General features: G+C 45.0%; 1 pseudogene; it reads right to left on the reverse strand.

The window, feature by feature from the left end:
• Nucleotides 1-23,143: 23,143 nt before the first annotated feature.
• LOC147964993 (uncharacterized) lies at nucleotides 23,144-47,697 on the reverse strand (annotated as a pseudogene).
• Between the last annotated feature and the right edge of the window lie 24,392 nt (nucleotides 47,698-72,089).

Here is a 72,089-nt window from a genome sequence, read left to right on the forward strand (position 1 = left end):
GGCAGCGAGGGCGAGGAAGGGAGCACCAGGCTCGGGGAAGGGCCGTCACGGGCGGCGAGGTCGGGGTTCGCCGGGGGAGCCGAGGTCGGGCACCATGGGGATGTAGGCAGTGGAGAGGCGCGGGGCGTCGTGGCCAAGCGGAGGGAGGAGGAGGCGCGGATGGGACGGTGCCGGTCGCCGACATTAGGGCCCGTGGGCGACAAACAGGCCGCAGCCATGGCGACGAGGTGGAGCGGCGGTCCTCTGAGTTTGGCTGGCAGCGGCCATGGAGAACGGCGGTGCAGAGGCGGGGTAGAGGAAGGAGCGGGCGGCAACCTCTGCCACGGCGCGAAGGCGGAGATCGAGCGCGCGGCTCTCGCTCCTCTCTAGCGCACGAGCAGGGGAAGGAGACGAGGTATGAGGGAGATCGAGCGGAAGGTAGGCAGCGAGCGAGAGAAAAGGATCGAGCACAGGGCTCCCTGGCTCGATGCGATCGAGAGAAGGACGAGGGAGACTGGAGGCAGTAGGGAACGAGGAGGGGATGCGGTCGGGAGAGGGTAGCGAGGGGAGATGCTGGGCCTAGGGTTAGGGACTGCAGCGGGGCGCTGCTGGGCCTTAGAGGCCGCTAGACCTAGGTGGGCCGCGGGGATGGTGCCTGCTTGGTAGGTTGCAGCTGGGCTGGGAGGCCCAGCCGGGCTCTTCTCTCTCCCATCTCCTTCTCTTTACGAAAAAAACAAAGAAATAAAAGAAGGGAAAAGAGAGAAGAGAAGGTTAGAGGAAGAATTTGGGCACGGGGGTAAATTTTATGGACTCAGAAAAATGTGCACGGTCCGGGAAAATAGAAAAGGTCAAGTTTGAAAGATTAAATTCAAATTCCTTTGAATTTAATTCAAAAGGTTTGAACTGGGACAGGTTTATCGAAGTGCCCAAAAATGTTGAGTATTTAGGTGGAGCTCCGGAAAATGATGGAAGAATAAATGGCAAGGTTTGAGGTCAAGCTCGAAGAGGAATAAACATGGGAATTATTTTGCACGTGTGTTTATGGGTGATTCCGAAAATGGAATATTTAATATAGCTCCATAATATCGGGAGGATATGTTATAAAGAGAATCACCACGTGAATTCCCTCAGTTTAAATGGACCGAAGATCCATGCAATTTATTTAGTTGAGAGTTAAGAAAAACAAATGACATGATGCAATGCACATGACGCAAAGAACCAAACAAATCACACGACGAAACCCGGAAACCCTGGAAGGCATCTGAAGCTCCGGTCTTGGGGCGTCACAACACTCCACCACTACGAGAGGATCTCGCCCCGAGATCTAGGATAGCACCGGAGAGAAAACGGAAGAGAAAGAGAAGAGGTAAAACTAATTTGCTTCTTTGATGAATGAGTGAAACCAAAGAACCTTGCGAGGTTGAAAAAATTGGAGAAAAGAATACAAGAAGGTGAACAAAGTCGAAAACACTCTGTTAGAAAAGAGGAACAAGGAAGAACAAATTCAGACAACACTCCAGTTGAAAAGAGATATGAAACTTGATAAGATGAGAGAACTTGAGCAGAGGGCACAACACTCCAGTTAAAAGGTTAAGCACGAAAAGAACATGATCTTTGACAAAACGAGACGATGGGTGAAAAGAACAACATCACAATGCCTCCGGAATGAAAGAATAGAAGACAGATAATTGAAATGGAGAATGGAGAAGAAAATGCCAACTTCTGCCACAAAAGAGCTTGAAAAGGCATCCTTAGGAGAAGGGTCGAACATAGTTGTTGGGAAAAAACCAACAACAAAAAGAGTAAGCTTGTTGTGGGCTTATGAAGAACATCTCAAAACTACGAGGTGAAATTCTGCCACTAACGGAAACGATAAATTGGATTGATATGAACAAGGAGATGAGAAGGTTATCTCCCCGGAAGGATAAATGAAGAACTTGGATCATTTATAAGCACCATAATTAGCAACAATCCTTAGGGAAGGCTTTAGGTGAAATATAACCCAAGATAATTCCATGAAGAGGTTGATGGATTTAAAATACCTCATTCTTAACAACCTGTGAATCATGAAATATGAACTCAAATTATCAAGAATGACATAGCACCACCTTAAATGGTACGGAAGAAAGAATTGCACTCCGGATTGCAAGATCAAGAATGCTTGAGTTCGTCTGAAAAGAATCTCAATGAACATCTCGAGAAGGAATTACGTCCTTGATGAACCAACATGTAGAACCTCCATGAAGAACTCCGGTAAACAAAAGGATAACAAAAGGAAGGAGAAGTTGAAAACTCAAGGTGAAACCTTGTAAAGATTTAGGAGGAGCTTCGCAAGGAGATAATGCGGAAAAGCTAGGAACTCCGGAAAAGAAAAGATGAAACAACTGAAATCAAGAATTTTGATGAACCTCCGGAATAAGGAATTAATCACTTGAGTGAAACAAGAGTAAGAATTATGTTATGCGTATCTTTCACCAATTAAATTGATGACAAACAATGGATTTGGCATACTACTTACTCTCTTAGAAAGGATTAAGATAGATATTGCGTAAACTTGAAGAGGCCTTCAATGATCCACCGGTAGGATTGAAATAACGAATAAATTGATATGGTAAAGAAGGAAGAGAAGTCTTGAACGAACCACTGTAAGAATTGGAAATGAAGGAAGTAAAAAAAATGAATCACCGGTAAGAATTAGAGAACGAATGATGATACTTGAGGGGATTTAGATACCACTGAAACAAGCTGATTAGAGAATATTGAGTGGTGCACCGGTAAGATTTAGAGAAGGAGAGCCGAAAGCTAGAAAGAATAATTCTAAGATGATGGGCTCTGGAGAATCAGACTGCAAGGACTCCTGAATTACACCGGATGGGTGAAAAGAATTTGATGATCGAAAACAATTATGAGAGGATGGCCTCGAACTAGAACCACGAATCTCTGAGAGAACGGATAAGATATGGAGGTAAAACTCTTCTTCGGTCTTCAAATTCTGAGAATGATGATGAGAAACACCACCATGAATTGTTGAGATACTCTGAAAGAATCAAAAGTGAAGAGGTAGAGCCAACGATGAAAAGAATTTGAAAGATCTTGGAGAAAGGCATTTGACTGATGATAATTCATTCTTACGTCAAACTTTGAAAGATTTGAGAATAGCTCCGGTAAAATAAGAAGAGTCAGGTAAGATTCTGGGAAAAGACCTGTGGGTTAGGGTCCACTCAAAAGATACACAGTTGAACGATTCAAAAGAGAGAAAGCACTGGTTGAATTAAATGACTTGAATGAGGGAACATCCTCGAAAGAGCTTGAACGAATGTAGAGTGGAAACACGAATCTTTGAGATATCTTCAGCACTCCAGAATAATAAATAGCGAGAAGTTGATGATAATGAGGTGCACCGGCATGAGAAAGCATTGAAACAAGGAAAAAGGTATGATCAACAAAACTTGACTTGAATCCACCGGAGAAGAAAAGAATGAAGAATGATGAACTTGAAGCTCCGTTAGAATCCTCATGAGAATCACTGGGTAAGAAACATGAAGGAAAAGAATGGAGAGACTTCTCATGAATAAAAGGATACTTGATTAAGAAATCTAAGTCCCTGAAGAAAAAGGGTGGGTGGGCGGGAAAAACAAAGGCAACCTGGAGACTGATGAAACAAACACCGTTGAGAAGAACTGATAATTGATCTTGCGAATGTTGAAGTGATCGGATCCACTTGAAAAGAGACACACCGGTTGAAAAGGATTGACATGACAGACTCGATGATCGAGAAAGATTAGTATTCCCATTGGAGTATAAGAACACCGCTTAGGAAAGGTATGGAATCAACACTTGATTTCGAAGCAACTCGAATACTACAAATCCAAACAAAACAAAGGATTGGCTTGCAGAATAAGTCGGAACAAACATATGATAGAGATTTCGTCCGAAGTTTTCGTGGTGGGGCCTACACGGGCTCGATCGTACAACACCATCACGTGTAAGGCAGTGCACATGACATACGAAGCATCCCCGAGTCGGCATAGCCAAAGACTCTTTAAGACACAACGATACCACTGTAAAACCAACCGTGAATAGGCGGACCACTAGACGTCGAACCCCAATTTCATATCATACATCTGTCGCAAAGATATCCTAAGAGCTACTTGAATTCCCACTTATAAACTCCCGAAATTTTCCGGTTATGCAATCAGGTGTTGGGGATACAGGGGAAGCATAATATCTCACCCAAAACTAACAAATCCTACATCCAGCCGTATCCATCCTTTAACACATAACCAAGAAACCTTCGGAAATCGTTTACCTCAACCTTCGAAAAGCATCCGTTATACGAGTTATGGCGATACTCCCGAACTCCCGCCCCAGTACTGGGTGGCGTCGAGGTTATCTCACCAACAACTGCATAAAAGAGATTTTCGTTGTTGGCGAAACTAAACTCAGGTATTCCAGAATTGCAACGATAAAATTGTGACGACAACACCTCGGAGCTCAACTCCCCGGGACACTGCCACAACCCCTAAATGACAGGAGGCACCAAGAACAATGTTCTCGTCACAAATCGATCGGAACGATTCCAAGATACCCGCGTGATCCTAAATTTTTTTAGTGAAATTTGAGAAGAGAAGTGTCAAAACACTATGTCAGGATGCCTCACAAGAGCGACGAAGGCACTGAGGAGTAAAAAGAATTCCTAACTCTCCGATATATATAATTCCTAAATGACTCAAAACATTTTTCTAGACTCAACAACGCCAGCTATTCGATCAAGCAGGGGCTCCTAAGGTCGGGGAAGGCTCTGATTACCAACTTGTAACGCCCTCGATGCGGCTATATCTCCCACGTGTCGAAGCACGACTTAGATGCATAACCGCATTGAAAGCAATGTCGCAAGTTAGGTAATCTTCACACAACCCATGTAATACATAAGGGAAAGAGATACATAGTTGGCTTACAATCGCCACTTCACACAATTACATGAATAAAGCATTACATCAACCAGATACAATCAGGGTCCGACTACGGAACCAAAATAAAAGAAGACTACCCCAAATGCTACATAGATCCCCGATCGACCCCAACTGGGCTCCACTACTGATCAACAAGAATGGAACAATACAAAGGACAAGATCTTCGTCGAGCTCCTCCTTGAGCTTAGTTGCATCATCCGCATGATTCAACGGCACCTGCAAGCTGGTTTTGAAAGTATCTGTGAGTCACGGGGACTCAGGAATCTCACACCCTTGCGATCAAGACTATTTAAGCTTATGGGTAAGGTAAAAGGTATGAGGTGGAGCTGCAGCAAGCGACTAGCATATATGGTGGCTAACATACGCAAATGAGAGCGAGAAGAGAAGGCAAAAGCACGGTCGAACAACTATGATCAAGAAGTGATCCTAAAACAACCTACGTCAAACATTACTCCAACACCGTGTTCACTTCTCGGACTGCGCCAAGAAGTGACCATCACGGTAACACACGCGGTTGATGTATTTTAATTAAGGTCAACTTCAGGTTTTCTACAACCGGACATTAACAAATTCTCATCTGCCCATAACCACGGGCACGGCTTTCGAAAGTTCATAACCCTGCAGGGGTGTCCCAACTTAGCCCATCACAAGCTCTCACGGTCAACGAAGGATATTCCTTCTAGTGGGAATACCCGATCAGACTCGGAATCCCGGTTACAAGACATCCTCGACAATGGTAAAACAAGTCCAGCAAGACCGCCTGATGCACCGACATCCTGATGGGAGCTGCACATATCTCGTTCTCAGAGCAACACCGGATGAAAACTACGTACAACTAAAACCAGCCCTCAAGTTTCCTCGAGGTGGCGCCGCAAGTGGCTCTATTTCGGACCAACACTTAGACAAGCACTAGCCCAGGGGGGGGGGTTAAAATAAAGATGACCCTTGGGCTGGCCTAACCCAAGGGAAAAAAAGGCTAGGTGGCGAATGGTAAAACCAAGGTTGGGCCTTGCTGGAGGAGTTTTATTCAAGGCGAACTGTCAAGGGGATCCCATTATAACCCAACCGCGTAAGGAACGCAAAATCCGGGAACATAACACCGATATGATGGAAACTAGGGCGGCAAGAGTGGAACAAAACACCAGGCATAAGGCCGAGCCTTCCACCCTTTACCAAGTATATAGATGCATTAATTAAATAAGATATATTGTGATATCCCAACAAGTAAACATGTTCCAACAAGGAACAACATCTCCATGTTCCAACAAGGAACAAACTTCAATCTTCACCTGCAACTAACAATGCTATAAGAGGGGCTGAGCAAAGCGGTAACATAGCCAAACAACGGTTTGCTAGGACAAGGTGGGTTAGAGGCTTGGTTCAACAATATGGGAGGCATGATAAGCAAGTGGTAGGTATCGCAGCATAGGCATAGCAAAAGAGCGAGCATCTAGCAAACAAAGATAGAAGTGATTTCGAGGGTATGGTCATCTTGCCTGAAATCCCGCAAGGAAGAAGAACGAGTCCCTGAAGAAGACAAACGGACGTAGACGAACGGGTCCTCACAAACGCAACGTTATCAGAACTAACCCGAAGAAGCAACACCGGAAAAGGAGCAAACAACATAGTAAACAACCAACACATAAACATGGCATGATGCACAACCAAGTATGATGCATGTCCGGATTAAAGAGGCATGGCATGGCAAAGAGCACAAACAATCCTACAAATTAAGTGGAGCTCAATATGCAATGAGTTGCATATTGACGGAACACCACATCAATTATTTAGTTCTCTCTTGGGTTAGGTACTCAACAATATTAAATGTTGTTAAACATGGCAAGAGGTGAGGCATAACAAAACTACATCATCTAAACAATTTAAATGGGGCCGGATATAACAAATAACGAATCCGGTAAATCCCCATATGCCTTAGTAATTTATTGCAACAACAATTTTAAACATTTTAATTGTTGTTATCATGATGCGGATGACATGTTCAAGTTTTATGCAAGGTTTATTAAAAGTTGACAAGAGCATTAAGAAGCATTTGTCACCGTGGTGGAAAGGAAAGGTGCCACGGCGACGAACCCGAAAATGATGCCACGGCGACATATCGGTTCCGGTAGATCACGGAGATACCGGTGTAAAGGAAGGGTGGCGGGAGCGGGCAAAAGATTGTGGGGTGCTCCCGATTACCGGGTTCCCACATGTCGGTGGCAAGGCAAAAGGGGGGGCAACGTGCACCGACAATTCGAGCACGGAGCAAGCACGAGCATCTCATACATCACACATGCATTCATTCACGGGCGGTCGTCTCGGGGTTATACCTTCAAAGCGTGCGTTATCGGAGGGGTTTGAGTTCGATGTGGTGTAGGGGAAGTAGACGTTCTCGGGACACCGAGGGAAGTAGGGGTACATGACGACGGTAGAGGTACTCGTGATCTTGGCGGCGGTAGTCGTTCACGTTCTTAGATGCACAATTTTTCCGTAGATGTTCGGGATCACGGCGAGGAACTTGACGTCCACGGAGGCTTCGAGGGTCGACGGTAGTTGTTCTTGTATCATCGTGGAAGTAGTCGTACTCGGCGATGGTGGTGCTTGGCGTTATCCGTGCGTAGAGGTACTTTACAGTTTCGACGACGGGCATACACGTTTTCGTAGATGAACTTGACTAATCCGAGGGATCTGAGTGTCGCGGTACTTGGCAAAAAAAACACGTTGAGGTACTTTGCGATGTTCCCTGTTCAGTGGTTGTTGGACTTGGCATCCCGGCCTGTAGTCGTTCGGGGTTCGTGGAAGAACTTGGCGCTCACGGGGTCTCGGTCTCGACAAGAGAAGGTAGCGGGGTAACGTCCTTGACGGACATAGCTGGTGAAGGGGAACCCTGGCGAGGCCGAAGGTGGGGTCTCGAGCAGGAGGTGTCCACACCTGGAATAGAGGAGATGGTCGATGTCGTGCACGAGGCGAGGTCGAGGACGATCGCAGGTTGAGGGACTTGGCACGCAGGGGCGCGAGGTGGAGGAGGAGCTGCAGGGGAGCGACCGGAGATGCGGGGACTTGGTGCAGCGGCAGCTTGCCGAGGCGGATGAAGGAGGAAGTAGACGGACGGCCACGGCGGTGCTAGTCTCCATCTCAGGCCGCGTAACCCATGGGCAGGCAGCGAGGGCGAGGAAGGGAGCACCAGGCTCGGGGAAGGGCCGTCACGGGCGGCGAGGTCGGGGTTCGCCGGGGGAGCCGAGGTCGGGCACCATGGGGATGCAGGCAGCGGAGAGGCGCGGGCGTCGTTGCCAAGCGGAGGGAGGAGGAGGCGCGGATGGGACGGCGCCGGTCGCCGACGTTAGGGCCCGTGGGCGACAAACAGGCCGCAGCCATGGCGACGAGGTGGAGCGGCGGTCCTCTGAGTTTGGCCGGCAGCGGCCATGGAGAACGGCGGTGCAGAGGCGGGGTAGAGGAAGGAGCGGGCGGCGACCTCTGCCACGGCGCGAAGGCGGAGACCGAGCGCGCAGCTCTCGCTCCTCTCTAGCGCACGAGCAGGGGAAGGAGACGAGAGATGAGGGAGATCGAGCGGAAGGTAGGCAGCGAGCGAGAGAAAAGGATCGAGCACAGGGCTCCCTGGCTCGATGCGATCGAGAGAAGTACGAGGGAGACTGGCGGCAGTAGGGAACGAGGAGGGGATGCGGTCGGGAGAGGGTAGCGAGGGGAGATGCTGGGCCTAGGGTTAGGGACTGCAGCGGGGCGCTGCTGGGCCTTAGAGGCCGCTAGACCTAGGTGGGCCGCGGGGATGGTGCCTGCTTGGTAGGTTGCAGCTGGGCTGGGAGGCCCAGCCGGGCTCTTCTCTCTCCCATCTCCTTCTCTTTACAAAAAAAACAAAGAAATAAAAGAAGGGAAAAGAAAGAAGAGAAGGTTAGAGGAAGAATTTGGGCACGGGGGTAAATTTTATGGACTCAGAAAAATGTGCACGGTCCGGGAAAATAGAAAAGGTCAAGTTTGAAAGATTAAATTCAAATTCCTTTGAATTTAATTCAAAAGGTTTGAACTGGGACAGGTTTATCGAAGTGCCCAAAAATGTTGAGTATTTAGGTGGAGCTCCGAAAAATGATGGAAGAATAAATGGCAAGGTTTGAGGTCAAGCTCGAAGAGGAATAAACATGGGAATTATTTTGCACGTGTGTTTATGGGTGATTCTGAAAATGGAATATTTAATATAGCTCCATAATATCGGGAGGATATGTTATAAAGAGAATCACCACGTGAATTCCCTCGGTTTAAATGGACCGAAGATCCATGCAATTTATTTAGTTGAGGGTTAAGAAAAATAAATGACATGATGGCATGATGACATGATGCAATGCACATGACACAAAGAACCAAACAAATCACACGACGAAACCCGGAAACCCTGGAAGGCATCTAAAGCTCCGGTCTTGGGGCGTCACAACACTCCACCACTACGAGAGGATCTCACCCCGAGATCTAGGATAGCACCGGAGAGAAAACGGAAGAGAAAGAGAAGAGGTAACACTAAGTTGCTTCTTTGATGAATGAGTGAAACCAAAGAACCTTGCGAGGTTGAAAAAATTGGAGAAAAGAATACAAGAAGGTGAACAAAGTCGAAAACACTCTGTTAGAAAAGAGGAACAAGGAAGAACAAATTCAGACAACACTCCAGTTGAAAAGAGATATGAAACTTGATAAGATGAGAGAACTTGAGCAGAGGGCACAACACTCCGGTTAAAAGGTTAAGCATGAAAAGAACATGATCTTTGACAAAACGAGACGATGGGTGAAAAGAACAACATCACAATGCCTCCGGAACGAAAGAATAGAAGATAGATAATTGAAATGGAGAATGGAGAAGAAAATGCCAACTTCTGCCACAAAAGAGCTTGAAAAGGCATCCTTAGGAGAAGGGTCGAACGTAGTTGTTGGGAAAAAACCAACAACAAAAAGAGTAAGCTTGTTGTGGGCTTATGAAGAACATCTCAAAACTACGAGGTGAAATTCTGCCACTAACGGAAACGATAAATTGGATTGATATGAACAAGGAGATGAGAAGGTTATCTCCCCGGAAGGATAAATGAAGAACTTGGATCATTTATAAGCACCATAATTAGCAACAATCCTTAGGGAAGGCTTTAGGTGAAATATAACCCAAGATAATTCCACGAAGAGGTTGATGGATTTAAAATACCTCATTCTTAACAACATGTGAATCATGAAACATGAACTCAAATTATCAAGAATGACATAGCACCACCTTAAATGGTACGGAAGAAAGAATTGCACTCCGGATTGCAAGATCAAGAATGCTTGAGTTCCTCTGAAAAGAATCTCAATGAACATCTCGAGAAGGAATTACATCCTTGATGAACCAACATGAAGAACTCCGGTAAACAAAAGGATAACAAAAGGAAGGAGAAGTTGAAAACTCAAGGTGAAACCTTGTAAAGATTTAGGAGGAGCTTCGCAAGGAGATAATGCGGAAAAGCTAGGAACTCCGGAAAAGAAAAGATGAAACAACTGAAATCAAGAATTTTGATGAACCTCCGGAATAAGGAATTAATCACTTGAGTGAAACAAGAGTAAGAATTATGTTATGCGTATCTTTCACCAATTAAATTGATGACAAACAATGGATTTGGCATACTACTTACTCTCTTAGAAAGGATTAAGATAGATATTGCGTAAACTTGAAGAGGCCTTCAATGATCCACCGGTAGGATTGAAATAACGAATAAATTGATATGGTAAAGAAGGAAGAGAAGTCTTGAACGAACCACCGTAAGAATTGGAAATGAAGGAAGTAAAAAAAATGAATCAGTAAGAATTAGAGAACGAATGATGATACTTGAGGGGATTTAGATACCACTGAAACAAGCTGATTAGAGAATATTGAGTGGTGCACCGGTAAGATTTAGAGAAGGAGAGCCGAAAGCTAGAAAGAATAATTCTGAGATGATGGGCTCTGGAGAATCAGACTGCAAGGACTCCTGAATTACACCGGATGGGTGAAAAGAATTTGATGATCGAAAACAATTATGAGAGGATGGCCTCGAACTAGAACCACGAATCTCTGAGAGAACGGATAAGATATGGAGGTAAAACTCTTCTCCGGTCTTCAAATTCTGAGAATGATGATGAGAAACACCACCATGAATTGTTGAGATACTCCGAAAGAATCAAAAGTGAAGAGGTAGAGCCAACGATGAAAAGAATTTGAAAGATCTTGGAGAAAGGCATTTGACTGATGATAATTCATTCTTACGTCAAACTTTGAAAGATTTGAGAATAGCTCCGGTAAAATAAGAAGAGTCAGGTAAGATTCTGGGAAAAGACCTGTGGGTTAGGGCCCACTCAAAAGATACACAGTTGAACGATTCAAAAGAGAGAAAGCACCGGTTGAATTAAATGACTTGAATGAGGGAACATCCTCGAAAGAGCTTGAACGAATGTAGAGTGGAAACACGAATCTTCGAGATATCTTCAGCACTCCGGAATAATAAATAGCGAGAAGTTGAATGATAATGAGGTGCACCGGCATGAGAAAGCATTGAAACAAGGAAAAAGGTATGATCAACAAAACTTGACTTGAATCCACCGGAGAAGAAAAGAATGAAGAATGATGAACTTGAAGCTCCGTTAGAATCCTCATGAGAATCACTGGGTAAGAAACATGAAGGAAAAGAATGGAGAGACTTCTCATGAATAAAAGGATACTTGATTAAGAAATCTGAGTCCTTGAAGAAAAAGGGTGGGTGGGCGGGAAAAACAAAGGCAACCTGGAGACTGATGAAACAAACACCATTGAGAAGAACTGATAATTGATCTTGCGAATGTTGAAGTGATCGGATCCACTTGAAAAGAGACACATCGGTTGAAAAGGATTGACATGACAGACTCGATGATCGAGAAAGATTAGTATTCACATCGGAGTATAAGAACACCACTTAGGAAAGGTATGGAATCAACACTTGATTTCGAAGCAACTCGAATACCACAAATCCAAACAAAACAAAGGATTGGCTTGCAGAATAAGCCGGAACAAACATATGATAGAGATTTCGTCCGAAGTTTTCGTGGTGGGGCCTACACGGGCTCGATCGTACAACACCATCATGTGCAAGGCAGTGCACATGACATACGAAGCGTCCCCGAGTCGGCATAGCCAAGGACTCTTTAAGACACAACGATACCACTGTAAAACCAACCGTGAATAGGCGGACCACTAGACGTCGAACCCCAATTTCATATCATACATCTGTCGCAAAGATATCCTAAGAGCTACTTGAATTCCCACTTATAAACTCCCAAAATTTTCCGGTTATGCAATCAGGTGTTGGGGATACAGGGGAAGCATAATATCTCACCCAAAACTAACAAATCCTACATCCAGCCGTATCCATCCTTCAACACATAACCAAGAAACCTTCGGAAATCGTTTACCTCAACCTTCGAAAAGCATCCGTTATACGAGTTATGGCGATACTCCCAAACTCCCGCCCCAGTACTGGGTGGCGTCGAGGTTATCTAACCAACAACTGCATAAAAGAGATTTTCGATGTTGGCGAAACTAAACTCAGGTATTCCAGAATTGCAACGATAAAATTGTGACGACAACACCTCGGAGCTCAACTCCCCGGGACACTGCCACAACCCCTAAATGACAGGAGGCACCAAGAACAATGTTCTCGTCACAAATCGATCGGAACGATTCCAAGATACCCGGGTGATCCTACATTTTTTTAGTGAAATTTGAGAAGAGAAGTGTCAAAACTCTATGTCAGGATGCCTCACAAGAGCGACGAAGGCACTGAGGAGTAAAAAGAATTCCTAACTCTCCGATATATATAATTCCTAAATGACTCAAAACATTTTTCTAGACTCAACAACGCCAGCTATTCGATCAAGCAGGGGCTCCTAAGGTCGGGGAAGGCTCTGATTACCAACTTGTAATGCCCTCGATGCGGCTATATCTCCCACGTGTCGAAGCACGACTTAGAGGCATAAACGCATTGAAAGCAATGTTGCAAGTTTGGTAATCTTCACACAACCCATGTAATACATAAGGGAAAGAGATACATAGTTGGCTTACAATCGCCACTTCACACAATTACATGAATAAAGCATTACATCAACCAGATACAATCAGGGTCCGACTACGGAACCAAAATAAAAGAAGACTACCCCAAATGCTACATAGATCCCCGATCGACCCCAACTGGGCTCCACTACTGATCAACTAGAACGGAACAATACAAAGGACAAGATCTTCGTCGAGCTCCTCCTTGAGCTTAGTTGCATCATCCGCATGATTCAATGGCACCTGCAAGCTGGTTTTGAAAGTATCTGTGAGTCACGGGGACTCAGGAATCTCACACCCTTGCGATCAAGACTATTTAAGCTTATGGGTAAGGTAAAAGGTATGAGGTGGAGCTGCAGCAAGCGACTAGCATATATGGTGGCTAACATACGCAAATGAGAGCGAGAAGAGAAGGCAAAAGCACGGTCGAACAACTATGATCAAGAAGTGATCCTAAAACAACCTACGTCAAACATTACTCCAACACCGTGTTCACTTCCCGGACTCCGCCGAGAAGATACCATCACGGTAACACACGCGGTTGATGTATTTTAATTAAGGTCAACTTCAGGTTTTCTACAACCGGACATTAACAAATTCCCATCTGCCCATAACCACGGGCACGGCTTTCGAAAGTTCATAACCCTGCAGGGGTGTCCCAACTTAGCCCATCACAAGCTCTCACGGTCAACGAAGGATATTCCTTCTAGTGGGAATACCCGATCAGACTCGGAATCCCGGTTACAAGACATCCTCGACAATGGTAAAACAAGTCCAACAAGACCGCCCGATGCACCGACATCTTGATGGGAGCTGCACATATCTCGTTCTCAGGGCAACACCGGACGAACACTACATAGAACTAAAACCAGCCCTCAAGTTTCCTCGAGGTGGCGCCGCAAGTGGCTCTATTTCGGACCAACACTTAGACAAGCACTGGCCCCGGGGGGGGGGGGGTAAAATAAAGATGACCCTTGGGCTGGCCTAACCCAAGGGAAAAAAGGCTAGGTGGCGAATGGTAAAACCAATGTTGGGCCTTGCTGGAGGAGTTTTATTCAAGGCGAACTGTCAAGGGGATCCCATTATAACCCAACCGCATAAGGAACGCAAAATCCGGGAACATAACACCGATATGACGGAAACTAGGGCGGCAAGAGTGGAACAAAACACCAGGCATAAGGCCGAGCCTTCCACCCTTTACCAAGTATATAGATGCATTAATTAAATAAGATATATTGTGATATCCCAACAAGTAAACATGTTCCAACAAGGAACAACATCTCCATGTTCCAACAAGGAACAAACTTCAATCTTCACCTGCAACTAACAACGCTATAAGAGGGGCTGAGCAAAGCGGTAACATAGCCAAACAATGGTTTGCTAGGACAAGGTGGGTTAGAGGCTTGGTTCAACAATATGGGAGGCATGATAAGCAAGTGGTAGGTATCGCAGCATAGGCATAGCAAAAGAGCGAGCATCTAGCAAGCAAAGATAGAAGTGATTTCAAGGGTATGGTCATCTTGCCTGAAATCCCGCAAGGAAGAAGAACGAGTCCCTGAAGAAGACAAACGGACGTAGACGAACGGGTCCTCAAAAACGCGATGTTATCGGAACTAACCCGAAGAAGCAACACCGGAAAAGGAGCAAACAACATAGTAAACAACCAACACATAAACATGGCATGATGCACAACCAAGTATGATGCATGTCCGGATTAAAGAGGCATGGCATGGCAAAGAGCACAAACAATCCTACAAATTAAGTGGAGCTCAATATGCAACGAGTTGCATATTCACAGAACACCACATCAATTATTTAGTTCTCTCTCGGGTTAGGTACTCAACAATATCAAATGTTGTTAAACATGGCAAGAGGTGAGGCATAACAAAACTACATCAGCTAAACAATTTAAATGGGGCCGGATATAACAAATAACGAATCCGGTAAATCCCCATATGCCTTAGTAATTTATTGCAACAACAATTTTAAACATTTTAATTGTTGTTATCATGATGCGGATGACATGTTCAAGTTTTATGCAAGGTTTATTAAAAGTTGACAAGAGCATTAAGAAGCATTTGTCACCGTGGTGGAAAGGAAAGGTGCCACGGCGACGAACCCAAAAATGATGCCACGGCAACATATCGGTTCCAGTAGATCACGGAGATACCGGTGTAAAGGAAGGGTGGCGGGAGCGGGCAAAAGATGGTGGGGTGCTCCCGATTACCGGGTTCCCACATGTCGGTGGCAAGGCAAAAGGGGGGGCAACGTGCACCGACAATTCGAGCACGGAGCAAGCACGAGCATCTCATACATCACACATGCATTCGTTCACAGGCGGTCGTCTCGGGGTTATACCTTCGAAGCATGCATTATCGGAGGGGTTCGAGTTCGATGCGGTGTAGGGGAAGTAGACGTTCTCGAGACGCCGAGGGAAGTAGGGGTACATGACGACGGTAGAGGTACTCGTGATTTTGGCGGCGATAGTCATTCATGTTCTTAGATGCACAATTTTTCCGTAGATGTTCGGGATCACGGCGAGGAACTTGACGTCCACGGAGGCTTCGAGGATCGACGGTAGTTGTTCTCGTATCATCGTGGAAGTAGTCGTACTCGGCGATAGTGGTGCTTGGCGTTATCCATGCGTAGAGGTAATTTACAGTTTCGACGACGGGCATACACGTTTTCATAGATGAACTTGACTGATCCGAGGGATCTGAGTGTCGCGGTACTTGGCAAAAAAACACGTTGAGGTACTTTGCGATGTTCCCTGTTCAGTGGTTGTTGGACTTGGCGTCCCGGCCTGTAGTCGTTCGGGCTTCGTGGAAGAACTTGGCGCTCACGGGGTCTCGGTCTCGAAAAGAGAAGGCAACGGGGTAACGTCCTTGACGGACGTAGCTGGTGCAGGGGAACCCTGGCGAGGCCGAAGGTGGGGTCTCGAGTAGGAGGTGTCCACACCTGGAATAGAGGAGCTGGTCGACGTCGTGCACGAGGCAAGGTCGAGGACGGTCGCAGGTTGAGGGACTTGGCACGCAGGGGCGTGAGGTGGAGGAGGAGCTGCATGGGAGCGACTGGAGATGCGGGGACTTGGTGCAGCGGCGGCTTGCCGAGGCGGATGAAGGAGGAAGTAGACGGACGGCCACAGCGGCGCTAGTCTCCGTCTCAGGCCCCGTAATCCATGGGCAGGCAGCGAGGGCGAGGAAGGGAGCACCAGGCTCGGGGAAGGGCCGTCACGGGCGGCGAGGTCGGGGTTCGCGGGAGGAGCCGAGGTCGGGCACCATGGGGATGCAGGCAGCGGAGAGGCGCGGGGCTTCGTGGCCAAGAGGAGGGAGGAGGAGGCGCAAATGGGACGGCGCCGGTCGCCGACGTCAGGGCCCGTGGGCGACAAACAGGCCATAGCCATGGCGACGAGGTGGAGCGGCGGTCCTCTGAGCTTGGCCGGCAGCGGCCATGGAGAACGGTGGTGCAGAGGCGGGGTAGAGGAAGGAGCGGGCGGCGACCTCTGCCACGGCGCGAAGGCGGAGATCGAGCGTGCGGCTCTCGCTCCTCTCTGGCGCACGAGCAGGGGAAGGAGACGAGGGATGAGGGAGATCGAGCGGAAGGTAGGCAGCGAGCGAGAGAAAAGGATCGAGCACAGGGCTCCCTGGCTCGATGCGATCGAGAGAAGGACGAGGGAGACTGGCGGCGGCAAGGAACGAGGAGGGGATGCGGTCGGGAGAGGGTAGCGAGGGGAGATGCTGGGCCTAGGGTTAGGGACTGCAGCGGGGCGCTGCTGGGCCTTAGAGGCCGCTAGACCTAGGTGGGCCACGGGGATGGCGCCTGCTTGGCAGGTTGCACCTGGGCTGGGAGGCCCAGCCGGGCTCTTCTCTCTCCCATCTCCTTCTCTTTACAAAAAAAACAAAGAAATAAAAGAAGAGAAAAGAGAGAAGAGAAGGTTAGAGGAAGAATTTGGGCACGGGGGTGAATTTTATGGACTCAGAAAAATGTGCACGGTCCAGGAAAATAGAAAATGTCAAGTTTGAAAGATTAAATTCAAATTCCTTTGAATTTAATTCAAAAGGTTTGAACTGGCACAGGTTTATCAAAGTGCCCAAAAATGTTGGGAATTTAGGTGGAGCTCCGCAAAATGATGGAAGAATAAATGGCAAGGTTTGAGGTCAAGCTCGAAGAGGAATAGACATGGGAATTATTTTGCACGTGTGTTTATGGGTGATTCCGAAAATGGAATATTTAATATAGCTCCATAATATCGGGAGGATATGTTATAAAGAGAATCACCACGTGAATTCCCTCGGTTTAAATGGACCGAAGATCCATGCAATTTATTTAGTTGAGAGTTAAGAAAAAGAAATGACATGATGGCATGATGACATGATGCAAAGAACCAAACAAATCAGACGACGAAACCCAGAAACCCTGGAAGGCATCTGAAGCTCCGGTCTTGGGGCGTCACACATAAAGTGGGGTTTAAGCTTCTGTCACTCTCGCAACCCATCATCTAATTGCCACTCCACAATGCATTCCCTTAGGACCAAATATGGTGAAGTGTCATGTAGCCGACGTTCACATGACACCACCAAGGGAATCACAACATACATACTATCAAAATATTGAACACATATGAAGTTCACATGATTACTTGCAACATGATTTCTCCCGTGACCTCAAGAACAAAAGTAACTACTCAGAAATGATAATCATGCTCAAGATCAGAGGGGTATTAAATAGTATATTGGATCTGAACATATAATATTCCACCAAATAAACCATATAGTAATCAACTACAAGATGTAATCAACACTACTAGTCACCCACAAGCACCAATCTGTAGTTCCAGTAACAAGACTGAACACAAGAGATGAACTAGGGTTTGAGATGAGATGGTGCTATTGAAGATGTTGATGGATATTGCCCTCCCTAAGATGGGATAGTGGTTGGTGATGACGATGGCGACGACTTCCCCCTCCGGGAGGGAAGTTCCCCTGGCGGAATCGCTCCACTACAGGGCAAAAGTGTTCCTACACAAGTTTCGCCTCGAGATGGCGACGCTCCGTCCCGAAAGTCCCCTCCTAATTTTTTATAGGTAGAAATGACCTATATACCAGAAGATGGGCACCGGAGGTGGGCCTGGGTGAGCACAACCCACCAGGCCGCGCCTGGGCCCCCTGGCGCGCCCAGGTGGGTTGTGCCCACCTGGTGGGCCCCATATGGTAGTTATTTGCTCCAATATTCTTCATTTATTTGTTAAAAAAAGCTCCATGAAGTTTCAGCTTGTTTGGAGTTGTGCAGAATAGGTGGCCTGACGTAGCTTTTCCAGGTCCAGATTTCCAGCTGCCGGAATTCTCCCTCTTTGTGTATACCTTGCATATTATGAGAGAAAAGGCATTAGAATTACTCCAAAAAGCATTCTTATGGATAAAAACATCATAAATAACAATAAGAAAACATGATAGTGACCTTTATTATGCAGTCTGTCGCTTTTATTCTTCACCATCATAAGTTCATGCAATGCTCAATTTTCTCTTACACTAAATGATCTCACACTTCTAGAAGCAATTTTTATTGCCTTTTTGCACCAATGACAACTTACTTGAGGGATATTGCTCAATCCCTAGGTAGGTATGGTGGACACTTGAAAATAAGATTTGGGTTTAAGGGTTTTTGGATGCGCAAGTAGTATCTCTACTTAGTGCGGAATTTTTGGCTAGCATAGATAGGGGGCAAGCACCACATGTTAAAGGATCCATGACAATATGATTTCTATGTGAATATAAACAAACATAAACCATTAAGTTGTCTTCCTTGTCCAACGTCAACAATTTTGGCATATAATATTTTGACGAGGGCTCAGAATCACAAAAGATTTCTAGGATACTATATTTATATGTGAATCTTCTCTTCCCTTATTAATTCTTTCATGAGTTGCATCATTGACTAATGCTATGTTTGTCAATCCCTAATAAAATTTTCTACTTATACTTTTGCTTATGTGGTGTCATCACCTACCATAAGATTAGTATATGATCTTTTTGATTTATTTCCTTTCTTTTATTTATTTCCTTTCTTTTTATTGCAACATGAGAGTAAAGAAAGCAAAAACTCAAACTAACTTTATCATATATCTTGCACACGATTACAAGGATAGATCACTAAGCAAACTCTCGAAAAGAAAGGATCAAACTAAAATTTTGTTCATCTAAAGCAAAAGATCGAACTAAAAGAAGTAAAGGCAAAAAGATAGTGGGATGATACGATACTATAGCGACCAGACCTCAAACTGTCTGATCTCTGTGTATAAGTGTCATCCCTGGATCGGTAATGCTGACACACACAGTACTTGAAGGATTTATAATAGAGTGGCAATCACACACTTATTACATGGAATGTCTCAAAAGAGAAATTATTACAATAAATATGGCTTAAGGTCATCTAATACGATAACAACGGAAGGCTTGGAAGATAAAGTGAGTCCATCAACTCCAATGGCATCACTGAGTGAAATACCATGACCTAAGGCTCCTTACTCATCATTTGAAAAGTCTGCAACATGATACGTTGCAGCCCGAAAACGGGTCAGCACATATAATATGCTGGCAAGGTAACAAAAGAGAATAATGAATAGAAATAAGCTATCACTATATGCATATATGGCTGGTGGAGGCTGTATGGTTGATATGTTTTTGAGTAAAGCCAATTTTTCCCTACTGCAAAGGAATAAATTTTGTTTAACTATCATGGTAGTTGTTAAACATTGAGAAAGTTCACCCAACTCAATCCAAATTAAAAAGTAATCATCATTAAACCCAATCAAATTATATTAAGAGTGATGAGATCCACATGATAATCCAAGAACTAGATACTCAAAATGTCCATAACCGGGGACACGGCTAACCATGATTAGTTTATACACTCTGCAGAGGTTTGTGCACTTTTCCCCACAAGACTCGATCTCCTCCGTTGGATTTCTCGCACTACATGATGTTTGAGAAACGGATGACCGAGACACAGTCTTTCCGAAGAGGTCCCCTTAACCGATAGATAGGCTGGTACACCTACAATCCCCTACACCTGCTAGCCCATCATGGAAAGGTTTCCTACAACTTACTCAACTATTCCAGAGCCCATATTGGCATGTGGATGCACACAGAATTTTCTAGTATGAATAATCTTATGATCCCTTTGAGCCTGGGTGGCGGTCCATAGGAGAATCACACGGTACCCCGGGATTTCCAAAAATACAGGCAATCACTGGGTTCCCCAGGTGCCTCAATCCACCCAGATGTGTATTAAAGTTGCCACCTTAAGTTGAACCATTAAGTAAACAATCTCACATCTGTCATGAATACACTCAAACCCAATCCACGTCTACTAGCATAGCATAGCAATATAAGCATTGTAGAAGTAACTCCCAGGGTTTGATAATAAACAGGTGAATAGGTTCCTACCTCATTAACTACTTCCCAACCCACAGTTTAATTCAGATCCTAACCATGCAATGTTTGAGGGTTGATCTAACGCAATAAAACGGGGTAGTAAGAGGTATGATCAAAGTGTTACTTGCCTTGCTGATGATCCACGAAACCCAGAGACTCGATGTAGCACGCTTCGCACTCCGGGTACTCTATCGCAAACAAATAAGCATACAATAAGCTATCAAGCAAAAGCACGGGTAAAACTCAAATAAGAGATCTAACCAGAAAGCTCAACTTAAGAACTCTAGTTTGCAAAAAGAATCAAATCAAACGAAGCAACAAAACTCAAACAGCAAGAGAAACAAGCCTTGTTTACTAATCTAGACTAAGGTCAAATTTTACAGTAGCAAAAACTTGTTTAAGTTGGTTAAACGGAAAGAGGGTTTCGAGACGAAACTCTAGGCGCTTGAATCGCCTGATTCTGATAAACGAGCGAACAGTTATACTAGAACGAAAATCGGATCAGGAATCACGATCGAAAATAATCGCGGAAAATCTAAGAAAAAGAAAAATTGACGAACAGGCTAACGAACGAACGTTCGCTGTCTGCGGCTAAACAGTGAAAACCGTTCATAAAAACGAACGTAAAAATGGGCGTTCGCTAAATAACTAAACCCAAAAAACCGAACCGGATGTAATAAAAAAACGGATCTAGGGTTTTGAAAAAAAACCAAACGGTTTTTCTTACGAAAAACCGAGGCGGCTACCTCGGGTCCGGCGGGGTCTGGCGGCGGTGGCGGGCACCGGCGAGGCGGCGGCGTGGCGGCGTGGGGCGGCGCGAAGGGCGGCGGCGGCTAGGGTTTCGGGTGGGCTGGCGGCGGATCGGGGCTCGGGGTCTCGGGCTTTAAAGGCTGGCCTGAGGAGTCCTGGCCGAATACGGCCCTAAGTCGGTTTGACTTTTTTTAAAAATAATTTCGACGTGCAAAAAAAGAAAGAAAAGAAATACTAAACGGACTCCAAAAATCCCGAAATAAATTTTTCCCGTCCTCTAAAAATAAGCCGAACAAGGTGAACATTTATTTGGGCCTAAAATGCAATTTTGAAAAACACATATTTTCCTAATTCAAATAAAATAGCGACAAAACTCCGAATAAAAATATTATTTGATTTTAATATTAAATCTTTGATATTTCTTTATTTTGAGGAAGTCATTTTATCCTCTCTCTTTTATTTTTAATAAAAGAAATTTTTCAGAGAAAAAATAATTAAAATCAAACGATCCTCTTTTCATAATTTGAGAAAAACTCAAATATGAAAATATCGAAATCCCCAACTCTCTCCGTAGGTCCTTGACTTGCGTCAAATTTCTAGGATCAACCAAAATGCAATAAAACTGATATGCAATGATGATCTAATGTATAACATTCCAAATTGAAAATTTGGGATGTTACAGATACCAGGGCACCTCCCCCAAGCTTGGCGGAATCCAAGGGGAGTGCACATACTCAATACTCAATTCTCCTTTGGTGGTGAACAAGATGATGGTGGTGATGAAGCGATCCTATCCTAAAGGATCAAGAGATTCTTCAATCGACGGATGACGCTCCGGAGGTGGATGATATGCTCTTGATGCATAATATTTTCACGAGTGAGATACTTATTTTGTATGCGAACTATTTCAATGATGCGAAAGGCTTCAATATCAGATGGCGTAAGGTGAGCAAGGTAAGCTTTAAGGATATCTTCCTCATCCTCCTTGGCTGGCAGTGCTTGTTCGAAGATAGGAGGCTGATCTACGGTAACCTCCTTACTCTCGTCTCCCCTAACGGCTTCTGCTGGCTCTTCTCTCTTCAGCTCGATCTTCATCAACCAAGCATCCTCTTCCACGTTGTTGGAGGAAGAAGAAGACATGATGTCTGACTCAACATATCTGACCGAAAACAGCAAGAAAAGAAAACAGAGGATTTCTCCGCGATACGGTGATCAACAGGTTCGGGGAGTATATATAGATTTTTTATCTTGGGAAACAAGCTGATACGGGGTTGCCCAATCTTCACGGAGGATCGGCTCTATGTTGCGAATCAACGCCACCTGAAGGGTACGAAGGAAACACTCGATCCCAACCAACAACGCTGTCGGGTAAAGGATAACTAGTGCAACCTGACGACACCGAAGCTAACTATTGCAAATGCAACAACCAGCGACAAGTATTCGCCCAACCACACTCTTAGTTCCAATCCACATAACCACGCACGAAGTTGGAAGCACGAACTAGTCACTGCCTCAACGGCTGCTGTCGTAAAATCACAAAGTGAGTTTACCCTCTCATAAGGCAAGATTACAAGAGCTAAGGAGGAAGTGAACTCTCAAACAATATTCTGGTTGCACTTGGCTAACCTATGCTGAAATCAAATTGCCAAAGAGTTGTGGCTGAAGTGGGGGAAGGGGTATTTATACTAGGAACAGCCCTCCTAGTTTAGGTGTGAAACCAGGCCAAAAGAGGGGCTCAAATTCGTGCTAACCAGCTGGTCAAGGGAGCAAACTCATGGAGCCTCGCGCCGCAATTAATGCCCTGGACAGCTTGCATTGGAACTCTCATATCCTTTGACTCAGGACTCCAAATGATGCACTGTTTGATTTTCCTGAAAGTAGACTTCATATGCTCTCCATTTTGTACTCCCACACATGCTGGATGCTCATATATTTGCGTTGCATGATTCAGCAAGTTTCGGGACGAATTCTGGAACTGCACATGCAACAATAGAGTGTTGAGATGGCTTGCTATTCTTCCTTGCGGTGTAACTAGTTGTCCTTGTCACCAAAACAAGGCTTTCATCAGAGTTGAAACTTGTTCTCTTTAAACTTGTTGAATGGGCTCCAAAACTTGGTTCTTCATGTGCTGAATGTTGTTGGTTGTCCTCAACATTGTACCTAAGTAAAATCAGCACACGAGATTTAGGCAGTATAAAGTTCTCATGGTCATTTGAATTATGATAAGCTAGGAGCGCGTTCACCTCTTGTGCTATTTGTTTGGCACGACTCCTTGTCATGGGACCCAAATAGATCTTCTTTGTAGAAGCTTCACTTGATGGCTGAGATTTATCATCAGGAGAAGATGATAAACGAGGTGAACCTGGGATGTCCTCATCATCCTCCCCCTCTTCAAAAGGAGTCATCCTCGACTCTTGACCCTCTTGATCGAAGCATGGAGACAAATCAGCAATGTTGAAAGTTGGACTCATAGCATAGTCTTCAGGAAGCTCGATTTTGTAAGCATTGTCATTGATCTTGGCCAAGACTTTGAATGGTCCATCTCCACGAGGCATTAGCTTGGATTTGCGCTTCTCTGGGAACCGATCTTTGCGCAAATGTATCCAAACCAGATCTCCGGGCTCAAAAGTTACCTTCTTGCGATTTTTGTTTGCCTTAGCAGCACAGTACTTGGACTTCCTTTCTATCTCTTCTCTGGTCTTCTCATGAATCTTCTTCACATATGCAGCACGCTTGGAAGCCTCCATGTTACATCTCTCTTGCAATGGAAGTGGCAGAAAGTCAATTGGTGCAAGTGGTTTGAATCCATATACCACCTCAAACGGGCACATGTTTGTGGTAGAGTGAACTGCCCGGTTGTAAGCAAACTCCACGTGTGGCAAACACTCTTCCCACTCCTTCAAATTCTTCTTGATCATTGTATGCAGCAAGGCTGAGAGTGTGCGGTTCACTACCTCTGTTTGCCCATCAGTTTGGGGGTGACACGTTGTTGAAAACAGCAACTTGGTTCCTAATTTTTCCCACAATGTTTTCCAAAAGTAGCGCATGAACTTCACATCTCGATCTGAAACAATAGTCCTTGGCATTCCATGCAAGCGAACAACTTCCCTGAAAAACAAATCAGCAACATGTGAAGCATCGTCGTTCTTGTGGCACGGAATGAAGTGTGCCATTTTTGAGAACCTGTCAACCACAACAAAAACTGAATCCCTCCCCCTCTTAGTCCTAGGCAGTCCTAAAACAAAATCCATGCTAATATCTTCCCAAGGAGCATTTGGAACAGGTAGGGGAGTATATAAACCATGGGAGTTCAGTTTAGACTTAGCTTTGTGGCATATGATGCATCGCTGCACAAATCTCTCAACGCCCTTCCTCATCTTTGGCCAATAAAAGTGATCGGCCAACAGCTCATAAGTTTTCTCACGACCAAAGTGTCCCATTAATCCTCCTGCATGTGATTCCTGCAACAACAAAGGCCCAACCGACGAATCTGGAACACACAACTTGTTAGCCCTAAAAAGGAACCCATCATGCACATGGTATTTATCCCAACCTTTCCCATCTTTACATTTTGCATATGGTTCTAAAAATATATGATCAGTGCAATACAGTTCTTTTAAGCTCTCAAGTCCTGGTACCTTCACTTCTAATTGTGTCAAAAGAACATGCCTATGGGACAAAGCATCAACAACCATGTTTTCCCTTCCTTTCTTATACTTCACAACATATGGGAAAGTTTCAATGAATTCTACCCATTTAGCATGCCTACGATTCAGTTTAGCTTGGCCTTTCAAATGTTTCAAGGCCTCATGATCAGAATGTACAATAAACTCTTTAGGCCATAAGTAGTGTTGCCAAGTTTCAAGCACTCTAACCAAGGCATACAACTCCTTATCATAAACAGAATAATTCAGTTGTGCACCACTCAGCTTCTCACTAAAATATGCTATTGGTTTTCGTTCTTGCATTAACACACCTCCAACACCTATTCCACTAGCATCACATTCTATCTCAAAAGTTTTAGTGAAATCAGGTAGAATCAGCAAAGGTGCTTCAGTTAATTGTTTCTTAAGCTCAAGAAATGCTTCTTCTTGTGGTGCACCCCATTTAAAGGGAATTCCTTTCTTTGTCAATTCATTCAAAGGTGCAGCAATTGTACTAAAATCTTTCACAAACCTCTGGTAGAAACCAGCAAGGCCATGAAAACTTCTCACCTGGCTTACATTCATTGGAGTTGGCCAATTCTTGATTGCTTCCACCTTAGATTCATCCACTTCAATTCCCTGTCCTGAAACGACATAGCCAAGAAAAACAACCTTGTTTGTGCAAAAGGAGCACTTCTCAACGTTAGCATATAGTTTTTCCGTCCTTAGCACATTCAGCACTTGTTTTAGATGTTCAATATGTTCCTCAATGGATCTGCTATAGATTAGGATGTCATCAAAGTACACAACAACAAATTTTCCAATGTAAGCTCTCAAAACATGGTTCATCAATCTCATGAATGTACTTGGTGCATTAGTTAATCCAAAAGGCATGACTAACCACTCATACAACCCAAATTTTGTTTTGAAAGCAGTTTTCCATTCATCTCCTTCTTTCATCCTAATCTGATGGTATCCACTCCTCAAATCAATTTTAAAGAAAACAATAGAGCCACTCAATTCATCAAGCATATCATCTAACCTAGGAATAGGATGACGATACCTAATAGTTATAATATTGATAGGCCTACAATCCATTACCAATCGCCATGTGTCATCTTTCTTGGGCACCAAAATCACAGGTACAGCACAAGGACTTAAGCTTTCACGCACATAACCTTTATCTAAAAGTTCTTGTACCTGCCTTTGTATCTCCTTTGTTTCTTCAGGATTGGTGCGGTAGGGAGGTCGATTCGGAAGTGATGCTCCTGGAATGAGTTCAATATGATGTTCTATGCCATGCAAGGGAGGTAGACCAGCGGGTACTTCCTCCGGAAAAACATCCTCGAATTCCTGTAAGACATCACAAACAACACTAGGGAGACATGTTAAGTCGTTAGCTGAAAGCGAAGCATCTTTGTACACAAGTACAACGACCACTTGATTTGGGTTGAGCCTCACATCTCTCAGTTCTGATTTGGTGGCTAACATTACTAAGTTCTCTCCCTCTCTTTTATTCTTCTCTCTCAGATTTGGCTTGTGGCGCTCACTCACCGATTTGTGGATCTCTCTCTCGCTCTTTTTCTCTCCCTCTTTCTTACTCACTATTTTTACTTCAGAAACTTTCTGCATGTGCTCAGCCATGATTTGTTGGGGTGTCATGGGTCTAAGCACCAAGTCCTTTCCTCTCCACTTGATGGTGTATTGATTGGTTCTGCCACAATGTTGAGCTGAATGATCATATTGCCATGGTCTGCCCAACAGCAAGTGACACACCTTCATTGGCACCACATCACACTCAACGGTGTCATTATAATCTCCAATCTTGAATTGCACCTGTACCATGTGTGTGATCTTAATCTCTCCACATTCACTCAACCATTGTATATGATATGGATGAGGGTGTTGTAGCAGCTTCAGCCCAAGCTTATCACACATTTCTTTGCTTGCAAGATTGTGACAACTCCCACCATTAACAATTACCTTGCATACCTTGTCTTGCACTTTGGCTCTTGTTTGAAATAGATTGTGTCGTTGTCCATTCTCAGCTTCTTTGATCTGCACACTCAAAACTTTAGTGACAACAAGAGAGGCACCTTGCTCATAATCACAATAGGTTTGCTCATCACCATCTGAACCATCATCATCTTCAGCTTCTTCTTCAGGTTCACTACAAGACTCATATTCTCCATTCTCGGTGATCAGCATGGTACGCTTGTTGGGACAATCCTTCTTCATGTGGCCACGTCCCTTACATGTAAAGCACTCTATCTCACTAGTTTTCCCCGTGGAGCCAATGGAGGATGAACTAGGAGCTGCAAATTTGCTCTTCTCCTTCGAATTTGATGCATCATTTCTGCTCATGGCTGCACGTGCATGGGGCTGATTTCCACCACCAGAACTAGTCATAATACGTCGACCAACGTTGAATTAAGGTATAAACTTACTCCCACTTGATGTAGCTCGAGCTGTGAAGGACGTAGTTCTGTTTTGCTTCGAGTCTTCTTGCAATTGACGTTCAGTCTTAGAAGCAAGATGTACCAGCTCTACTACATTACGATATGGCTGCAAATCAACCACTCGTTGAACATTAGGATTCAGCCCATAGAGGAACCTTGCCATGGACTGCTCCTCATCTTCATGTATGTTGGCTCTTATCATTGCCTTCTCCATCTCCTTATGATACTCCTCAACCGATAACTTTCCTTGCCTCAAATTCTGGAGCTTATCAAAGATGTCACGTCTATAATGCCTTGGGACAAATTTTTCCCTCATCTCTCTTTTCATTTCTGTCCATGTAGCAACAACAGGCTCTCCTTCTTCTTCTCGCTGAATCTGAACTTGCTCCCACCAAATTAGAGCATAGTCTTCAAATTCAAGTGAGGCCATTGCTAATTTCTTCTCTTCAGAGTAGTTGTGCATGCAGAAAATCTTGTCAACCTTCAATTCCCATGTGAGATAACTTTCTGGATCAGATCCACCATCAAACTTGGACATGGTAAATTTCAGCTTTCCAAACCTCTCCTCCTCCTGCCGTCCACGACCATAGTTTCTATGATGATGAAATCTGTCATTCTGGTGCATGCCTTCTTCATCTTCATCAAACTCATCTCCACTTCCTTCATGGTGCAGATTTGCTCTTCGGTGGCCTCCTCTAAGACCACGACCAGCAGCAACTTCATGATGACCACATCCATTACCATGATCATTTCCACGTCCGGGACCGGGAGGTCTCATGGCATGGGGAGCAGGAGCACGGTTTCTTCTAGCTTGTGCATTGGAGGCAACACCTTCCCCATCAGTTACATTTTGTTCTTCACCATGGACACTTGCATCTTCTCGGTTCTGACGAAGCTCTCGCACAATATCAGCAACAATACCAGTCCTCATGGCTGCCATGTTCTGAGTGAGGTGCTCATCAAGATTACCCATAAGTTGCTGCAAATCTCTCGACAACTTGTCTTGCTTCTCTTCAATTGGGTCAAGGCTATTTCTGAACTCTCAGCGTAGATGATCACGTAATGCGTTGAAGTGAAACCGTGTGACGGGCTGATTGAGATGCCCATTTCCTTCAACATCATACTCGTTTTCTTCACCTGCCATGGTTAGTTCTCCAAAAGCCCTATAGTACTAGAAGCATATATGTGGATAACAACTCAGGCTCACCTCACTTACCAACCGAAGCTCGTGTAACTTCCAAATGAGAGCAGAATCATGCTCAACCGTGGTGTCGGTGGTTGGTATACAAAGAGTGATAATCAAGCGAATACAAGTCTAGGGTTGCACATGCGGGGCTGTTTGGTGGAGTTTGGGTGGGGTATATATGTAGCAAAAGGTGCACTAATATGCAATCTAGATATTGTTGAACCAAGTAATCATCCACACAAGATTCTAATGCATTTAGTTGCTGAATGAGATATACGTGAGGTACATGCAACTCTCGCCAAGGAATCAGATTTGCTGCAAGCAAGAATTGAAGACTTTGCACACTTGACACGTTTCAGCTCACAACACAAACATGGATTTCTCAAGATATAAGTGAAGAACAGTCCCAAGTTTTCTCTCCTTTGCTTCTTGCACACACTTTCTTTCTTTGGGCAGATCTCTTTTTTTTGCCTTTTTTTGACAAACTTTCAACAAGGGACTTGGATCTGAACACACACTTTGGGGGAATCACGAAAATCACAATAGATGAATTCAACCAACAAGAACATGCAGCTGAAACTTTGGCAGCAAACACACATGAACTGATCTGATTTTACTGGGTGGAAAAGACGATGGGAATCAGATCTAACAAGGATGAATGGAGAGCACACAGTGCGGGCTTTTCAAAATGCACAAAAACACTCAAAATGGACTCCGGATGACAAAGATATGCATGATTTGGTGGAGGATGCAGATCTGAAATCTGTGGACGAAAATGAACACAAACACACAAGATTGGATGGGGGGAAACTCAGCAACTAAAAACAAAGATCTAGTGGACAAGAACTTGATAAAACTCACCAAATAACAGATTAAAGGTTGCAAAGGGGTAGGTAAAGGGATTTTTTTGTGGGGCTATTTTCTGGACTTTTAGGATGAACAAGAACACGAACTAAACTAGGGATACAAGATCCTACCGTGTCAACCGAAGCTCTGATACCAAGATGATACGGGGTTGCCCAATCTTCACGGAGAATTGGCTCTATGTTGCGAATCAACGCCACCTGAAGGGTACGAAGGAAACACTTGATCCCAACCAACAACGCTGTCGGGTAAAGGATAACTAGTGCAACCTGATGACACCGAAGCTAACTATTGCAAATGCAACAACCAGCGACAAGTATTCGCCCAACCACACTCTTAGTTCCAATCCACGCAATCGCACACGAAGTTGGAAGCACGAACTGGTCGCCGCCTCAACGGCTGCTGTCGTAAAATCACAAAGTGAGTTTACCCTCTCACAAGGCAAGATTACAAGAGCTAAGGAGGAAGTGAACTCTCAAACAATATTCTGGTTGCACTTGGCTAACCTATGCTGAAATCAAATTGCCAAAGAGTTGTGGCTGAAGTGGGGGAAGGGGTATTTATACTAGGAACAACCCTCCTAGTTTAGGTGTGAAACCAGGCCAAAAGAGGGGCTCAAATTCGTGCTAACCAGCTGGTCAAGGGAGCAAACTCATGGAGCCTCGCGCTGCAATTAATGCCCTGGACAGCTTGCATTGGAACTCTCATATCCTTTGACTCAGGACTCCAAATGATGCACTGTTTGATTTTCCTGAAAGTAGACTTCATATGCTCTCCATTTTGTACTCCCACACATGCTGGATGCTCATATATTTGCGTTGCATGATTCAGCAAGTTCCGGGACGAATTCTGGAACTGCACATGCAACAATAGAGTGTTGAGATGGCTTGCTATTCTTCCTTGCGGTGTAACTAGTTGTCCTTGTCACCAAAACAAGGCTTTCATCAGAGTTGAAACTTGTTCTCTTTAAACTTGTTGAATGGGCTCCAAAACTTGGTTCTTCATGTGCTGAATGTTGTTGGTTGTCCTCGACATTGTACCTAAGTAAAATCAGCACACGAGGTTTAGGCAGTATAAAGTTCTCATGGTCATTTGAATTATGATAAGCTAGGAGCGCTTTCACCTCTTGTGCTATTTGTTTGGCACGGCTCCTTGTCATGGGACCCAAATAGATCTTCTTTGTAGAAGCTTCACTTGATGGCTGAGATTTATCATCAGGAGAAGATGATAAACGAGGTGAACCTGGGATGTCCTCATCACAAGCAAGCTGTAGAAAAACGGGGTGTGGAAGGTGTCCCAGGTGGGCACAACCCACCTGGGCGCGCCAAGCAAGCCTGGCGCGCCCTGATGTCTTGTGCCCACCATGGTATGCTTCCCAGTAGTTTTTTATTTTCCTATTTTTCTAAATATTCCAAAACCGACAAAAAATATCTTTGCGGATTTTTTGGAGTCTGTTTACTTACCATATCATGTACCTCCTTATTTTCACGATTCTGGAGTGTTACAAAAGGACTCTTTTATGTGTTCTTCCGGTGTCAAAATTTGGATAATATTACTTTCAACATTAATGGGCGTACCTCAGATATAATGTTTTATTTTTGCCCATTGACAACCTTCGGGTTAGTACCTTCGGCATTATTTATTTTGATGGCTCCAGACCAATAAACCTCCTCGATAACGTAGGGGCCTTCCAATTTTGTGAGGAGTTTTCCTCGATAACCTCAACATATTCTCCGAATTTAAACTCACGCTTTTGGATTCTTTTGTCATGCCATCTTTTAACTTTTTCTTTGAATAATTTTGCATTTTCATAAGCTTGGGTTCTCCATTCATGTAATGAGCTAATATCAAATAACCTCTTTTCACTAGCAAGTTTGAAATCATAGTTAAGCTCTTTGATGGCCCAATATGCTTTATGTTCTAACTCAAGAGGCAAATGACAAGCTTTTCCATAGACCATTTTATAAGGAGGCATACCCATAGGTTTTTTATATGTTGTTCTATAAGGCCAAAGTGCATCATCTAATTTCTTAGACCAATTTTTCCTGGACCTATTGACAATCTTTTGCAAAATTAATTTTATTTCTCTATTGCTAAGTTCAACTTGACCACTAGACTGAGGATGATAAGGTGATGCAATTCTATGGTTAACATCATATTTGGCAAGCATTTTACGAAAAGCACCATGAATAAAGTATGAACCACCATCAGTCATTAAATATCTAGGGACTCCAAACGTTGGGAAAATAACTTCCTTAAGCATTTTAATAAAGGTGTTGTGATCAGCACTACTGGTTGGAATAGCTTCTACCCATTTAGTAACATAATCAACAACAACCAAAATATGTGTATACCCATTAGAGGAAGGAAAAGGTCCCATGTAACCAAATCCCCAAACATCAAATGGTTCAACAACAAGTGAATAGTTCATAGGCATTTCTTGACGCTTACCGATATTACCTATTCTTTGACATTCATCACAAGATAAGACAAACTTACAGACATCCTTGAAGAGAGTAGGCTAATGGTACACAACGTCTAATAATACCATCTACTCCTTTATAAACATGTGGGTCATACCAAAAGTAATGTCTTAAATCATAGAAGACTTTTTTTGTTGTTGATATGTAAAACTAGGTGGTAAATATTTAGCAACAATGTAATTATCATAGTCAGCACCCCAAGAGTACTATGAGCAACATTTATTGCAGCTAACTGCTCATCAGGAAAACTATCATCAATAGGTAGTGGGTCATCAGACAAATTTTCAAGCCTAGATAGATTATCAGCTATGGGGTTCTCAGCTCCTTTTCTATCAATGATATGTAAATAAAATTCTTGTAACAAGAGAACCCATCGAATAAGTCTAGGTTTAGCATCTTTCTTTTCCATAAGATATTTAATAGCAACATGATCGGTGTGAACAATTACTTTGGAATCAACAATATAAGGTCTTTATCACAAGCAAACAACACTGCTAAGAATTCTTTTTCAGTAGTAGCATAGTTTCGTTGAGCACCATCTAGAGTTTTACTAGCATAATGGATAACATTCAGTTTCTTATCAACTCTTTGTCCTAGAATAGCACCAACAGCATAATCACTAGCATCACACATAATTTCAAAAGGCAAGTTCCAATCAGGTGGTTGAACAATAGTTGCAAAAATTAAGGCTTTTTGAGTGTTTCAAAGGCTTCTAAACAATCATCATCAAAAACAAAAGGAATATCCTTTTGCAAAAGATTCGTAAGAGGCCTAGAAATTTTAGAACAGTCTTTGATAAATCTCCTATAGAAACCAACATGACCTAAGAAACTACGGATACCTCTTATATCTTTAGGGGATGGCATTTTCTCAATTGCATCAACCTTAGCTTTGTCCACTTCAATACCTCTTTTAGAAATTTTATGACCCAAGACAACGCCTTCATTAACCATAAAGCAGCACTTCTCCCAATTCAAGACAAGATCTGTTTGTTCACATCTCTGCAAAACTCGATCAAGATTGCTTAAACAATCATCAAAAGACTTCCCATATACAGAGAAATCGTCCATGAAAACCTCAACAATCTTTTCACAAAAGTCAAAGAATATAGCAGTGATACATCTTTGAAAAGTAGCAGGTGCATTATATAAACCGAAACACATACGTCTATAAGCATAGGTTCCCAAGGGACAAGTAAAAGTGGTCTTTTATTGAGTAGGTTGAGAAACAGGTATTTGTGAAAAACCATAATACCCATCAAGGAAGCAAAATGTGTGTGCTTAGACAATCTTTCAAGCATTTGATCAATAAAAGTCAGATGGTAATGATCTTTTCTAGTTGCTTTGTTAATTTTCTAAAATCAATTACCATTCTATAGCCTGTAACAATTCTTTGTGGAATAAGTTCACTCTTATCATTAGGAACAACAGTTATACCTCCTTTCTTAGGGACACAATGAACATGACTCACCCATCTACTATCGGCTATAGGATAGATTATACCTGCTTCCAGAAGTTTTAAGATTTCCGTTCTTACTAATTCCTTCATTTTCGGATTTAACCGACGTTGGTGATCAACAACGGGTTTAGCATCAGGTTCCATATTAATTTTGTGCTGACATAGAGTGGTACTAATGCCCTTTAAATCATCAAGAGTATATCCAATAGCAGATCGGTGCTTCCTTAGAACTTTCAATAATCTTTCTTCTTCATGTTCTGAAAGGTTAGCACTAATAATAATAGGATATATCTTCTTTTCATCAATATAAGCATATTTCAAAGTGTCTGGCAATTGTTTTAATTCAAACACAGGATCACCTTTAGGTGGAGGAGGACCTCCTAGAGTTTCAATAGGCAAGTTGTGTTTAAGCAGAGGACATTGTTCAAAGAAAATCTTATCTATTTCATTTCTTTCATGCATATGTAAATCATTTTCATGGTCTAGCAAATATTGTTCTAGTGGATCAGTAGGAGGCACACCAATAGAAGCAAGACCAATTAATTCATCTTTACTAGGCAATTCTTTTTCATGAAGCTTTCTACTAAACTTGGAAAAATTAAACTCATGAGACTCATCACCAAAACTAACATCGACAGTTTGTTTCTTACAATCTATTTTAGCATTAACGGTGTTCAAGAAAGGTCTACCAAAGATAATGGGACAAAAGTCATCTTGTGGGGAACCAAGAACAAGAAAATCAGTAGGGTATTTTATTTTCCCACACAAGATTTCAACATCTCTAACAATCCCAATTGGTGAGATAGTGTCTCTATTAGCAAGTCTAATAGTAACATCTATGTCTTCTATCTCTGAGGTTGCTATGTCATTCATAATTTGTTGATATAAGGTGTAAGGAATAGCACTCACACTAGCACCTATCTCACATTAACCATGATAACAGTGATCTCCTATTTTAACTGAGACAACAGGCATGCCAACAACATGTCTATGTTTATCCTTTTTATCAGGTTTGGCAATTCTAGCAGCTTCTTCACAGAAGTAAATAACATGCCCATCTGATACGTCTCCAATGTATCTATAATTTTTGATTGTTCCATGCTATTATATTATCAACCTTGGATGTTTTATATGCATTTATATGCTATTTTATATGATTTTTGGGACTAACCTATTAACCTAGAGCCCAGTGCCAGTTTCTGTTTTTCTTTGTTTTAGAGTATCGCAGAAAAGGAAAATCAAACGGAGTCCAATTGACCTGAAACTTCACGGAACTTATTTTTGGACCAGAAGAAGCCCACAGAGTATCGGAGATGGACCAGAAGAGTCCCGGGCTGCCCACGAGGGTGGGGGGAACGCCCACCCACCCTGGGCGCGCCCCCTGCCTCGTGGACAACCCGGAAATCCACCGACGTACTTCTTCCTCCTATATATACCCATATACCCTAAAAACTTCTGGGAGGAGAATATATCAGGAGTTCCGCCGCCAGAAGCCTCCGTAGCCACCGAAAACCAATCTAGACCCATTCCGGCACCCTGCCGGAGGGGGAATCCCTCTCCGGTGGTCATCTTCATCATCCCGGCGCTCCCCGTGACGAGGAGGGAGTAGTTCACCCTTGGGGCTGAGGGTATGTACGTGTTTGATCTCTCTCTCTCTCTCAGGATTCCCTCTCCGCTGGCCATCTTCATCATCCCGGCGCTCTCCATGACGAGGAGGGAGTAGTTCACCCTTGGGGCTGAGGGTATGTACCAGTAGCTATGTGTTTGATCTCTCTCTCTCTCCCTCGTGTTCTTGAGGTGATACAATCTTGATGTATCGCGAGCTTTGCTATTATAGTTGGATCTTATGATGTTTCTCCCCCTCTACTCTCTTGTAATGGATTGAGTTTTCCCTTTGAAGTTATCTTATCGGATTGAGTCTTTAAGGATTTGAGAACACTTGATGTATGTCTTGCGTGGGATACCCGTGGTGACAATGGGGTATTCTATTGACCACTTGATGTATGTTTTGGTGATCACCTTGCGGGTTCCGCCCATGAACCTATGCATACGGGTTGGCACACGTTTTCGTCTTGACTCTCCGGTAGAAACTTTGGGGCACTCTTTGAGGTTCTATGTGTTGGTTGAATAGATGAATCTGAGATTGCGTGATGCATATCGTATAATCATACCCACGGATACTTGAGGTGACATTGGAGTATCTATGTGACATTAGGGTTTTGGTTGATTTGTGTCTTAAGGTGTTATTCTAGTACGAACTCTATGATAGATTGAACGGAAAGAATAGCTTCATGTTATTTTACTATGGACTCTTGAATATATCGATCAGAAAGGATAACTTTGAGGTGGTTTCGTACCCTACCATAATCTCTTTGTTTGTTCTCCGCTATTAGTGACTTTGGAGTGACTCTTTGTTGCATGTTGAGGGATAGTTATGTGATCCAATTATGTTATTATTGTTGAGAGAACTTGCACTAGTAAAAGTATGAACCCTAGGCCTTGTTTCCTAGCATTGCAATACCGTTTACGCTCACTTTTATCATTAGTTACCTTGCTGTTTTTATACTTTCATATTACAAAAACCATTATCTACTATCCATATTGCACTTGTATCATCATCTCTTCGCCGAACTAGTGCACCTATACAATTTACCATTGTATTGGGTGTGTTGGGGACACAAGAGACTCTTTATTATTTGGTTGCAGGGTTGCTTGAGAGAGACCATCTTCATCCTACGCCTCCCACGGATTGATAAACCTTAGGTCATCCACTTGAGGGAAATTTGCTACAGTCATGCAAACCTCTGCACTTGGAGGCCCAACAACGTCTACAAGAAGAAGGTTGTGTAGTAGACATCAAGCTCTTTTCTGGCGCCGTTGCCGGGGTGGTTAGCGCTTGAAGGTATATCTATAGATCTGTCAATCGAATCTTTTTGTTTCTTGTTTTATCACTAGTTTAGTCTATAAAAGAAAATTACAAAAAAAGGAATTGAGGGTACCTCATATGCTTCATCTTTTTAATATCTTTCATGAAAATAAGGATTACGATAATTGTGCCCAAGTGCTAGAAGAAGAATGTATTAAAATGTTTGGCACTAAATCTTTGGATGATGAGCATGATTGCAATGTTGTTAGTATGAATTCTTTGAATACCCATGCTACAATTAATGTTTGTCCCAAGCTTGGGGATGCTATGTTGAATGAAGATGATATTTCTAGCCTCCCAAGTTCTGATATGCAAATTTGTTATGATGATAGCATGCCTCCTACTTATGATGATTATATTGATGAAAGTGGGTTTGGAAGAGTGTCAACTTCAGGAAGTAATGATCCCACTATTTTGGAGGATGTTGAAACTTATTGTGATAATTAAGAAAGTGGATTTGGAGAGGTCATGACTTTATTTAATAATGATTCCACTATCTTGGAAGAGGTTCCAATTGATTATGAGAACAAAGTTGCTATCTATGATGATTATTGTGATGACTTGTATGCTATAAAGAATAATGATATCCATGAAACTTGTCATCATGATTTAGTTTTCAATTGGATTATGCCTCGCATGATAGTTATTTTGTTGAGTTTGCTCCCACTACTATTCATGAGAAGAGATTTTCTTATATGGAGAGTAATAAAAATTCTATGCTTATGCATCATGAAAATAATGCTTTTTGTGATAGCTATATTGTTGAATTCATTCATGATGCTACTGAAATTTATTATGAGGGAGGAATATATGCTTGTAGGGATTGCAATAATATCAAGTTTCCTCTATGTGTTGAAAATCTTGAAGTTATGCTTGTTTTGCCTTCCTATGCTAGTTGATTATTGTTCCCACAAGTTGTTTGCTCACAAAATCCCTATGCATAGGAAGTGGGTTAGACTTAAATGTTCTAGTCATATTCTTCATGATGCTCTCTTTATATTTCAATTCTTATCTTTTATGTGAGCATCGTTGAAATCATCATGCCTAGCTAGGGGCGTTAAACGATAACGCTTGTTGGGAGGCAACCCAATCTTATTCTTATTCCTTGATTTTTGTTCCTGTTTAGTAATAAATAATTCATCTAGCCTCAGTTTATATGTGGATTTATGTTTTAATTAGTGTTTTTGCCAAGTAGAACCTTTGGGAAGACTTGGGTGAAGTCTTTGTGATCTTGCTGTAAAAAATAGAAACTTTAGCGCTCACTAGATTAGCTGCCATTTTTTACTGGAGGGTGCTATTAAGTTGATTCTTTTTGAAGAGGATTAATAGACAAATTCCTCAGGTCCACAAATTTATTTTACAATTGTATGAGTACCAGAAGTATACGTTTGATACATATTACTACAGACTGTTCTGTTTTTGACAGATTCTGTTTTCTTTGTGTTGTTTGCTTATTTTGATGAATCTATGAGTAGTATCGGAGGGTATGAACCATATATGAGTTGTAATACAGTAGAAATTATACCAATATGAATTTAGAATGAGTTCACAACGGTGCCTAAGTGGTGATTTATTTTCTTATACTAACAGAGCTTACGAGTTTTCTGTTAAGTTTTGTGTTGTGAAGTTTTCAAGTTTTGGGTAAAGATTTGATGGACTATGGAATAAGGAGTGGAAAGAGCCTAAGCTTGGGGATTCCCAAGGCACCCCAAGGTAATATTCAAGGATAACCAAGAGCCTAAACTTGGGCATGCCCCAGAAGGCATCCCCTCTTTCGTCTTCGTTCATCGGTAACTTTACTTGGAGCTATATTTTTATTCACCACATGATATGTGTTTTGCTTGGAGCGTCATTTTATTTTATTTTGTTTTTCTTGCTGTTTGAATAAAATACCAAGATCTGAAATTATTAAATGTTAGAGAGACTTCACATAGTTGCATAATTATACAACTACTCATTGATCTTCACTTATATCTTTTGGAGTAGTTTGTCATTTGCTCTAGTGCTTCACTTATATCTTTTAGAGCACGGTGGAGGTTTTATTTTGTAGAAATAGATGAACTCTCAGGCGTCACCTATATTATTTTGAGAGTCCTAAACAACATGGTAATTTGCTTTGGTTATGAATTTAGTCCTAACATGATGGGCATCCAAGATGGATATAATAAAAACTTTCATATAAAGTGCATTGAATACTATGAGAAATTTGATGCTTGATAATTGTTTTGAGATATGAAGATGGTGATATTAGAGCCATGCTAGTTGAGTAGTTGTGAATTTGAGAGATACTTGTGTTGAAGTTTGTAATTCCCGTAGCATGCACGTATGGTGAACCGTTATGTGATGAAGTCGGAGCATGATTTATTTACTGATTGTCTTCCTTATGAGTGGCGGTCGGGGACGAGCGATGGTCTTTTCCTACCAATCTATCCCCCTAGGAGCATGCGCGTAGTACTTTGTTTCGACAACTAATAGATTTTTGCAATAAGTATGTGAGTTCTTTATGACTAACGTTGAGTCCATGGATTATACGCACTCTCACCCTTCCACCATTGCTAGCCTCTCTAGTACCGCACAACTTTCGCCGGTACCTTAAACCCACCATATATCTTCCTCAAAACAGCCACCATACCTACCTATTATGGCATTTCCATATCCATTCCGAGATATATTGTCATGCAACTCTCCATCGTTCCGTTTATTATGACACGCTCCATCATTGTCATATTGCTATGCATGATCATGTAGTTGACATTGTATTTGTGGCAAAGCCACCGTTCATAATTCTTTCATAAATGTCACTCATGAGTCATTGCACATCCGGTACACTGCCGGAGGCATTCACATAGAGTCATATTTTGTTCTAAGTATCGAGTTGTAATTGTTGAGTTGTAAGTAAATAAAAGTGTGATGATAATCATTTTTAGAGCATTGTCCCAAGTGAGGAAAGGATGATGGAGACTATGATTACCCCACAAGTCGGGATGAGACCCCGAACGAAAAAAATAGAAAGGCCATAAAAAAGAAAAGGACAAATAAAAAAATGAGAGAAAAAGAGAGAAGGGACAATGCTACTATCCTTTTACCACACTTGTGCTTCAAAGTAGCACCATGGTCTTCATGATAAAGAGTCTCCTATGTTGTCACTTCATATACTAGTGGGAAAATTTCATTATAGAACTTGGATTGTATATTCCAATGATGGGCTTCCTCAAAATGCCCTACGTCTTCGTGAGCAAGCGAGTTGGATGCACACCCACTTAGTTCCTTTTGTTGAGCTTTCATACACTTATAACTCTAGTGCATCCGTTGCATGGCAATCCCTACTCACTCACATTGATATCTATTAATGGGTATCTCCATAGCCCATTGATACGCCTAGTTGATGTGAGACTATCTTCTCCTTTTTGTCTTCTCCACAACCACCATTCTATTCCACCTATAGTGCTATGTCCATGGCTCACACTCATGTATTGCGTGAAGACTAAAAAAGTTTTTGTAGCGACCCAACCTCAAACGGTCAAGTCTCTGTGCTTCAATGTTATCCCTGGATCGGTAATGCTGACACACACAGTACTCGAGCATTTATAACAGAGTAGCAATCACACACTTATTACATCGAATGTCTCCAAAGAGAACTTATTACAATAATATGGCTTAAGGCCATCTAACACGATAACAGCGGAAGGCTTGGAAGATAAATTGAGTCCATAAACTCCAACGACATAGCTGAGCTGCACGGCAACGACCTAACGAACCTTACTCCTCGTCTGAAAAGTCTGCAACATAATACGTTGCAGCCCGAAAACGGGTCAGCACATGGAATATGTTGGCAATATAACACAGTAGAGCAAGAATAGAATAATGCTATCACTACATGCATATTTGGCTGGTGGAAAGCTCTATGGTTATAGTTTTTGCAAAAAGCCAATTTTTCTCTACAACAAAGGAATAGATTTTAATTTAACTATCATGGCGGTTGAAACGTCATTGAGAAGGTTCCTCCAACTCAATCCCAATTAAAGTAATTAACAACCCAACAATATTAATTTAGAGTGATGAGATACTCAAGATAATCCAAGTACTAGATACTCAAGATTGTCCATAACCGGGGACACGACTAACCATGATTAGTTTATATACTCTGCAGAGGTTTGCGCACTTTTCCCCACAAGACTCGATCTCCTCCGTAGGTTTTCTCGCACTACAGGGTGTTTGAGAAACGGATGACCGAGACACAGTCTTTCAGAAACATTAACTCTCTACTCCGGGCAGACCATACCAAACCTACAAACCCACTACCTGCTGATCCACCTCTTCAAGAGCTTCACGTAACTTACTCAACTATGCTAGAGCCCATAATAGCTTGTGGCTGCACACGGAAGTTTCTAGCATGAATAATCTCAGTTCCCTTTGAGCTTGGGTGGCGGTCCATAGGAAGATCACACGGGTACTCCGGGATTTCCAAAAAAATACAGGCAACACTGGGTACTCCAGGTGCCTCAATCCACCCAGATGTGTATTTAAGTTGCCACCTTAAGTTGAACCATTAATTATCAATCTCACATTTGTCATGGATTTCACTCACCCAAACCACGTCTACGAGCATATCATAGCAATATAAGCAATACGTAGAAGTAACTCCCAAGGGTTTGATAGTAATAGGGCAATAGGTTCCTACCTCAACAACTACTTCCCAACCCACAAGTTAATGACATCCTAATCATGCAATGTTTGAGGATTGAAACTAATGCATAAAACTGGGTATGGAAAGAGTATGATCAATGTGTTACTTGCCTTGCTGACGATCCGCGTAACCTAGAGACTCCAAATAACACGCTTCGCACTCCGAGAATTCTATCGCAAACAAACAATAGCATACATAAGCAATCAAGCAAAGAAAACACGGGCAAACCTCAAATAAGAAGATCTAACCAGAAAGTTCAACTTAAGAACTCCGGTTTGCAAAAGAATCAAATCAAACGGAGCAACAAAACTCAAACGGCAAAAGAAACAAGATCCGTTTACTAATCTGGACCTAGGTCAAAATTTTAAAGTAGCAAAAACTTGTGTAAGTTGGTTAAATGAAAAGAGGGCCTCGAGACGAAGATCTAGGCGCTTGAATCGCCTGATTCCGACTAACGGGCGAGAAGACAAAACTAGAACGAAAATCGGATCAGAAATAATCATGGATTAATCCGATTAAAGAAAACTGACGAACAGCCTAACGAACGAGCGTTCGTTATCTGTAACTAACGGGCGAAAACCGTTCATTAAAACGAACGTTTGGACGAACGTCTGCTAAAAAGGAAACCGAAAAGAAAAACCGGTGAACCGAAAAAAACGACTAGGGTTTTCAAAAAAAACCAAATCGGTTTTCTTTGAAAAAAAACCGAGTGGCGGCGGATCGGCGCGTTACCTCTCCGGCGAGGCAACTCCGGCGAGGAGGGGCTCGGGCGGTGGCTTGCGAGGCGGCGGGGCGGCTCGGCGGCACGGGGCAGCAGCGGCGTGGGCGGCGGCAGACAGCTGCGCGGGCGGCGGCATGCGGCGGCGCGGGCTACGGCGACGGGGCTGGCGAGGGCTGCGGCGGCGACGACTTGGGGCTCCAGGGGGGCCCCGGGGTGTGTTTTTAAAGGGGGGGAGGCGGCGGCGGCTCCGACTGGGGAAGGGGGTCGAGGCGGCGGCGGCTCGGACTCCTCCGAGTCCGGCGGCGGCACGGGATGGGGAAGGCGGTGGCGCGGGGCTGGGCCGGCCTGGCTCGGGTGGGCTTCGGCCCGGTCGGGCGCTGGAAGTTGTTTTAAATAATTCCTCCAAACAGAAAATAAATCTTAGAAAATAAAATAAAAATCTAAAAATGCCAAAATAAATTTTCACCGTCTAAATAAAATATTTAGAACAAGATGAACATTTTCTTGGCCCTAAAATGCAATTTTGAAAACATGCAATTTTTCTAATGCAAATAAAATCCAAATAAAATCAAATAAATGATTTTAATATTTTTCCTCCAATATTTCATTTATTTTGGAGAAGTCATATTATCTCCTCTCATATATTTTAACATGAAATATTTTCGGAGAGAAAAATAATTAAAACAAAAAATCCTCGTTTCGATATTTGGTAAAACCCAAATATGAAAACAGGGAAATCCCCAACTCTCTCCGAGGGTCCTTGAGTTGCTTAGGATTTCGAGGATCGTGAAATGAAATGCAGTAAAATATGATATTCATGGATGATCTATGTATAACATTCCAAATTGAAAATTTGGGATGTTACAAACCTACACCCCTTAAGATGAATTTCGCCCTCGAGATTCGGGTTGGCTAGAAAATAGGTGTGGGTGGTCTTTGCGGAGATCATCCTCTCGTTCCCAGGTGGCTTCATCCTCGGTATGGTGGCTCCACTGAACTTTGCAAAACTTGATCACCTTGCTGCGGGTGACTCGGCTGGCAAACTCAAGAATCTTAACTGGCTTTTCCTCATAAGTCAAATCACTGTCCAACTGAATCGCCTCCAAGGGTACTGTATCTCTTAACGGTATATCGGCCATCTCAGCATGACTTCTTCAACTGTGAAACGTGGAACACATCATGAACTCCTGACAGTCCTTCAGGTAACTCCAACTTGTAGGCAACTTCTCCCACACGTTCCATAATTCGATACGGTCCTACAAATCTCGGGGCTAACTTCCCTTAACTCCAAAACGTTTCACTCCTCGTAAGGGTGATACTCGCAGATATGCTCTGTCTCCAATTTCATAGGTTACTTCCTTGCGTTTCGAGTCTGCATAACTCTTCTGCCTGGACTGAGCAATCTTCAGTCTATCACGAATCAGCTTAACCTTCTCTTCAGACTCCTTGATCAGGTCTGGTCCAAACAACTGTCGGTCTCCGACTTCATCCCACATCAACGGTGTTCTGCACCTTCGTCCATACAGGGCTTCGAACTGTGCCATCTTCAAGTCCAGAGGCTGAAATTATCCGTAACCGGGGACATGGCTAATCGATTAGGTTTTAACCCTCTACAAAGGTTTGTACACTTTACCCACAAGATTCGATCCCTTCCTTTTTGTCCTCGCACTTCATGATGTTTGAGAACAGGATGATCGAAACATGGTCTTCCAAAGAGTTCCTCTGACCATTGTCTGGTGCCCATCCAATCCTACCGTAGTTCTACATATGCGGGCACCGTCCCAGCCAGAGTCACCACTAAGGTCAACCAAGCCAGAGCATATAGTGACTTGCGGTTGCACAGATAAGCTTCCGGGCATGAAGTATTCTTCCGTCTCTTCGAGCCTGAGTGGAGCTTTCCGCATGATATCATGGCGCTTCTCCGGAATCACTGAGTACTGGGCGCACCATATACCCTTCTTAACCATTCTCGACCCAAAGGTATATTGAATTCTTGTCTCGAGTCTTGAAGTCTTAAGGTCTTGTAGATGCAGGCCTTGTAGATGCCATCTTGAAGTTGTGGTCATCGACGTAGAGTCCTCCTTCTCACACCACTAACGAACACTCATACCAATCCCCGTCTACGATAAAGTAGCATAATATAAACAACGTTCTCGGGTCTTGGTAACAGGGGTGTTGGTTCCTACCTCATGCATTCTACTCAATTACAAGAAGTCAATATATCTACTAGAGGGATTATGAATGGTGACACTAAATGCAACAAAAACATAGGTATGGATAACATGGTCAAAGTGAACTTGCCTAGTATTACTTGGTGAAGATAACAACGCTCCGAAAGAAATCCTAATAGTAGTATTCATCACACTCTGAAGAAGACCTATATAGTCAAACATTGCATTCACATAAGCTATCATTCTAGCAAACAATTTTAGCACTGAAACTAACAATTAAAACAACAAAAACAAAAAACAATAATAAAACTCAACCAAACTCCAAAGAATCCTCAAATAAAACTACAAAGAAAAACTACCAAGGAAATTCTAAGACTTTACTACAAACAACTAATATAGTTTTGCACTAAGTAGAAACTTAACATCAATTAAAACACTAAACTAATAAATCAGCGGAAAAGAAAGAGTAAATCAACTAAGTTAACAGAAAGTATTTTTCATAAACTTTTAGTAGCAAAAAGAAACAATTAAATAACTTTTTATAAAACTCTAACTATGACCTATACAAGTTTTTATACAAAACTAAAGTAAATAAAATTTTAAAATAAGAATAAAATCTTCTACTATTTAATAACTAAAACAAAACTAAATGTGTCAAAAGTGATAAAAAGAAATAAATTAGAAACAATTAAAACTATTAGAAAAGACTAAAACGAAACTAGAACTAAAACAATACTATTTTGCCTAAAACACAAACTAAAAATAAATCACTATATGCTACCGGATAGACAAAATAATAACAAAACAGTAGCAAAAAGAATCAATCGAAAATATTTTATAAAACTCAAGATACGTCCAAATTAGTGATTTCAACAAATTTCATTAAATCCAAATTTAAACTACTCAAATCTGGAAACTAAGTACACAAATAGAAACTTCAATAAATTTGTGACACGGTGCAATTGGAATCACTCAAAAACACTTAATATTCTAAAAGATATTAAAGATCAAAGATCAGAACTATTTCCGTAAATTAGAAACAAAAACAGAAAAATCTAAAAGTCTACCGATCGGAGATTGGCTATGTGGAGTGCCCTAGTGGCTGCGGGTGTGAGCGCGCTAAAGCAAGCGGGCGGTCGACCAAAACGTAAAAGAAAATGTTTCGTAAAAAAACTAGCGCGATCTAATCTGTGCCGTGGATCCTAGATCGGACGGAGGAGGGAGTTGGCCGGCTTACCATGGGGTGGTCACCGACGATGTGGCTCGGACGTCGTCGGCGGCAACACTGCAGTCGTCGCCAGGGAGGTCGGAGGGCACGAGCCGATGTGGCGGAAGACGACGAGTCCAGCCGTGGTCGAGGTGTCGTCGGAGGTGGACGGAGGAGGTCGACGTCGAGCTCGAGGCGGCGATAGCGTTCAGGCGTCGGCAGAGTCAATGCTTCGGTGGGTTTCAGGCTCGGGCGAGGGCATGGGGAGTTGTGGACGAAGGTGGGGATCACGATGGTGGTGTCAGGGGTGATCGGAGTGGGCTAGGTGGTGCGGTGGTGCGGCAATGGTGCGGTGGCGGCTCTTAGCTCCGGCGAGAAATCGAGGAGGTGGCGGGGGTTCTCGGTGCGGGGAAAAGGGGGGAACAGGTCGAGAGAGAGGGGTATTGTAACAACCTGGATTTTGGCCCTTTCTTTTTCTTTTTGATTTATTGATTTTTGCTATGTTTTTCTTTTTGGAGTGGTTCTGTGGCCTTGTCACTTGGGAAATCATCCCCATTTCTCCTCCCAAGTGACTCATCATCCTAAAAACTTTGCCAAGATCATGTCACTCCACTGCTTGACCAAACCCTAATTTCTTTTCTAGGGAAAATTCTTTTTTCTATTAAAGGAATAACCCTGTCTACCCTAGGTTGTGAAGCAACCTATATTTCTGTCCATCCAAAAATCCCCAAATAATTCTTATAAATTGTTTGGGTCATATCTTCATCAAATATGGCAAAATATTTCATTGGCCATATTTTCCATCAGGCTCAATAAATTCATTTCCTATTCTGTCCTAAATGGCACATTGTGAAGCAAGTGCTATTTATCCTTTCCCATTTGCCCCCAAAATTTTTGGGCAGATTATGCAACTCCTGAATACCGGAGGAACACTTAGTGTGCTATCAAATGTCACAATGTAACTGGGTGACTATAAAGATGCTCTACAGGTGTGACACCCGGATAATTAGGCTACAGTAATCCCACGTTAATGTTTCCACGTCACTTCGATTTCTGTTGCTAATCTCTTGTTAGTTCAAAATCGTTTCAAATTCAAAATTCAAAATTCAAAATCAAGCAAACAATAAAACTTTTCAAATATTAAAACTAAAATGTTCAGAGTGAACCAAATAATTCATAGGAAATTATGGTGGAGAAACCACCCTTTTATAAAATGTTTAAATACTCAAATGTGAATGAAACAACAACATAACCAATTTAATAAATGCCTTTTATTATTTATAACTAGCACATATGCCCGTGCGTTGCAACGGAAGAAAAATTACTACAAAAGACAATTGGTTATGTCAGTGAAACATACCACATTTGTTTTGTTATTTGTCCATACCACATCGTCAACAGGGTTAGGCATGACCAAACATAAACATATTCAAATAAATAAGTGGCAAGTTATAAATATATCCTATAAACATGTAATCCGTAAAAATTCCTGAGCAACTTAAAATGTGAGAAAAGACTAATCCATCAACTATGAATATGTATGAAGCTGTCTATGACCTGGATATGCTAATTTAGATTCAGAATAGAACCCACTTAAAAGACAGCGCTTTCAACTAAAAAAACATTTATTCCCTTTTACCTTCATGCTTCAGAAACAGTAAATTGCAAAGAATCACCTGCCATTTAGCTTGCAAACTTCAGCCAACAAGGGTTTCGACCACGTCATTCTCATTTGGGCTCATTTGAATAAACGTTGAAGTTTTTGTGTCTCCATCTGTAGTGCCTTATGCATTCTAGTTTGTCACACTTTGATAAAACTTCTATTGGACATATTCTTTCCAAATTAGAAAAAAAATTAAATGAAAACGTTCCACTTGAAAAACAAAATTTTAATAGGGCATTGATTAATTCTGAACCGGATTGTAAAAGATGCATATTCTCTAGACGCAAATAGATAATGGGAATTACACACGAGATGTAGAATATATACCTGAATATGGGCTAGTTGGTAATAAGTAGCTGATCAATACGTTAATTCTTTTTATAGTGAACTAATGCACATAAAAGGAGGTTTAGTGCCTATGATTATGAAAAAGCCTCCTCGGAGTTCATTATATAAGAGAACATGCCGGCATGGGCCCCTACCTACAAACTGGAACTGGACACCAACTAAACTGTAATACAATATTTTTTTTGCATTTAGTTGAGGTACTTGAGATGTGTTTTGGCTATAATAAGCATCGCCGAAGCCTTTCTGAAGTTGGAATTCCGATAGTACTCATAAAGTAAGCCAATGATTACTCTATATTTGTACTCCCCACGCCGCTAAAAAAGTCCGCAAAAGTGAATGGAGGGTTGCAGTAGAAGAAGTGATAAGCAAATAGGCAGTTTTTCGATTAAATTAATCCATGAATAAATCATGAGCATGACATTGACAGCATTGATAACACACTGGTTACGATCTAACAGAGCATGTACTACGCATATAGTAGAAACATCTACGCATATCGCTAGTACTGCTACAACAGAAAGAAACATGAGAGGGATAAACGATGTATACCCTCCAATCAGCCATGCGGTGGCGGTGGCGATGGCAGTAGCCGCGGCATCCTCGGCGGCCTTCTTGTCGGCTTTGGCCTTCTCAGTGGCGGCACAGTCGGCGTTGGTCGACATGGTGATGACGAAGGTGATGTGGACGTAGATGAACAGAAGCGAGCAGTCGCGTAGTCGCTACCCAAAAACCTAATCGCCCCTCTCCCATACAGGATCCGGAGAGGCGGGGTTTCGGAGGCCTGTTCTCCCGTCAACTGTGTATGCGGTGAACGGGACGGAGTCATCGGCGGCGGCAGCAGTAGAGGAATGACATGGGCGTGGAAGCGGAGATGCGTTCTGTTTCATGGCGGCTAGGGTTGGCAGCGCCCCACATATATATGTGCAGCTGCGTGTGGAGAGACGTGGGCTGAACCCACGTCCAAGTCGGAAGCCCATGATCCGACTTCTCAGATCGTGGCCCCACCTGTCAAAGACTCTCCGTTCCTGACCGACAAAAAGAAGCGCATAGGAGTGGGCTTGGCTCGGCTCAATCCCGTAACCCACGGCACGTCATGACGAGGCGAGCGGAGGAGGAGGAGTGCGCGAGGGCCTCATCTCTTCTCAAGCTCCAATGGCATGAGGAAGAGAATTCCTTATAAACCACTCCAACTCTCCTTCCACTTCCGGGGTGGGACTAAACTTCCCACCACCTTGTCATGCCACCTACATGGGCCCTTAGAGATCAAATCTGAAATTGTCATATGGGCTCTAGGCCCATCTCATAGTTCAACAATCCCCCACCAGATCTCAGGGGCCCAGTTTGTCCTTTGTTCCAAACGCTGTTTTGATATACCAGCATCTCAGTGGAGACCGATTAAGGTTGAGCTCCACCTAGACCAAGTAGTTACACTCCTTCACAACTGAACAATGGACTATGCCTTGAATTGTCAGTTTGGCGTCAAGAAGTTTCACCACAAGTCTCACTGATACGAGGCTGCCGAAGGCCGACCCCTCGGGTGGAGCATATTAGTCACACTCCTGGCCTGTTCATGAGCTTGCTAGAGATCACCCCAATCTTATAGACTGTGACGAGCAGTCGGGCTCATATAGGTGTGTTCCTCCAAAGATCGCTCTGTAGGATAGCATCTTGCTTATGCATATAAGCCTTGGAACACATTAAGACAGTAGTCATCCTTCCATACAGTTTCCGAGAGTATTGCATGTCCAACGTAGTGGGTTAGTAAAGTTACTCTCCTCAGTTCACCACTGGCTTGTTTTCCCAGGTCCTACTTCACGGGATCTCCGATCACATAGGTTGGGTTACTACCATGGCAACTCATGTGGGTCTCATACCCATCTCCCTTGATGCATTATCTATCACAACACGTGATAGCCCTTTGGTAAAGGGATCTGCTAGATTCTTAGCCGTTTGAATATAATCCAACACTATCACTCCGGAGTTCCTCAATTTTCTGACAGCTTTCAATCTCATTCTTATGTGTTTGTTGGACTTCATGTTGTCCTTTGAACTCTTCACCTTGACAATAACTATTTGATTGTCATAGTTCATAAGGATGGCCAGAACCGGCTTCTCAACCACTGGCAAATCCGTCAACAGATCTCGAAGCCATTCTGCTTCGCCACCCGATGTGTCTAATGCTGTTAATTCTGCTTCCATTGTCGATCTTGTTAAGATCGTTTGCTTGCAAGACTTCCAGGAAACAGCACCACCTCCAAGAGTAAATATATACCCAGTTGTGGCCTTCATCTCATCAGCATCAGAGATCCAATTCGCATCACTATACCCTTCAAGTACCGACGGGTATCCGGTATAGTGAAGTCCATAGTTCATAGTACCTTTCAGATAGCGCATAACTCTCTCAAGAGCACGCCAATGTACATCACCCGGTTTGGAAACAAATCGGCTCAGTTTGCTAATAGCAAATGCGATGTGAGGCCTCGTTGCGCTCGCTAGATACTGTAGTGAACCAACAATCTGAGAGTATCTCAATTGATCTATAGCTGTGCCTTTAGACTTTCGAATCAGCACACTAGAATCATATGGTGTTTGAGATGGTTTGTAGTCCGAATATCCAAAACGACTCAACACCTTCTCAACATAATGGGATTGCAAAAGTGTAATCCCACCCTCATCATCTCTCAATAGCTTGATGTTCAAGATAACATCAGCCACTCCAAGGTCCTTCATCTCAAAGTTCTGAGATAGGAAAGACTTAACCTCCTCGATTAACTTGAGATTAGTCCCAAATATCGGTATGTCATCAACATACAAACACAGTATAACTCCTTCGCCCCCACCATAGCGATAGTATACACATTTGTCAGCCTCATTAACAACAAAGCTAACAGATGTCAACGTTTCATTAAACTTGTCATGCCATTGCTTAGGCACTTGTCTCAGGCCATACAAAGATTTCACCAACTTACACACCTTTCCTTCCTGACCATCCATCACAAAGCCATCAAGCTGTTGCATATAGATTTCCTCCTTTAGCTCTCCGTTCAGGAAAGCCGTCTTAACATCCATCTGATGAATGAGAAGACCACGCGAGGCCGCCAACGAGAGTAATACTCGAATGGTGGTCAGTCTGGCCACAGGTGAATAAGTGTCGAAGAAATCTTCTTCTTCTTTCTGGGCATAGCCCTTGGCCACAAGCCTAGCCTTGTACTTTTCTATCGTACCATCAGGCCTAAGCTTCTTCTTGAACACCCACTTGCATCCCAATGGTTTGCAACCATAAGGACGTTCAGTAAGCTCCCAAGTCCCATTAGCCATGATGGAATCCATCTCGCTACGGACCGCATCCTTCCAGTAGTTAGCTTCTGGAGATGCATACGCTTCTGAAATAGAAGTGGGATTATCCTCCACGAGGTATATGAAGAAATCATCACCAAAGGTCTTTACAGTCCTTTGTCTCTTGCCCCTACCAAGGGATTCCTCATTATCCTCCTCAGGATTTTCATCATGTGTTTGATTATAATATTCCATCGGGATGGCAGGTTCAGGAGTCTCCTTAGATTCCTGTCTAGAAGTGCTTTGTACATCTCTCATGGGAAAAATGTCCTCAAAGAATGTAGCATCTTTAGACTACATAATTGTACTGACTTTCATGTCAGGTACCTCAGATTTCACTACTAGAAATCTATAGCCAACATTATTCATAGCATAGCCCAAATTAACACAGTCCACAGTCTTTGGTCCAAGCTTACGCTTTTTGGGGATTGTCACATTAACTTTCTCCAAGCAGCCCCAGGTACGTAAGTACGAGAGTGTTGTCCTTCTCTTGGTCCACTTATCGTAAGGAGTGATCTCGTTATCCTTTGTCGGAACTTTATTCAGGACATGACAGGATGTCATTATAGCCTCCCCCCACCATGCCTTGGATAAACCCGATGTATCTAACATGGTGTTAACCAATTCAGTTAGAGTACGATTTTTCTCTCGGCAACCCAGTTTGACTGGGGTGAGTAGGGAGGTGTCCTCTCGTGAATAATGTCGTGTTCCACACAAAAGGCATCAAACTCTTTCGAGAAGTACTCTCCACCACGATCTGACCGGACTCGTTTAATTTTCTTTTCAAGTTGATTCTCAACTTCTGCCTTATAGATTTTGAAGTAGTGTAGAGCCTCATCTTTAGTATTTAACAGATACACATAGCAATATCTAGTGGAATCATCTATCAAAGTCATGAAATATTTCTTTCCACCTTTAGTCAACACACCATTCATCTCACAAAGATCAGAATGTATGAGTTCCAGTGGCACCAAGTGTCTCTCCTCTGCTGCCTTGTGATGCTTGCGAGGTTGCTTAGATTGCACACACGAATGGCACTTAGAACCTTTGGCTAAAGTGAAACTCGGGATTAAATTCGATTTTGCTAGCCGCGTCATAACACCAAAACTAATGTGACAAAGACGTGAATTCCATACTTCAGATTCATTAACACTCAAATGAATATTGTTCACGACTTTATTACATAGATCTGCAAGAGAAAGGCGGAACATGCCTCCGCATTCATAACCCTTTCCAACAAATAGTCCATATTTCGTAACAACTAATTTATTAGACTCGAATACCAACTTAAACCCTTCTCTACATAGAAGGGAGCCACTAACGAGGTTCTTCTTGATGGCGGGGACGTGCTGCACGTTCTTCAGCTGCACGATCCTCCCCGAAGTAAACTTCAGATCGACCATGCCAACACCAAGAACAGAAGCACTCGCGCCATTCCCCATCAGTACAGACCCGTGACCTGTGGCCTGGTAAGAAGAAAACAATGAAATGTCAGCACACACATGAACACCTGCACCTGTGTCGGCCCACCAATCGGTGGACGGCCAAACTGAAAATACAGCAAATAAATTACCGTACCCAGATGCACCACTCTCATTGTTGCTCACAATCATATTGACAGACTTGGAGTCCTGCCCTTGCTTCTTATACTTGTTTGGGCACTTGTTGGCCCAATGTTCAAGCGAACCACAAGTAAAGCAGCCCTCATCCTTCTTATTCTTCTTGAAGGTCTTCTTACCCTTCTTCTTAAAGTCGGCACTCTGTTGGATACCGTTCTTTCCCTTGGGCTTGTGGGAATTGGAGTTCTTCTGATGCACCATGTTGGCCACAGAAGTTCCATCGACCCCTTTTCCGTGCGAGTCCTTTGCCCTTGAATTCTGCTCAACACTCAGATGGCCAATGACATCCTCCACAGAGAATTCATGCCTCTGATGTTTCAGAGTGGTGGCAAAGTTCCTCCAGGAATTGGGAAGCTTAGCGATTATGCAGCCCGCGACAAACTTGCCCGGTAACTCGCACTTAAGAAGCTCAAGCTCCTTAACAATGCATATTATCTCATGAGCCTGCTCCAATACAGGTCGGTTTTCAACCATCTTGTAATCATGGAACTGCTCTATAATATACATCTCGCTCCCTGCATCGGCAGCCCCGAACTTAGATTCGAGCGCCTCCCACAAGTCCTTGGCAGACCGCACAAGCAAATATGCGTCAACCAGCTTATCTCCAATCACGCTCAGAGCTGCCCCGAGGAACACGACAGTGGCCTCCTTGAACACCTTCTCCTGATCAGGAGCGATCATTCCTGTGGGAGTCACACCGGTGACCCAGAACACGTTCATGGCAGTGAGCCATAAGGTGGTTTTAGTCTGCCAATGCTTAAAGTACGTCCCCGTAAACGGCGACGGTTTTAGTGCAGCAGCAAAACTAGAATTCGAAAAACTCCTACACATATTAGGTTTTTGGATTGATAAGCAGATAGGCAGTTTTCTGATTAAATTAATCCATGAATAAATCATGAGCATGACATTGACAGCATTGATAACACACTGGTTACAATCTAACAGAGCATGTACTACGCATATAGTAGAAACATCTACGCATATCGCTAGTACTGCTACAACAGAAAGAAACATGAGAGGGATAAACGATGTATACCCTCCAATCGGCCATGCGGCGGCGGTGGCGGTGGCAGTAGCCGCGGCATCCTCGGCGGCCTTCTTGTCGGCTTCGGCCTTCTCAGCGGCGGCACGGTCGGCGTCGGTCGACATGGTGATGACAAAGGTGATGTGGACGTAGATGAACAGAAGCCAGCAGTCGCGTAGTCGCTACCCAAAAACCTAATCGCCCCTCTCCCGTACAAGATCCGGAGAGGCGAGGTTTCGGAGGCCTGCTCTCCCGTCAACTGTGTAAGCAGTGAAGAGGACGGAGTCGCCGGCGGCAGCAGCAGCAGAGGAACAACGTGGGCGTGGAGGCGGAGATGCATTCTGTTTTGTGGCGGCTAGGGTTGGCAGCGCCCCACATATATATGTGCGGCTGCGCCTGGAGAGACGTGGGCTGAACCCACGTCCAAGTCGGTAGCCCACGATCCGACATCTCAGATCGTGGCCCCACCTGTCAAAGACTCTCCGTTCCTGACCGGCAAAAAGAAGCGCATAGGAGTGAGCTCGGCTCGGCTCAATCCCGCAACCCGCGGCGCGTCGTGACGAGGCGTGGCGTGGCGAGGCGAGCGGAGGAGGAGGAGTGCGCGAGGGCCTCATCTCTTCTCAAGCTCCAATGGCATGAGGAAGAGAATCCCTTATAAACCACTCCAACTCTCCTTCCACTTCCGGGGTGGGACTAAATTTCCCACCACCTTGTCATGCCACCTACATGGGCCCTTAGAGATCAAATCTGAAATTGTCATATGGGCTCTAGGCCCATCTCATAGTTCAACAATCCCCCACCAGATCTCAGGGGCCCAGTTTGTCCTTTGTTCCAAACGCTGTTTTGATATACCAGCATCTTAGTGGAGACCGATTAAGGTTGAGCTCCACCTAGACCAAGTAGTTACACTCCTTCACAACTAAACAATGGACTATGCCTTGAATTGTCAGTTTGGCGTCAAGAAGTTTCACCACAAGTCTCACTGATACGAGGCTGCCGAAGGCCGACCCCTCGGGTGGAGCATATTAGTCACACTCCTGGACTGTTCATGAGCTTGCTAGAGATCACCCCAATCTCATAGACTGTGACGAGCAGTCGGGCTCATATAGGTGTGTTCCTCCAAAGATCGCTCTGTAGGATAGCATCTTGCTTATGCATATAAGCCTTGGAACACATTAAGACAGTAGTCATCCTTCCATACAGTTTCCGAGAGTATTGCATCTCCAACGTAGTGGGTTAGTAAAGTTACTCTCCTCAGTTCACCACTGGCTTGTTTTCCCAGGTCCTACTTCACGGGATCTCCGATCACATAGGTTGGGTTACTACCATGGCAACTCATATGGGTCTCATACCCATCTCCCTTGATGCGTTATCTATCACAACACGTGATAGCCCTTTAGTAAAGGGATCTGCCAGATTCTTAGCCGTTTGAATATAATCCAACGCTATCACTCCGGAGTTCCTCAATTTTCTGACAGCTTTCAATCTCATTCTTATGTGTTTATTGGACTTCATGTTGTCCTTTGAACTCTTCACCTTGACAATAACTGTTTGATTGTCACAGTTCATAAGGATGGCCGGAACCGGCTTCTCAACCACTGGCAAGTCCATCAACAGATCTCGAAGCCATTCTGCTTTGCCACCCGATGTGTCTAATGCTGTTAATTCTGCTTCCATTGTCGATCTTGTTAAGACCGTTTGCTTGCAAGACTTCCAAGAAACAGCACCACCTCCAAGAGTAAATATATACCCAGTTGTGGCCTTCATCTCATCAGCATTAGAGATCCAATTTGCATCACTATACCCTTCAAGTACCGACGGGTATCCGGTATAGTGAAGTCCATAGTTCATAGTACCTTTCAGATAGCGCATAACTCTCTCAAGAGCATGCCAATGTACATCACCCGGTTTCGAAACAAATCGGCTCAGTTTGCTAATAGCAAATGCGATGTCAGGCCTCGTTGCGCTCGCTAGATACTATAGTGAACCAACAATCTGAGAGTATCTCAATTGATCTATAGCTGTGCATTTAGACTTTCGAATCAGCACACTAGAATCATATGGTGTTTGAGATGGTTTGTAGTCCGAATATCCAAAACGACTCAACACCTTCTCAACATACAAACACAGTATAACTCCTTCGCCCCCACCATAGCGATAGTATACACATTTGTCAGCCTCATTAACAACAAAGCCAACAGATGTCAACGTTTCATTAAAATTGTCATGCCATTGCTTAGGCACTTGTCTCAGGCCATACAAAGATTTCACAAACTTACACACCTTTCCTTCCTGACCATCCATCACAAAGCCATCAGGCTCTTGCATATAGATTTCCTCCTTTAGCTCTCCGTTCAGGAAAGCCGTCTTAACATCCATCTGATGAATGAGAAGACCATGCGACGCCGCCAACGAGAGTAATACTCGAATGGTGGTCAGTCTGGCCACATGTGAATAAGTGTCGAAGAAATCTTCTTCTTCTTTCTAGGCGTAGCCCTTGGCCACAAGCCTAGCCTTGAACTTTTCTATCGTACCATCGGGCCTAAGCTTCTTCTTGAACACCCACTTGCATCCCAATGGTTTGCAACCATAAGGACGTTCAGTAAGCTCCCAAGTCCCGTTAGCCATGATGGAATCCATCTCGCTACGGACCGCATCCTTCCAGTAGTCAGCTTCTGGAGATGCATACACTTCTTAAATAGAAGTAGGATTATCCTCCACGAGGTATATGAAGAAATCATCACCAAAGGTCTTTACAGTCCTTTGTCTCTTGCCCCTACCAAGGGATTCCTCATTATCCTCCTCAGGATTTTCATCATGTGTTTGATTATAATATTCCATCGGAATGGCAGGTTCAGGAGTCTCCTCAGATTCCTGACTAGAAGTGCTTTGTACATCTCTCATGGGAAAAATGTCCTCAAAGAATGTAGCATCTTTAGACTCCATAATTGTACCGACTTTCATGTCAGGTACCTCAGATTGCACTACTAGAAATCTATAGCCAACACTATTCATAGCGTAGCCCAAATTAACACAGTCCACAGTCTTTGGTCCAAGCTTACGCTTTTTGGGGATCGGCACATTAACTTTCTCCAAGCAGCCCCAGGTACGTAAGTACGAGAGTGTTGTCCTTCTCTTGGTCCACTTCTCGTAAGGAGTGATCTCGTTATCCTTTGTTAGAACTTTATTCAGGACATGACAGGATGTCATTATAGCCTCCCCCACCATGCCTTGGATAAACCCGACGTATCTAACATGGCGTTAACCAAATCAGTTAGAGTACGGTTTTTCCGCTCGGCAACCCCATTTGACTGGGGTGAGTAGGGAGGCGTCCTCTCGTGAATAATGCCGTGTTCCGCACAAAAGGCATCAAACTCTTCTGAGAAGTACTCTCCACCACGATCTGACCAGACTCGTTTAATTTTCTTTTCAAGTTGATTCTCAACTTCTGCCTTATAGATTTTGAAGTAGTGTAGAGCCTCATCTTTAGTATTTAACAGATACACATAGCAATATCTAGTGGAATCATCTATCAAAGTCATGAAATATTTCTTTCCACCTTTAGTCAACACACCATTCATCTCACAAAGATCAGAATGTATGAGTTCCAGTGGTGCCAAGTGTCTCTCCTCTGTTGCCTTGTGAGGCTTGCGAGGTTGCTTAGATTGCACACACGAATGGCACTTAGAACCTTTGGCTAAAGTGAAACTCGGGATTAAATTCGATTTTGCTAGCCGCGTCATAACACCGAAACTAATGTGAGAAAGACGTGAATGCCATACTTCAGATTCATTAACACTCAAATGAATATTGTTCACGACTTTATTACATAGATCTGCAAGAGAAAGGCGGAACATGCCTCCGCATTCATAACCCTTTCCAACAAATAGTCCATATTTCGTAACAACTAATTTATTAGACTCGAATACCAACTTAAACCCTTCTCTACATAGAAGGGAGCCACTAACGAGGTTCTTCTTGATGGCGGGGACATGCTGCATGTTCTTCAGCTGCACGATCCTCCCCGAAGTAAACTTCAGATCGACCATGCCAACACCAAGAACAGAAGCACTCGCGCCATTCCCCATCAGTACAGACCCGTGACCTGTGGCCTGGTAAGAAGAAAACAATGAAATGTCAGCACACACATGAACACCTGCACCTGTGTCGACCCACCAATCGGTGGACGGCCAAACTGAAAATACAGCAAATAAATTACCGTACCCAGATGCACCACTCTCATTGTTGCTCACAATCATATTGACAGACTTGGAGTCCTGCCCTTGCTTCTTATACTTGTTTGGGCACTTGTTGGCCCAATGTTCAAGTGAACCACAAGTAAAGCAGCCCTCATCCTTCTTGTTCTTCTTGAAGGTCTTCTTACCCTTCTTCTTAAAGTCGGCACTCGCGTAGGTGATGACGAATGTGATGTGGACGTAGATGAACAGAAGCGAGCAGTCGCGTAGTCGCTACCCAAAAACCTAATCGCCCCTCTCCCGTATAGGATCCGGAGAGGCGGGGTTTCGGAGGCCTGCTCTCCCGTCAACCGTGCACGCGGTGAACGGGACGGAGTCGCCGGCGGCAGCAGCAGCAGAGGAATGACGTGGGCGTGGTGGCGGAGATGCGTTCTGTTTCGTGGCGGCTAGGGTTGGCAGCGCCCCACATATATATGTGCGGCTACGTGTGGAGAGATGTGGGCGAGCGGAGGAGGAGGAGTGCGCAAGGGCCTGATCTCTTCTCAAGCTCCAATGGCATGAGGAAGAGAATCCCTTATAAACCACTCCAACTCTCCTTCCACTTCTGGGGTGGGACTAAACTTCCCACCACCTTGTCATGCCACCTACATGGGCCCTTAGAGATCAAATCTGAAATTGTCATATGGGCTCTAGGCCCATCTCATAGTTCAACAAGAAGCAACTTAGGACGTCTCACAAAACAAAAGAAATCAATCGGAACCTGGAAATATATCCACCAATCGCTGGGGGCAAACACCTCTCTGATCTCATGGTGCCAAATCCTGTCACCACACCCTGTCAAATTGTGGCGTCGAGCTTGCAATCCTCTTATTCTTATTCTTTTTACCATTGTATATTCTTATCTGAATCCACAATGCCATCCTCTAGAGTCCCCTTCAATGTCCGTGTTCCCTACTATTGCCTCTTTGATTCCGAATTCTTTCCTTATTTCTTCTCTAGCACCTCGTGCCCTTCCTAAATTAGGATTCTGATTTCCTTTCTTAATTCTTTTTTTCTGTCCCCTCTTGTCCTTAGTAGCCCACCACACATATAGAATGTTAACTTGCCTCGCTTTCTCCAGTTAATTAGCCTCCCTTTTCTTCCTCAATTTTCTGTCATGATCTTTGAGATGACTTGCTGATACCGAGAAAGCTCAAAGATGTATATAAATTAGGTATTTTGGATGTAAAAGAGCGATGTGGGACTATTAATGTACAGAACAATCAGTGTTACTACCTGAAGCGCGTTCTAGCTTAGTTGGCAAAGCCTTTGCGTGTTGGTCGGTCGGTCTTGAGTTCGACTTGTAGGATTTTTTTTGTGCATTTTTGCGTTAAACATGATAGATGGGCTGGATTCATTGGGCCAAAGAGCTCTCCGTGGTTTGTTCGCTCGGCCTAGGTGGGCCGGATTAATGGGTCCACAGCGTACAGGGGTTTGCCTGAGACGAACAAAAACGAACCTGGCATGTATTCAACGACGGACGGACGGACGAAATAAACCGTATGAAAATTATTATGGACTAACGACGTATGATAATTAGGGAGGAAGAAGCAATAGCCCCTTTATTATTAGGTAGAGAAATGTTAAACTATTTTATTTAGTTACCCAAATTAATGTGGCAGTAATAAATATAGTAATACTAATTTAAAAACCATTTGTGTATTTTATAAAACTGTAACCTTTAAAGAAATAAAAGAAAACAGGAAAGGATAAATAAATAAAAAATAAATAAAACAAAATAGCAAAACAAAAGAAGACAAAAGGGCTCCCGTGGTCCAACTGGGCCAAACGGCCCACCTAGCCCAACCGGCTGGCCCAACCCCTCCTCCATATCCCCACTAGGGAGAAACCCTAACCCCCTCGACCGCACACCCCCACTCCCCACGTCTCTCCTTTCCCCTTCCCGACCCGTTCTGGATCGGGGACGAGCCCGCTTTCCCCCACCTCGCGACGCCATCGCCCCAACCCCGTCGCCGGACACCCCCATCGCCTCGACGCCCGCATCGACCCCCTTCCCCGCGCCCCGTCGCTGGTGCTGCCCATCGCCGGACCTCGCCGCCTCCTCGTCACCTCCCACAACGGCCTACACCAGGCCTCGCCGCCCCTGACACCGCCGGACCATGTCGCCGTCGCCCGGAACGCCACCTCGACCGCCTCCTCGCCGGACCTCTTATCCTTGTCCTCTTCCGCGCTGGCCGCTAGCAAGCCTCAGCGCCCCCTCTCCCCATCAACGCTGGTGAGGCCCCGGGCCTCTCCCCTTCTTTGCCTCATGCCTCGCTCGCGATCACTGCACATTAGATCGTCCACGCGCGCGCGCCGGGGTGAGCACGCACTCACTGCGCCCAGCGCACCCTCTGCGCCGTGCTCCCCGCGCCCGAATCGTCCTTGCAGTGCGCCGCCTCCCCGTGCTGCCCATGATGGCCGTGGCCCGCGCCCTTGCTCCCCTGCTACTGCGCCGTGCCAGCGCCTCGCTGCTTTGCCCCGCCACTGCCCGCTGCGGCCACCCTCCGCAGCCTCCCCTGGCCCTAGCCGTCGGTGCCGGCATGCGCCGTGCGTGCCCAGCATCCCTCAGGCATGCGCCCATTCGGGCTATGCCCATTAGCCCCCCCGCCATGGCCTTGGCCAATGACAGCCGGGGCCCACCCCTAGAAAAATGAGAACGAAAATGAAAAAAAGAAGAATTAAAAATATATAAAAATAATAAAAATAAATAATTAATTAAAGAATTAATTAACTTAATTAATTCCGTTTAATTAGACTAAACAAATAATTAAGCCTAACTAATTAACCTAAACCCTAATTAACATAAACTGAGAATGACAGGTGGGTCCCATTGGACCCACACGTCAGGTTCACGAGTGAGGGAGTCCTGGATTAGGGGGTGTCCGGATGGCCGGACTATACCTTCAGCCGGACTCCAGGACTATGAAGATACAAGATTGAAGACTTCGTCCCATGTCCGGAAGGGACTTTCCTTGGCGTGGAAGGCAAGCTTGGCGATACGGATATTCAGATCTCCTACCATTGTAACCGACTCTATGTAACCCTAACCCTATCCGGTGTCTATATAAACCGGAGGGTTTTAGTCCGTAGGACAACATAACATCAACAATCATACCATAGGCTAGCTTCTAGGGTTTAGCCTCTCCGATCTCGTGGTAGATCTACTCTTGTACAACCCTTATCATCAATATTAATCAAGCAGGACGTAGGGTTTTACCTCCATCGAGAGGGCCCGAACCTGGGTAAAACTTCGTGTCCCTTGCCTCCTGTTACCATCCGGCCTAGACGCACAGTTCGGGACCCCCTACCCGAGATCTGCCGGTTTTGACACCGACATTGGTGCTTTCATTGAGAGTTCCTCTATCTCGTCGCCATCAGGAAGGATGCCTCGCCCCGTCTTTAAAGATGGCACCGTTGCTAAGGAAGCTCTGGCTGTCGGCCAAACCCTCTGGCTAGGTGGTTTTCTTATGACCGCCTGTTCGGCTTCTGTGCCGACGATGACCTCTCGAGCCATCGAAAACAATCTTCATGTCAGTTCGGAACTCGCCCAGCAGTTAGATCCAATGGAGCTTTCCTCCATAAACGAGCTCTTGGATTGCTTCGCCGCCCTGGGAGTCGCTATGGCTTACGACCAGATTGGGCCTAAAACCGATCTGAGAGAGATTAACTCTCCCCAAGTCACCCATCACGTTGCCGTGGTAGAGGGACAGTGCGGCGACCCTTCGTCTATCTTAAGGACTCGCTACATCTGGATTCCCGATCCCTCCAAGCCGGATACCCGCGGAGGGGAGGATATCACTCAAGACCTGAACTTAGAGTCAGGCGATGGGCTGGATTCATTGGACAACACCCAGGGATCCAAATTTTCGAGTTCAGAAATTCCTCGGCCTCTGAGCCTCAGACAGGGTGAGGCTTCGGATTTAACTCCACCCACCCACCCCAACATAAGCGATCTATCCAAAATCAGGCAAGAGCCTGACGAAACAGTACATCATTACTGGGCTAGATTCCTCCTGGTTAATAACAGGCTAAGGGACTACCGCGAGGAAGACGCAATCTTAATCTTCTGCAATAATTGCACGGACAAGGGAATACTCAACGCCATAAGTCGCCGTGATATCACACGCTTCGCTGACTTGGCGTCCATTGTACAAAAGTATTGTGCGATGGAAAGCGCCTGGAAAACCAAAATAAAATTTTGGGACAATCCGGCCCTAAATACAAACCTAGTCCAAAATAAAAGGGTGCAGCATAACCAGACACTTCGAATGGACGGATGCAGCCACGGCTGGGCTCGAGGAGATAAAAGCCATACTTGCAACAAACCCAGTCCTGGCCGCGCCAAATATTGGCGAACCAATGCTATTATACATTGCAGCAACACATCAGGTTGTAAGCGCAGTGCTCGTTGTCGAACGAGAAGCGGACGGACATAGATTCCCCCTTCAAAAGCCAGTCTATTTGTCCACTGTCCTCACTCCTTGCAAATCACGGTACCCGCATTATCAAAAGATCGCGTATGCGGTATTCATGGCATCCCGGAAGCTACGACACTACTTTCAAGAGTGTTCAATAACAGTAGCCTCGGAAGTACCACTTAACGATATTATAAACAACCGTGACGCAACGGGCCGGATTGCAAAATGGGCCATTGAGCACCTCCCGTTCGACATAACTTATAAGCCACGGCGAGCCATTAAGTCGCAAGTCTTGGCCGACTTTGTCACAGAATGGACGGAGGCCGAACTCCCCAAAGAGTACGACACATATTCAAATTGGATCATGCATTTCGACGGCTCCAAGATGTTGGCCGGACTGGGGGCTGGCGTCGTTTTGACGTCCCCCACAGGAGATATAGTTCAATACGTACTCTAGATTATGTACACGGACTCCAACAACGCAGCCAAATATGAGGCCCTTTTACATGGTCTCCGGATGGCAGTATCCATGGGCATTCAACGCCTAGAGGTGCACAGGGACTCGAACCTCGCAATATCCCAAATAAATGGAGACTTCGATGCCAAGGATCCAAAAATGGCAGCTTACCGCAACGCCGTCCTAAAAATGTCAGCTCGGTTCAAGGGGCTTGAATTTCACCATATAGCCCGGGAAAATAATCAGGCGGCAGATGTCCTGGCATGCATCGGCGCAAAACGCGATGTAGTCCCCCCCAACATCTTCTTGGAAAGGCTGTTCAAGCCATCCGTAGTATGGGAAGGGGAGCCGAACAACAACACAACGGACCCAACCGCACTGCCCGACACCGAACATTCTGACACAATCGGAGGCTCTGCCAATGAAACAACACCTTCAGCCCACGTAATAATGGTCGTCATCGCCCCGTGGATAGAACCACTCCTCGCCTACCTCACTAGGCAGGAACTCCCCGAGGACCAAAATGAGGCACGCTGCATAGTGCGGTGATCCAAAGCCTACAGAGTCCATGAGGGAGAGCTTTATAAGAAAAGCACTACCGGAGTCCTTCAAAGGTGCATCTCCAAAGAGGAGGGGCGGAACCTCCTGGCTGAAATCCATGCCGGACTGGGCGGTCATCACGCTGCAGCTCGGTCCCTTGTAAGCAAGGCCTTCCGTACAGGCTTTTATTGGCCGACGGCCCGGGCAGACGCTCAGGACTTAGTCCAACGATGCACCGGTTGCCAGCTCTTTGCAAACCAAAGCCATATGCCACCCACTGCCCTCCGAACTATCCCCATTACTTGGCCCTTCGCGGTCTGGGGGCTTGACATGGTTGGACCCCTTAAAGGTGGAACCCACAAGCAAAAATACTTACTGGTCATGGTGGATAAATTCACCAAATGGATAGAAGCCAAGCCTGTTAAGACGGCCGAATCCGGACCGGTGATAGACTTTATATCCGGGGTCATACACCATTACGGCGTTCCCCACAGCATCATCACTGATAACGGCACGAACTTCACGGCCGATGAGGTAAAACTCTGGTGTAAAAACATGGGCATCAAGCTCGACTATGCTTCCGTCTATCACCCACAAACTAACGGCCAGGTCGAACGGGCAAATGGTCTTATCATGAGCGGGATTAAACCCAGATTAGTGCGGTCCCTCAAGGAATCTAACACGCACTGGGTAGAGGAGCTCGACTTCGTACTCTGGGGGCTGCGGACCACGCCGAATCGCACCACCGGATACACACCATTCTTTATGGTGTACAGTGCAGAGGCAGTTTTGCCCTGCGACATAATTCATGACTCACCTCGAGTGCGCATGTACGAAGAAAGAGAAGCCGAGCTCGATCGGCAGGACAGCTTAGACGCATTGGAGGAGGAGCATGACGTGGCAAAAGCTCGTTCCACATTCTATCAACAGCAGGCTCGAAGATACCAAAGCAGAGAAGTACGGGCCAAAAATTACAACGTTGGTGAATTAGTTCTACGACTACCGGACAAGAAAAAGGACAAACTCAAGCCCAAGTGGGAAGGTCCCTTCATAATTGACCAAGTCCTGACTGGTGGAGCGTACCGCCTGCGAGATGCATCAGATAACCGACTCGAGCCGAACCCATGGAACGCAGCCCGTCTCCGAAGATTCTATGCCTAGCGCCGGACTCTATGTTCATCTCCTTCCTCTGTCCATTTTTTATATATTTTCTGTCTTGCATTTCTCTTCTTCTTCTTCTCTCTCTCTTATAGCCCTTAAAGGCTCATAAGTGACGCGCCATCCGCGCTCATTAAACCTGGGGGCTTCTTTAAACAAAAGCTTATTCATACGGGCTTCATGCCCAACACATGCGTCACACTTCCACATGTACCTTTTATTCACCATTATATGCATCGATATGACTTAAGTTTTGGCCAAGCTGGGTTGCCTGGCTCCTGTGCTTACCCCTACGTTCCTGTTTGTTCGGCTAGGTGGTAAAGGGAGCACCTCTGCGATTGTTACTGCCGGGTCAGCCGGACGTGTACCTCAGACTGGGTGAAGTCGAAAGCTAGCGTTCTTAAGGGAATATTCGGTCGGTGAACTAAAGATGATCTTTTTTATTTTTATCTATACGCCCCCAGATGTTTTTCCTGCGTTTCTTTTCGCAGCATGGACATGCACCTTAGGGCATGCCTCCCAGGGAAAGGAACCCCTAACGGAACTATTCTCCCTGGAAGATGTTTCTTACTAACCATGTAATATAACATAACTAGTCGGGCACTTGTCTGTTCACGCACTAATGACCCCTACGCGTGGTTTCCATGCATTCCCCGGTTCCTATATAACCGCATGGGAATTCAGACACACTCCGGACCGTCAGGTCCCGAGGCTGAAGCGAAAAGGTCGGCCATGACAAATGATCTACAATCCGGCTAGAAGGCATTATAAATGTTAACTAAATTACATAGTCATTTTGACTGATCGTATTCCCCTTCAATACCATCTAACAGGCTGTCTAATGTACAGTCCTGCTGGGAATACTTTGCGGCCAACTCTACTTGGCCGTATACTAAGCTTACAGGGATCTCCTTCCCATCGGGCCCTATAGGACCGACCTCGGCCATGTGGTTGGGGTCAGCCTTTGTGTACCGCGTCTTCACCATGGCCCAGGCCTCCCTAGCGCCTTGACGGCAGGCTGATATCTTCCACAATTGGAAGCGCCGCCGTGCTCCTTTTAGCTTCTCCGCAAGCTCTCCAAGACCTTCGGGCATGGAGACGGATGGCCACAGGGCCTGGGCGACGCCTCGCATCGCCTGCCGAACTCGATCGAGCAGTTGCGAGAGCTCAGGAAGAAGGTCACCCGTATAACCGGGCATCTCCTCTGCAGGACCGCCTGTCAGCACACCTACAGACATTGCTCTATTAGTCGACTTCCCCGCTGAACTTTCTTTCAAAAGGTTCGTTCAAGCACTTACTAAATATGCCGCGCCAAAGCCGCTGATTCTCCTTCACGGAGTCTGACAGCTGGGCACGAACATCTTTCAGCTCGACGCCCAGCTTGGTGTTGGCATCTCGGAGATCGTTCTTCTCCCCCATCACCTTCAACAACACCCTCTCACCAGCCTTTAGCTGGCGTAGGAGGTGTTGCCTTTCCGGATCCAATCCGGCGCCATCTGCAATTTTATTTGTCAGATTTGCACCAAAGCCGTGCTTCGCAAAATACTTATCTTTCGAAGTGTATATTACTAGAGGGGGCCTCCTTAGGCTCCCCTGCCGCGGCTAGTGCGGCCTCAAGTTGGGCTTTGCACTCTTCCAGCTCCTTGGACAGTAGGGAATTCTTTTCTGTAAGAACCTGCATAATAAATGATCCTTAAATCAGTTATTTTAACTGTTTCAAGTCTCAGGGGCTACTGGTATATATACAATTACCAAAATTTTCTTACCCGTATGTCTTTTACATATTGCTCCGTGGCTCTGGTTAGAACATTTTGAGCGGCACAGAGGTACGCATCTCCCGACTTAAAGGCATCTAACGCCTCTTGGGAGAAACAAGCGTCGTGAAGAATTGTCCGGCGGCGCCTGTGGTTCATGGCACTCTCCACCTCAGAGTTGGTGGCAGACAACCTGTCCACATCCTCCGTCGGAGGAGTGTCCGGTGTGCGCCTTGTGTTCGGCCCCGCTTCCGGGCCAGGCTTTGGAGCCAGGCTGGTGGAGGCGCGATTGGCGGTCTCTCCGAATATAGTTCGGTGAGGTCTCTTTGTCCTGAAGAGGGCACAAGTGTTAATATGCCCTGAAGGTACGACACCTGGGATAAGGGGGTGCGCCATACCTTTGCGCTGACGCCCCGGTCCGGACTGCACCTCTTTTTTGCCCACGGGGCCCTACGGCCCCTCGTTGGCTTGTCACCGCAGGTTCGGCCTCCCATTTCTGGGAGGCCGGGATTAGCCCTGGATAATCGGCCGTAATGGCCACCAAGGCGTTGTCCTTGCTCAATTGATGGAACACTCCATCAATCAGATCCACCGAAAGCTCTGGATCCTCTCGCGAGTCCGGGTCGAGGGACCGTCCTGGGTCCTCGGGTTGTGGAGGAGGGCTGTTTATTTCTTTAATAGCCTGGCGCAGTTCCTGCGTCGAAATCACTAAGATTAAATATTTAACAATGGGGATATAAAACGGATGGGCAAGATGTGATCACCCACCCAGCTTGGAGGATTGTACATGGAAAATCCACCCTTTGGGTCAACGCGGAGAAAATCCTCCTCTTCTCCCTTGTACAAAGCGGACAAGGTCTTTATTAGAGCCGCAGCCGAATCCGGTCCCTTGCGGCCGTAGCGGGTGGTGTCGTCCTCCCCGTTGAAATCCCACATGGGGTAGCCTCTATACTGTAGCAGCTGCACCCCTCATATGATGCATGCGGCCATGACCCCGATCATGGTTAGTCCGGAATGAGCTAACAATCTTATCCGGCCAATCAGGTAAACAACGTCCCTGTCACTTTCCCTCTGAGGGCTCCATGGGCGCCAGCTTAGGCGCTTCTTTAAGGGAGCATTGTTGAATTCAGGGAGGCCGATCCGGACAGGATCAGGTAGCGGGACATCTTTTATGTAAAACCATTCCGAGGGCCAGTCTTCAGACGCCTTCTTTGGGGTTCCGGGCAGATAGCCGGTCCCGGCGATGCGCCATACTTCGGCTCCGCCCACTTGATACATAGACCCCTTCTTGGAACGGGGCACGAGGCAAAATAGCTCCCTCCACAGTCCAAAATGAGCTTCGACACTCAAGAACAGCTCGCAGAGGGCTACAAAGCCCGCGATATGCAACACTGAGGCAGGCGTGAGATGATGTAGCTGGAGGCCATAGAACTCCAGCAGCCCCCGGAGAAATGGATGGATTGGAAATCCGAGCCCCCTTATTAAATAAGGGACGAGGCACACCCGCTCTCCTTTGGAGGGATTAGGGGCGCTCTCCGCTTGCTCTCCGCCGTTATAGACAGCAAGACCGGCTCAAACCGGGATCATATAGGCCGGGGGGAGAAATCCCTTGGTCTGGAGCGTCACTAACTCACTATGCGGGATGGAGCATCTTTCCCAATATCCAGGCTTATGGCTGGAAGGGCGGGAGGAGGAGTCGCGACGGCTGGCCATGGTGGAATGGATCTTTGTCGAATGCGCTCTGATGAACACTCGCGAAGGGGGAAGGTGTGGTTTGGATCTAAATCCTCGTCTCCTTAAATAGGTCAGCTCGTTTACATGGCTAGGGGTATGAATGTAAAAACACTCAGACCTTTCATATTCGTTTGACACGTGGGGAGCGGCCATTATTGGGTGCAGAAGCCAAGGAGCGCAACATCTACAAGAAACCGGACTTTATTCAACAGGTACATGGAATTTGGAGGAGAACCCGCCTTGCAATGCCGAAGACAATCTGCGCGCCGGACTCATCGTCATTGAAGCCTGGTTCGGGGGCTACTGAGGGAGTCCTGGATTAGGGGGTGTCCGGATGGCCGGACTATACCTTCAACCGGACTCCAGGACTATGAAGATACAAGATTGAAGACTTCGTCCCGTGTCCGGAAGGGACTTTCCTTGGCGTGGAAGGCAAGCTTGGCGATACGGATATTCAGATCTCCTACCATTGTAATCGACTCTATGTAACCCTAACCCTATCCGGTGTCTATATAAACCGGAGGGTTTTAGTCCGTAGGACAACATAACATCAACAATCATACCATAGGCTAGCTTCTAGGGTTTAGCCTCTCTGATCTCGTGGTAGATCTACTCTTGTACAACCCTTATCATCAATATTAATCAAGCAGGACGTAGGGTTTTACCTCCATCAAGAGGGCCCGAACCTGGGTAAAACTTCGTGTCCCTTGCCTCCTGTTACCATCCGGCCTAGACGCACAGTTCAGGACCCCCTACCCGAGATCCGCCGGTTTTGACACCGACAACCAGGTTAACGGTCAACGTTGACTGTTGACGTCATGCTGATGTCATGCTGACGTCATGATGATGTCAGCAAACACTATTCTGGATAATGTTGAATTAACTTAACTTAATTAAATAAATTCTAAAATTAATTTAAATCTTTTAAAATTAATATAAAATAAACCACAGCTCGGATGGAAAAACTTTGTACATAAAAGTTGCTCAGGACGACGAGACGAATCCGGATAGGCAGCCCGTTCGTCCGCCACACATCCCTAGCATAGCGAACACACAACATTCCCCCTCCATTTCATCTGTCCGAAAACACAAAACACTGGGGATATTTTCCCGGATGTTTCCCCCCCTTCACCGTTACCACCTCATACCGCGTTAGGGCACCCTAGCACCGATACTTGTCATGTCATGCATCGCTATGCATCTCTTTGCTTAATATTTATTGTTTCTCCCCCCTCTTCTCTCCGGTAGACTACGAGACCGACGCCGCTGCTACCCACTACGACTACGGTGTTGACGACCCCTCTCTCTTGCCAAAGCAACCAGGTAAGCCCCCCCTTGATCACCAGATATCGCCTACTCTTCTCTCTACTGCTTGCATTAGAGTAGTGTAGCATGTTACTGCTTTCCGTTAATCCTATTCTGATGCATAGCCTATCATTGTTGCTACAACTATTGATACCTTACCTGCAATCCTAAATGCTTAGTATATGATGCTAGATTATCATCAGTGGCCCTACATTCTTTTCAGTCTGCCATGCTATACTATCGGGCCGTGATCACGTTGGTTGTTGATCACAGGTATATACTTTACATACATACTATACATGTTGTGACTAAAGATGGGCCGGCTCGTTGAGTACCCGCAAGTGATTCTGATGTTGGGGGCTGAAGGGGCAGGTGGTTCCACCCAGGTAGTGGTGGGCCTTGGTTCCCGACGGCCCCTGACTGTTACTTTGAGGCGGAGCGGCAGGGCAGGCGGAGACCACCTAGGAGAGAGGTGGGCCTGGCCCTGGTCGGCATTCACGGTTACTTCACAATAACACGCTTAACGAGATCTGGGTATTTGATCTGAGTCTGGCTACTGTCCTATACGCACTAACCAACTACGCGGGAACAGTTATGGGCACTCGATGTCGTGGTATCAGCTGAAGCCTTCGTGACGTCAGCGATTGAGCGGCGCGCGCCGGGTTGGACTGGAATGCCTGCTCTTGTATAAGGGAGGCTAGGTCTGCTCACCGGCCGTGTACTCAACATGCAGGTGTGCAATGGGCGATGGGCCCAGACCCCTGCACCATAGGATTTAGACCGGCGTGCTGACCTCTCTGTTGTGCCTAGGTAGGGCTACGACGTGTTGATCTTCCGAGGCCGGGCATGACCCAGAAAAGTGTGTCCGGACAAAGGGGATCGAGCGTGTTGGAAAATGTGGTGCACCCCTCCAGGGAAGTTAATCTATTCGAATAGCCGTGATCTTCGGTAACAGGACGACTTGGAGTTGTGCCGTGACCTTATGACAACTAGAACCGGATACTTAATAAAACACATCCTTCCAAGTGCCAGATACAACCGGTGATCACTCTCTCATAGGGCGACGAGGGGAGGATCATCGGTTAGGATTATGCTACACGATGCTACTTGGTGAACTTACCTTGTACTCTCTTCTTCTGCTGCAAGATGGAGGTTACCAGAAGCGTAGTCTTCGACAGGACTAGCTATCCCTGATGCGGAGCATCCTACGGACATCACCATGTCAAGAGTCTGTTTGGCAAGTGACACGTGCGACCTCTACTTCACATACACAAAGGTGAATCATATCCTTTACACGTGCTCACTTGACCCCTTCGAGGATGGTATACTACTTGACACTTCTCCCGTGTGCATGCATAGGTATTGTCGGAACGCTGCGGACGACGTGGAGGAGTGCAAGCGCCAAGGAACACCTACACCATCCGCGAGGGAAGCATGGAAACGAAGACGCAAAAAGAAGAGCTGTCGAAGAAGCTCCAGCCACCGGACGACCGCTCGGGTCCAGATGTCCGGCGCCTGAAGATCCACCGGACGACCGGTCTAGACCGGACGACCGGTGTCCCTGCACCCGAGCCAAACGAGCGGACGTCCGATGCCACCGGACGACCGGCGACCGGACGACCGGTCTAGACCGGAAATCCGCTACACCAGCATCCGAGCCAGAACGAGCAGACGACCGGCCCCTACCGGACGTCCGGCCTCCCACGAGCCACCGGACGACCGGTCCCCAGCGAACGTCCGGTACCTGGCTGTGTCCAGTTGCAGGCTGAGGCCCATGTACCCCTTCACTTCACCCCCATTTGCACTAAGACTATAAATAGACCTCTCCCTCCTCCTTTCTAGGGTTAGCGTTGTGATAGCTCATACTTAGAGATAGAGCTATGCTCATCCATATTGGATCTCCTCCTTGCGAGAGACCGCGGCCTCTTCGGAGAAGATCCCTTTGGATTCAAGCCCCCTTTCTAAGGGAAGATCCCCCCGTGGATTCAAGACCTCCTCACGGAGAAGACCGGCTACCTATGTATCGTCCCTAGTTGATTGTGGATCGTGTATCTTCTCTTATGTATTCGAGGATCTAGCGCATGTGTGATCATTTCTTGTTGGTTGAGTGATTATCTCGTGTTTCCCCTCATGATTTCCCTCGTTTTCCCCTCGTGTTCCTCGTGTTCTTCGCGGGATCCGCTCCTTTCGTGAAAGATCGGTCAATTAGGGTTCTACCCTACATCATCTTGGTATCATGAGCCACGTTGATCACGATTTTGGAGCCTCCCCCACCGTTTTCTAGCCTTCTTTTGCTTGATTTCGTCCTAAATTCGGAAATCCCCACCAAAAATAGCCCCAATTTTTTTTGATTTGTTGGTTTGATGATGTTTTGTTGATTTTGATCCATGGATTTGCTTGGTTTCGAGTGGATCTAGCATCTCCCCAAGTTTCACCATCTTTCGTCCGCGAAATCTCATCAATTTTGACCCCAAAATCCCCAAATTCCGCCCAAATTCGCGTCCCGAATCTCGGATCTGGAGTTGACCCCGATACACCGGACGACCGTCACCTTACCGGACGTCCGGAGCCGCAGGAACCACCGGACGTCCGACCTTACTGGACGACCGGAACCCCCTAACCCGAGCAGAATCAGCGGATTTCCGACCCGACCGGACGACTGTTATTTCCGGACGTCCGCTACTTGTAGATATCAACTTCGACTGATTTTTGTTTCGGCCATAACTAATTCATCCGGAGTCCGATTTTCGCGTTCTTTAGCTCGTTTTGAAGCTCTTGACATCACCCTTCCCACAAAAATACCACCAACATCTTTTGACTCCATAAAAGTTTGTGAAGTTTGGCATCTTTTCCTAGGGCCTCTACCACATCATCCGCTACACCACCACCGACTTCCGCAACCTAACCCATATTGATCCCCAACGCATATGTGGTTGCTTGAGGAGTGATTTGAGTCTCCTAAGGTGTCTAGGCTACTTAGGTATGGTTGCTTCTTCATCAACCACCACCACCACTTCCGCATAGGCTTACCCACCATACACTTCCGCCACCCCAACTTAACCCAATTTTGGTTGTGTTGTGAGTTGTGTCTCCTAAGGCGGCTACTTAGGGACCGTGCTTTCAACTCCGACACCGTGTATAGTCCACCACCATAACCTCCACTTCCGCATTGCCTAGTGCAACACCACCACTTCCCGCTACCACCATTTGACTTTTGTCCTTGAGATTTTGAGTTGTGGTTTTTCCGTTTCCTAAGGTGTTTCGACTACTTAGGGACGAGTCTCCATCATCTTGGTATCTACATCAAGAACACCGCTACTCATCATCGCCAAGGACGGTAACCTCCATATCATCTTGGTATCGTGGTACCCCTCCACTGTACATTCCCCTTGCAATTGCATTGTTAACCCCTAGCCCATTTTGCATTACTTGCCTATCGAGACTAGCCATTTGAGTATTGCCGGCAACGTT

This window comes from Triticum urartu, chromosome 6A (genome assembly GCF_056163025.1).
Source record: "Triticum urartu cultivar PI428250 chromosome 6A, HENAU_Tu73, whole genome shotgun sequence".
Lineage (NCBI taxonomy): Eukaryota > Viridiplantae > Streptophyta > Magnoliopsida > Poales > Poaceae > Triticum > Triticum urartu.